The 72,089-nt window shown below is 34.2% G+C and overlaps 1 protein-coding gene across 1 annotated transcript; it reads right to left on the bottom strand.

The window, feature by feature from the left end:
• Positions 1-40,032: 40,032 nt before the first annotated feature.
• LOC114270967 (cation/H(+) antiporter 2) lies at positions 40,033-47,308 on the bottom strand. Its single transcript, XM_028212596.2, has 4 exons — positions 46,156-47,308; positions 44,983-45,408; positions 43,616-44,103; positions 40,033-40,809 (listed from the first exon to the last, which is right to left on the bottom strand). Exons 1-4 carry the CDS (start codon positions 47,188-47,190, stop codon positions 40,536-40,538), a joined length of 2,223 nt encoding a protein of 740 aa, XP_028068397.2. The 5' UTR covers positions 47,191-47,308; the 3' UTR covers positions 40,033-40,535.
• Positions 47,309-72,089: the final 24,781 nt, after the last annotated feature.

The following is a 72,089-nucleotide window of genomic DNA, read 5'->3' as shown; positions in this document are numbered from 1 at the left end:
GGAAGATGTCTATAAGAAAGCCGAGGAAAAGGGGCATAAAACTCGCGAAATGTAAATGGCCGATCCGTTTCCAGAACATCGAACTCTACCAATCTAAAGTTTTGTTCTTAGTTCTGTTTTTATAACCCTTTTTGCTAATGGCTCAATGAAACAAGTAGACCATTTTCTTGAAAGTTGTTGTATTTTTGCCTCGTTAAGCGAATTTAGTGCGGTCCAAGGGGCAACTAACAATCATTTGGATGGAAAGATTTAAATTCCTTGCCGGGCGAATTTTGCTCGCCAAGAGGTTTGTTGATGGTGTTGATCAACTTTGAAATTCTTTGCCGGACGAGTTTTCCTCGGCAAGAGGTCTATTGATGGTTTTGATCAACTTTGGAATTCTTTGCCGGACAGGTTTTACTCGGCAAGAGGTCTGTTGATGATTTTATCAACTTTGGAATTCCTTGCCGAATGGATTTTACTCGGCAAGAGGTTTGTTGATGGTTTTAATCAACTTTAGAATTCCTTGCCGAGCTGATCTTGCTCGCCAAGAAGAAAGTCACCGAGCTGACCTTGCTCACCTACCTTTGAGTTCCTTGCCGAGCTGATCTTGCTTGCCAAGAGGTAAGTCACCGAGCAGACCTTGCCCGCCGACCTTGGAGTTCCTTGCCGAGCTGATCTTGCTCGCCAAGAAGTAAGGAAGTCGCCGAGCGGACCTTGCTCGCCGACCTTAGAGTTCCTTGCCGAGCTGATCTTGCTCGCCAAGAAGGAAGTCTCCGAGAGGACCTTGCTCCCCGACCTTGGAGTTCTTTACCAAGCTGATCTTGCTCGCCAAGAAGAAAGTCGCCGAGCTGACCTTGCTCGCCGACCTTTGAGTTCCTTGCCGAGCTGATCTTGCTCGCTAAGAAGTAAGTCGCCGAGCGGACCTTACTCGCGACCTTGGAGTTCCTTGTCGAGCTGGTCTTGCTCACCAAGAAGAAAGTTGCTGAGCTAACCTTGCTCGCCGACCTTTGAGTTCCTTGCCGAGCTGATCTTGCTCGCCAAGAAGAAAGTCGCCGAGCTGACCTTGCTCGCCGACCGAGCAAAGTGAACCACCGAGCGAAAAGTCTAGCCCGGTCTTGTAATGTAATTTTGGTCACGCAAATGCGGACAGAATTAAGGGGCAATTGTGAGGGAGATTTTATAATCTGGCTTTGGGCCGTGGTAGAAGCCGGACACGATAGGGCCAAACATGTTTGGGCCGAGCTAGTTGGGCCAGACCAGAGTGGGTTTTGCTCGATCGAGGCTCAGACAACCTGTTTAGGTCGAGCTAACTAGGACTTCCCTGGAGCTGGTCTTGCTCGGTCGAGACCCAGGCCAGAGGACAAGGTCCCGTGTTTAGACCGAGCTTACTTAGCCGAGATGACCACCTACCAACCCAGGTTCCATGGTTCGCACGTGTAGCTCAGTCGGAAAGGCCTTTTGTTCGCCGGCTCGACCTGTCTTGAACTCGGTTCTACCGAAATGCTACCGAGCTCGGCTGTGAAAGAGCTCGGAGAGTAGAGCACTCGGACTCGTTACGCAGCACGGTCGTGGAAGGCCGAGGAGATGCCACCGGGCTGCCGAGTTCCTGCTGATGTTGTCTGGCAGTTTGGTTAGGTGGTGTTCGCTAGATTTGTGCTGACAGATGGGAGAGCAGCTCCACGTGTCAAGAGACTAATGGGTGCAGAGTTGAGCGCAGAAAGTATATAAGCGTGACTGCGTCCCCCATGCTGGGTATGGAACATAATTTGGTGAGATAAATCTATACATTCAAGTCTCTCCTCTCTCTCTCTCTCTATCTCTGAGTGTGTGCTAACTTGACCGTCGGAGGGGTTTTCTGGCCACACACCGCCGGGTAGCTCACCGCCGTTGTGTTCGCAGGTCGATCGGACGGACAGGGAGCTTGGTAGAAAAGAGTACGGGCTCTGCAGAATATTTGCTCCCCGTACAAATTACATCTTTGAAATTAATATATTAATAATTGTATTAGTGATGAGGTGGAGTGGAAGCAACGTGTGAGGTGAGTTTGCTTAGGAATTATATCGAGAGAGAAGAAATAGAGAGACATAAAATTGGTTGAGAAAAATCCGCATAAAAACATTTGATACCTCTAAATTGTTGTTTTTGACTTTTAAATAAAAAAAATTAGAAAGTATTTTAAGGTCTCGTTTGATAACTATATATTTTAGTTAAAAAGTCACTATAAATTATCACATCACTCTTCCTTTTTTTTTGTTGGAACAATCTTCTATATAAAATAAATAATGAAACAAATCAAACAAATAAAATAAATTACTTACCGAATTTATTTTACCGAACCGAATAAATAATTAAAAGATTAAGTCGAGTGTGTAACACTCTGTCCTTAAGATAGATTCGCCCCGCTATGGTTCTTACAGATAAAAGGCGTCTATCTCCCAGGATACAATGATCTTCACAAATTGTAGTAGCACTCTAAACAATTTGTACGGCGAACCAAACTTGTGTTCTATACTCTCTGAATTTTTCCTAAAATAATATGAAGAATAAATTATGCAAGAGAGCAAAATGAAGCAAGAAAATCAACTTTCCAGAATTGAATGACTGCTGGAAATGGCCTACTATATATAGACCCAAACAGTTAGGTTATTTGAATTGATGCAAATTCAAATTGGACAGATACAACTTCAAACTGGACAGATCTGTTAACTGCAACAGTTATAAAACTATACAGAACTGCTGGGCAGTTTTTCCGATCTATTAGAATATTTTGAATTTGTTGAACCTCAGTTTGAATCTGTTCAAATCTTCTTGGGCAGATTTAAATCTGTTTGAAATAACAGAATTTGTCTGGAACTGCTGGACAGTTTCTTGCAGTTAAAACCTGTTTATCTGTTGGGAATTTTGGACTAGAAGTGGCATAATTATGGATAGAAAATTTAAATTCAAATTTGGTGCAAAATTTTGAATTAATTTCCCGTAATAACTTTTGAAAAAATTTAAATGAATTTTCTCTAAAAAATTAACAGTAGACCGACCCGACCCACAACCAGACAGACGGACGGCGGCGGTGCTCGTGTGTAGTGGTTTGGGCTAAGGTTCACTTTGTCCATAACTCCTCCCTTCTACAAACTTGGGGTGCCTCTTGGGGCCTAACCCAAGTACTCCCACCTAGAAATTATATACACACATAAGTTCTCTTAATTTTCCAATGTGGGACGAGCCTTACAAGGAAACCCACATTTAATGTTTGCATTGTCCATTCCACAAACCTGAAAATGACGTCAAGTTCCCATTCACTCATAATGGTTTTGATGAACCGTCTTCACCGTGTGACTTGGCATGCGGCAAGGAACACGTCACCTCTTTGGACCCACTTCAAAAGACATGTGAGCCCCATTAAATTTTGGGCTCAAAGTTGGCCCAAAATAAGCCTATAAAAAACCAAAATTTCCAACAATCCCCCACATGAATAGAATTTGACAGAGAGAAAATGCAATAACATGATCTAATTACAAAGAGTATAGAAATTGAAAATATTCTGCAAAGGATAGGTAGCTTTTGGTTTTGAACCTTCCATTGTGAGACACTATCGGATTTACTAACTAACTAGTGAACATGATGTCGTGAATTGTTCAGCCGTTTGTGTAAACCAAGACAATAGAACTCATATAGTATATTACCAGACACACTTTAGTTCTCACTATTGTGTTCATTTTGGCCCTAAACAACCTGGTCTTTCATGAGTGCTCTAGAGAATTGCAGCCATTTCACAAATCTCATAGAACCGGCATAGTTCACACTCATATAGGTGATTCCTATGAATAGTATCTTGCCATACTTCACTAGGTATACCTAGATATAAGAATTATTAAAAGTATTACTTAACCTAAAAACACTGCAGACATCACTATTTCATCATAGAAATAGGTAGGAGTTTGACTCCCTAGTGATCCTTCTGAGTCATACACAACTCAGTTGTCCGTTTGAACCTAGATCTTAGGATCTCCATTCCACTAGGTTGGGTTGCCGTTGTAGTAACTCTTATTTAATAGGCTTAAGTCCCATTCCCCTCAATGAATTTTCAACTAACTCTCTTGCTAACCCTTTGGTTAGTGGATCCGCTATGTTGTCTTTAGACTTTACATATTCAATGCAAATAATTCCATTGGAGAGTAGTTGTCTCACGGTGTTATGTCGACAACAAATGTATCATGACTTACCGTTATACATATGACTCTGTGCTCTACCAATTGCTGATTGACTATCACAATGTATGCATATAGCAGGCACCGATTTTGGCCATATTGGAATATCTTCAAAGAAGTGGCGAAGCCATCCTGCCTCTTCCCCAGCTTTGTCTAAAGCTATGAATTCTGATTCCATAGTAGACCTAGCAATGCAAGTTTGTTTGGAAGATTTCCAAGATATAGTCGCACCACCAAGTGTAAAGACATATCCACTAGTGGATTTTGAGTCTCTAGTATCTGATATCCAGTTTGCATCGCAGTATCCTTCAAGTACTGCTGGATATCTAGTATAATTAAGCCCAATGTTATGGGTAAATTGAAGATATCTTAGAACCCTTATAATTGCTTTCCAGTGTTCTACTCTTGGATTACTCGTATATCTACTGTCACGACCCAAACCCACCCCTATGGGTTTAGCATCGCAACCGGGCAGTAATCCGTGATTACCAAAGGCCTACTTGACAGTAAATACAGTAATACAGAGTAAGGGGCTGGAGGAAGTCAAACAGTAAATAAAATATGTCCAATGAGCTGTGAAAACCTGAATGCAAAAAGACTTTTATGAACAAGCCACATTCATAACCAAAACATAGATACATACATTGTATACACAGACATTCAGGTTAGGGACCAAGTCCCTTCACCATAACTGTACAGTCGAAACTTATTCAGTCTGTACAAAACAAAGACAGAAGGGTGATTCTGAACACCCCAAAACAGCCTTAGCTTGAACGAACTCGAAACCTCGAAGTGAGGCGCGATGGTTGGATTGACAAAACGAGAGCTTAACTTGACGCTCCTAGCTTCAGTCCAGTGCTTGGACACCTACATATAAATATAAACAGTGAGCTAAAGCCCAGTGAATAACATATGCGTAAAGGGGTTAAGAATGAATGTCCTTTCATTAATTAAAACAGTCATTTGCATCAGTAAATTAGTTATTCAATCAGTGGCTCATATTTCATGCCATATCAGTCATTTAGAATTCATAACAGTCATACGTAGTACATCCAATAGCAAAACAGTACAATAGGTCTTAATAGACCGAACAGTCAGAACAGTAAACAGTAGTAGTTCCATACATTGGAACTAACAGAGATCTTTGTAACAGTAGCAGTAATAGTACAGTAACAGTAAGTTGCTATGGATGCCACAAGTACAGTTTACAAATAGGACAAACATTCATTCAGTAAGTAATGTCATTTTAAAAAGCGGTACAATCAATCGTTCAGAAATAATTATAATTGAACGTATCTTTACAACATTATTACTCAGAGAGTACTGGGCTATAGACAGGCCAGTCAGCGTCCTTGGATGCCAACCCTACACAGTTGCAAAACGAACACACACTAAGTTACACACTTGGGATTAATAACTTAGCCCCTTAACTTGACTCGGTGTGGTTCTATAACATTATCCTCATTAAGATGCCTTAAACATAGCCTAGGAATGCCTAGGATGAAATGAGGACGCAAAAATGTGCTTTAAAACACTTTTCAAATTTTTTGCTGAAACAGGGGTCTCGCTCGAGCGTGGCTTTCTACGCTCGAGCGAGCTAACCAAAACAGAGGGGTCGCTCGAGCGTGGACTCCCTCGCTCGAGCGGTCTGTAAAAATGCAAAAAGTACTAGTTGTTGAAATTCTCCGCTTGATGCTCGCTCGATGCTCGCTTGAGCATGAGGCACAGCTTTTCGCTCGAGCGTAGGTTTCATCGCTCGAGCGTGCGTTTGCGTGCACAAAAACCTGAGAGCTTGCAATCTACGCTCGAGCCAGCATTCCGTCGCTCGAGCGTCACTCGAGCGGGGCTCTAAACAAAAAGATGGTCGCTCAAGCATGGAATCCTTCGTTCGAGCGTGGAAGCCAAAATCTGAAATTTCTAGATTTGCTTCCAAAGCTCAAACCAAGAATTAAACTTATCAAAACTCAACCTTTTGGGCCAATTTTCTGGAAAACACTTGAAAACTCATACTACAACACGTTTTGAAGATCAATTTTGTAAAATCAAGCCCAAAGGTGAGACAATTGAACACAATTTTGAATGAAACTTGAAGAATAATGCAAGAACATCACATGCATGAGTTCCTATGGATTCCAATGCTTCAAAACATGGTCAAATGCAAGATTGAACTCTAAGACATGGTGAATTCATGGACTACAACCAAAATATGGACATGCATATGGAAATTCTCATGTAAATGATCTCAAAACTCAATGATATGGACATGCATGCACACATTGCTACTCAATTCAAGTCTTTAGGCTATAACTTGATTCTAATCTCCAATATTTCCATGAACCATGCAAGAAACAACTCAAATTCAAGTTCAAGAGGGTGAGTTTCCTACCTCAGGTCTTGAATTCCAAGTATACTATATCAATTTTGCAAATCTTCTTTAATTCCTCTAAATTCAAACAAAATTCTTGTTGAACTCAAATTTTCTTCCAACTCTCTCTCTCTCTCTCGTTTTGGTCTTGAATGTGGATGAAGAATGGTATGTCAAAATGTGAATTAAGCTCCAAACAAAGTTTTAACAAAGTGGCCCACTTCAATGGCAAAAATGTAATAAACTCTAACTAATGTAATTTAACTTTATTTATTCTAATTTAATCATTCCAAATTGAATTTTAATTAAACCTACCATAAAATCACATAAATCCTAATTAGCATAAACTATTAATCAATTTCTGAATCGGTCGCCGATAAAACTTTCAATTCGTAGTTCGAAATTAAAACGCGAACAGATTCATTCAGTGATCAAACAGATAGAAATGCATTTAAAGCAACACACTCATGCAAACAGATTAGGATTTCATTCTAATTAACTACTTATCATGCTTAATCACAATTTAACACTAATCAGAGGTGAGGGTTGTCACATCTACTTAATTTATTTACTGCATAAGGTATATTCGGGCGAGTGCAGTTTATCAAGTATATTAAGCTTTCAATAATTTAGAGATACTCTAATTGAGAAATACTTTCCTGTACATTCTTAGAAAGAAACAAATTAACATCTACAGGTGTTCTAGCAAGATAATCATCATCTTTGCTAAACTTGTCCAGTATTTTCTCAATGTAATGTGATTGTGACAAAGCATATCCTTATGATGTTTTGGAAATTTTTATATCAAGTATTACATCAGCAATCCTCATGCCTTTCATATCAAAATGTTTATTCAATATTTTTTTGGTAGTTTTAATCATATCATTATTGCTACCTATGATGAGTATATCATCCACATAAAGACATACAATGACATAACCTTTTTTTTTATTTTTAATATAAACACATTTGTCACACTCATTAATTTTAAATCAATTTGACATCATTGCCTTGTCAAATTTCTCATACTATTACTTTGGCACTTGTTTTAAACCATATAATGATTTAACTAATTTACACACTTTCTTTTCTTTTCCTGAAACAGAAAATCCTTCTAGTTGTTCCATATAAATTTCTTTATCTAACTCACCATTTAGGAAAGCAGTTTTCACATCCATTTGATGATTTTCTAGATTGTACAACGATGCAATAGCAATTAGCATTCTAATAGATGTTATTCTAGTAATCGATGAGTATGTGTCAAAGTAATCAAGACTTTCTTTTTGTCAAAACCTTTGACCACAAGTCTTGTCTTGTATTTGTCAATTGATCTATCTGCTTTCATTTTTCTTTTCAAAATTCACTTATATCCAAGAGGTTTACACCCTGGTGGTAAATCCACCAATTCCCAAGTGTGATTTTGCAAAATGAATTCAATTTCGCTGTTTACAACTTCTTTCTATAAAGGAGCCTCAGAACTGGACATAAACTTCTTTAAACGTTAAAGGCTCATTTTCTAACAAAAATGTTAGAAAATCTGGACCAAAAGATTTTGAGATTCTAGCACGTTTACTACGCCTAGGTTCCTCTTCCTCATTTTGATCTATCTTTTGCTCTTGTTCTTAATCATGTTCTTGATCATAACTAGTAATAGTATCATAAGATCTTTTATTATTACTAGTCTCTTGTCCAGTCTTATTTGGAAATATATGTTCAAAGAGTGATGCATTCCGAGATTCAATAATAGTATTTACATGTACTTCGGAATGTTCTTACTTATAAATCAAAAATCGATATGCACTACTATTCATGGCATAACCAATGAAAATGCAATCAACAGTTTTGGGACATATCTTAGTCTTTTTAGGACTAAGAATAACCATTTTAGTCAAACACCCCCACATTTTTAAGTATTTGTAAGATGGTACTCTGTCATGCCACAATTCATAAGGTATTTAATTCACTTTCTTTCGGGGTACTTTATTAAGTATATAATTAGCTGAAAGTATTGCTTCCTCCCACAAGTTCTGAGGTAATCCAGAACTAATTACCATGGCATTCATCATTTCTTTTAAAGTCCTATTTTTCCTTTTAGTAATTCCATTTTACTGAGGTGAGTAAGGAGCGGTGGTTTGATGAATTATTCCATGTTCTTTACAAAATTCACCAAAAGGTGATTCATATTCACCACCTCTATTACTTCTAAGTTTCTTAATTTTCTTACCAAGTTGATTTTCAACTTCATTCTTGAATTGAATGAAAGTTTCCAAAACTTCATCATTTGTTTGAATTAAATAAACATAACTATATCTAGTATAGTCATCTATAAAAGTGATAAAATATTTTTTTTCCACCTCTAGTTTGAATTGATTTAAAATCACAAATGTCACTATGAATTAATTCAAGTGATTTCATACTTCTTTTAATTGAATGAAAATGAGTTTTTGATAATTTTGCCTCAACACAAATTTCACATTTATGATTTAAATCAATGTCAAAATTAGGTAAACATTTCATATTAATTAATCTACGCAAAAATCCATAATTAACATGTCCAAGTCTACCATGTCATAAATTTGAAGACTTAAGCAAGTAAAAAGAAGATGTATTGTTATTAATAAGAGAGGGTATAACAGTCATTACATTCATTTTGAAAAAGCTATCAGACATGTAACATTTCCCTACATACATCCCCTTTTTGGTAAGTACAAACTTGTCACTTTCAAAAACTAGTCTAAACCCATTTTTACTCAACAAAGATTCGGAAAAAAGATTCTTGCGAATGTCCGGTACATGCAGCACATTGTTGAGAATGAGTTCCTTTCCAGATGTCATCTTGAAAATAATCTTTCCTTGTCCTTCAACTTTAGAAGTCGAGGAATTGCCCATAAAAAGTTGTTCACCATTGTCCACTATATAATAAGATGTGAACATCTTTTTGTCGGCATAGATATGGCGAGTAGCACTAGTGTTCACCCATCATTTTTTAGGATTTCTGACAAGGTTTGCCTCGGAAACAACCGCAAAAAGATTTATGTCATCAATACCATTGAAAATTTTGTCCACTTTAGTCATATTAGTTTGAGCAGACTTCTTGTTTGATCTTCCTTTGCCTTTGCGTTTGTTACGGCAATCTTTGACCCTATGCCCCTCTTTGTCACAGATGTAATATTTGCCATCAAACTTGTACTTTTAATTTCCCTTCCTTTAGAGCCTTGTGAGGAACTTTCTCAAGAAAACTTCCGTTTCTTGGCTTTTGGAGTATGTTCCACCACATTTGCCTTTGACTCCATTGAATGCTTACCAGTCTGCTTCTCTGAATTGCAGTTGTCCTCCTTAATCTTCAAATGCACAATCAATTCTTCTAAAGACATTTCTTGGCGCTTGTATTTGAGGTAGTTCTTGAATGCCTTCCAGCCTTATAGTAATTTCTTAATTAAGATAGTAACTTGGAATGATTCACTAAGAGACATACCTTTTGCATGAATGTCATGCAGAAGGAGTTGGAGATCTTGAAATTGGCTGATCACAATTTTAGAATCAACCATTACAAAATCCAAGAATTTGCTAACCACAAATTTCTTTGAGCCAGCATCTTCTGTTTTGCAGTTTTTCTCCAGAGACTCCCAAAGTTCCTTTGCTGTCTTGATAGGACTGTAGACGTTGTATAATGTGTTGTCAAATCCGTTCAAGATGTAATTCCGACAAAGGAAATCAGTATGTTTCCAGGCATCAATTGCAGCAACCACTTGCTGTTCAGTTTCATCATTTTTTCAAAGTAGGAGCATTTTTACGAAGAAAACGAGGCAGGTTAAGACTAGTAAGATATAACAACATTTTCTGCTGCCATCTTTTAAAATCAGTTCCTGAGAACTTCTCTGCCTTCTCACCGTGATTGACTGGCATAGTCACAACATGAGAGGTTGCAGCAATTGCAACCACTACAATAGTACTTGTTTGAGCATTAGTTTAACCAGTTTCAGTAGTCATGAATTCTAATTTATAAAGCAAAATTAGAATTAAAATTTTATACAATACATAAAATTTAAACCAAAACCACAGAATTAAATTCTGTAAAATAAAATAAACAAGAATTATAACTTTTATTTTCAATTAATTTGAAAATAAAACAAAATTTTATTTAAGCAAATTAATTCCACACAGAAAATTAAATTTCTGTAACACTTCAATAATTAAAATACTTAAACAAAATTTTAATTAATGAACACTCAAAAATTATTTCTGAAAGCCAAAATTAATTTCTGACAACCTTCACAAATAAATATTCTGAATTGTTAATGACACCAGTATATTACTACTAGTTGGCAAAGAAAATAAACAGTATATTACTGTTATTTGTCAAACAATATATTACTACTATTTGTTTTTTCAACTAGAATATTTTTTTTTAAATCCCAGAAAATAATTTATGTAAGAAAAATAAAGAAAACAGGAAACAAACGCAAAATTCTATATAAACAGAATAATTCGAATATGTCTTAAGATTGTTGGAACAATCTTTTGTGTAAAATAAATAATAAAACAAATCAAACAAATAAAATAAATTACTTACTGAATTTATTTTACCGAACCGAATAAATAATTAAAAGATCAAGTCGAGTGTGTGATACTCTGTCCTTAAGACAGATTCGCCCTACTACGGTGCTTACGAATAAAAGGCGTCCATCTCCCAAGCAACAATGATCTTCACAAATTGTAGTAGCACTCCAAACAATTTGTATGGCGAACCAAACCTGTATTCTATACTCTTTAAATTTTTCCTAAAATAATAAGAAGAATAAATTATTTAATAGAGCAAAATGAAGGCAAGAAAATCAACTTTTCGGAATGGAATGACTTTTAGAAATGGCCTACTGTATATAGACCCGAACAAGTAGGTTATTTGAATTGAACAGGTGCAAATTCAAATTGGACAGATACAACTTCAAACAGGACAGATCTGTTAACTGCAGCAGTTATAAAACTATCCAGAACTGCTGGGCAGTTTTTCTGATCTGTTAGAATATTTTGAACCTGTTGAACCTCAGTTTGAATCTGTTCAAATCTGTCTGAGAGATTTAAATCTGTTTGAAATAACAGAATCTGTCCAGAACTACTGGGCAGTTTCTAGCAGTTAAAACCTGTTTATCTGTTGGGAATTTTAGACTGGAAGTGGTACAATTATGGACAAAAAATTTAAATTCAAATTTGGTACAAAATTTTGAATTAATTTTTGAAAAAATTCAAATAAATTTTGTCCAAAAAATTAACAGTAGACCGATCCGACCCACCACTGAACGGTAGTGGCGGGGCGCATGCGCATGTGTGGTGGTTTGGGTTAAGGTTCACTTTGTCCATAACTCCTCCCTTCTACAAACTTGGGGTGCCCCTTGGGGCCCAACCCAAGTGTTGCTACCTAAAACTTATATACACACATACGTTCTCTTGAGTTTCCAATGTGGGACAAACCTTACAAGGAAACCCACATTTAATGTTTGAATTGTCCATTCCACAAACCTGAAAACGACGTTAAGTTCTCATTCACTCATAAATGGTTTTGATGAACCATCTTCACTGTGTAACTTGCCATGCGGCAAGGAACACATCACCTCTTCGGACCCACCTCAAAAAACGTGTAGACCCCACTTAATTTTGGGCTCAAAGTTGACCCAAAATAAGCCTATAAAAAATCAAATTTTCTAGCATTTTTTATACATCTTTTCATAAAAAGTAAAAAAAAATTTAAAATAACTTATTGCCAAACGAAGTTTAAGCTAGAAATTATTTTAAGTTGGTGTTTGGGGATAACTTTTTTAGTATTTTTTTATTAGATTTTTTTCATCTTTAAGGAATCTTTTTAAAAAACAAAAATTAAAAATTTCTTTTTAGATTATATTTGATTAGACAGGCCGAAAAAATTAAAAAAAAAATTAAAAAAATCCAGAAAAAACAAAAAAGTGCAAAAATTTGTAAGTTTTTTTTTTTTTTGGATTTATTTCTGGCTCTCTTCTTCTTCTTCTTTTTTTTTATAATCTTCAATGAACTTATAAAATTTTAATTCATTTTCTTACTTTTTAAATCCCTCTAGGACCTAACAACTAAAATTTTTTAATATAATTTTAAAAAATAAAACTTTTTTAACTATATGCTAAACACTGCCTAATTTGCAGATAAAAACAACTTTTTTACTGTCGTCTTTTAAAAAAAAAAAAAAAAATTCATTCACACAAATTTTTCTTCCAAATTTCTCGAATGGCATGACGAACAAAATTTAAAAAATTAATCCACTTTCAATTTTTTTTTTAAATTCTCTTTGTCTTGTCACCTCATATGGAAGATTGTGTGGCATTTTTTTTTTAAATTAATTACTGTCGTCCTTAAAAATAGAATTTAAGAATAAAAAATGCTAGAAATTTCAAAAAAATTATTAAAATTTCTACCAAATGTCTTATATGGATGTGTGACCTATATGGAACCCACATGGTGTGGGTCCTACCCCCATGTGGGACATTTGATAAAAATTTTAGTAAAATTTTTGAGATCTCTAACATTACTCTTTAAGAATTTACGTTAAAATTAATTAAGGCAGACGTTAATTTCACACACATTTAATGCATTTCATATAAAATGAGGAGTAATGTTAGAGATTTCAAAAGATTTACTAAATTTTTTTTATCAAATATCTCATATGGATGTGGGTCTCACATGAAACCCATATGGTGTGGGTCTCACACCCAAGTGAGACATTTAGTAAAAATTTTGATAAATTTTTTGATGTCTTTATATTTTCCTAAAATGAGACATAAGCCAAAGCATTCGGCTGTATTGATTTTCACTGCCCCTCTCTCTATCATAGTCTATAGGACAAATTACACTTACCTGTGAAGTTTTTGAAAAATACAGAAACGTCCTTTATAGTTTCAATAATTATAAAAAAAAATTCTTACTTTTATTAACAATATCAAGATTTTCGGGAGCCTCTATTTGCACACACCACTTCCCCTCTCCTCACACACTTAATGATACTTTTTTTATTACATTTTTATCCTAAAATAAAATTACCAAAATATCCCTTTCTTCTCCAACCAAAACCCTAACCCTAACCCTAATACCCAACACAGTGCCTCCCCTCCGGTCATCTCCTTCCTCCCTCCGTCGCCTCCCTCCAGCCTCCTTCTTCTCGAATTGAAGCTCCACCCCACCCCATCGTTCATCGCTCACTCACCCTCCCCGCCATCCCCGTAACCCATCACTTCGGGACACAACACCACCGCCGACGCAACTTCCACCCTTTCGCGACCCTCAATTCTGTACACAGAGAGAGAGAGGAGAACCTAGATTTGGGAAGGGGTGGGAATGGCAGCCCCCTTTTCGTGACCCTTAGCTTCCACCCCGCCGCAGCCCCTTTTCGCGACTGCGAGGGGAGAGAGAGGGAGAGAGAGGGGTTGGGGTGGGCGTCGCGATAGTGTCACCGGTGGGTGGAGGAATGGGTGGGAATGGCGATTGGAAGGGAGGTGGAAACGATGGTGTTGCGTCTCCACCGGCGAGGTGGTTGCCGGCGAGGTGGTCGCCGGTCTGAAAGGTACACAGTGGTCACCGGTTTGGAAGGTCCGGAAGGTGTGTGGATTGTGGGATAAAATTGGAACAAGAGTGTGTGGAATGAGTATATATTTTATTTTTTATTTTTTTAGTTGTGTGTATTAAGAAAGATGTGCAAATAGAGGATTGAGTGTGTGCAAATAGATGCTCCCTTTCTCCCACTCTATTAATTTAGCACAAATGACGTTAATTGACTATCTAAAATGACCATATTATCCCTTTAAATTGAGCGAAAATATGAAATCTATCAAATCAACCAATAAACTATTTAAATGAAATTTTTCACTCACCTCGGGAGGTTTTGCATATCTATTATCAAAGACACATGCATATTTTAACATAATACCTCAATAATTTAACATAAGACCCTAATAATATAATAAATTTAAGACTTATTTCACACTATATAAACAACCAAATTTTTTTCAATTTTTATTAATGCATTTATTATTTAAATTTCTTTTTTCTTTTCTTTTTTTAAGTTGAAACAAATGAATTTTTTTTTCCAGCAATTTGTCTTACTTATTTATTCATATGTACAAAAATTATTTATCTCTAAATTGTTAAGACAGTATTAAAACATTTAATTAAAAAAACTTAATTTTCATTAATAAAATACTTAAAAGTAATCAATTTCTTTAAAATTAATGTTAGATAACATTCTAATAATTTAACATATGACTTATTCCACACTACATAAATAACGTAAAATTTATCATTTTAAGTAATGCATTTATTATTTAATTTTTTTAAAGTTGAAATAAATGGATTTATCTTTTTCTCGACAATTTGTATTACTTATTTTTTCATATGTAAAAAAATTATTATTTTATCTTTTCTCAATATTATTCTCAAATTTAATTTATTAAGCAGAAGTTGATGCATATTTAAAAAAACATAAGTTAATATTTTTTAAATGATTAAAAATTTTTTAAAATAAATATTGAAGTAAAAAATACAAAATAAAAATCTTGCCTCTAACATTATCAACATTAATCTTAACCTTAAATGCACTAAATTTAATTTACTCTATTAAATATATATGAAATTATTATTTATTTTTCATAATTTTTTCAGAATACAAATGTAATTTCTTGACTCTATTTTTTTCCACAAGTTTTGATAACTTCTATAGAAAAAATAAAATAAAATTTAACCATTAATGAAGGTGAGAAATTAATTCTTAAGATTCCGTGATCCTTCGTTCCCTATCAACTAATTTGAATTTATTGTGAGGTGATTATATTTTTTTACTTCTATATTTATTTTTTAATTTTTGTAATCATGTAAAAATATTAACCTGCGTTTTTTTAAATATGCATCGACTAGAAGTTTAATGACCCAAAGATAAAAATTAAAAGTTGAAAATAATATATAAAGGAGAAAAGATAAAATAATAATGTTTGTACATATGAATAAATAAGTAATACAAATTGTCTGAAAAAAATAAATCCATTTATTTCAACTATTAAAAAAATTTAAATAATAAATTATTAGGATGCTATCTAACATTAATTTTAGAGAGATTATTTATTTTTAAGTATTTTATCAATAAAAATTAAGTTTTTCTTTTTTCCATTAAATGATTTAATAATATTTTAACAATTTTATAGTTTTATTTAATATTGGATGAATTTTAAGAATTTTATTAAAGACTATTAATATATATATATATATATATATGAATCTTTGATAATATATATGTAAACCCTAGGGAAGGTGAGTGAAATTACTCATTTAGCCTGTGTTTGGCAAGTGGGTTTGCAGGTTTTTTTGACTATTTTAGCCACAAAAAACAAAATAGGCTATTGTAGCCATAACAAACAAAACATCACATCCAACCCATAATCATTACATTCTTCTCTCACAAAAAACTCAAAAAAGCCAAAAAGTCAAAAAAACCCTTCCCAAACCAAGCTTTTAAGCCCGGGCTAAAATAGCCAAAAAAGCCAAAAAGCCAAAAAGCCGACCCACTTCCCAAACGGAGGCTTAAATAGATAAGACATCTAAGGGATAATTTTGTCATTATTAGTATGACATAAGCATGACATCAGCAAATTCTATTAAATAGCTTAACAAAGGGTAACTGTCACGCCTCAAAATTTGGACAATTAAATATTAAATATTAAATTAGGACTAGCCCCAATCAATATTCCATCATTCAAATCCTAGGAGTGAAACAAAAAAAAAACTAAAACGCCAACCAAACCATCCACCATAAATTCATAACTAACAAATGCCTCAACATTAAGGTAGCAACAACTAGTCAAAACAACTTAAATAAAGTACGGTTACAAACCATGCCAAATTATTCCAATACTAAAGTCATAAAAAAAATAATAATAATAAATACATGAACTACTAACAACCCTAAGTTCAAGAAAACAAAAGAAATCCAAGAGATATGCCCAAAAACTATAGTTACTTCTCGTCACCACCGTAGCCTCAACTAATCCTGCAAAGGAAGCTCAACTGGTATGAGTACAAGATTTAACACCCATGTGTCCACCAGACACAGACAAAAATACATTTAATTCTTATCACGGGACAAGACAAGTAGTTCCAACCGCACCGAGACGAATGGGTAGTTTCTCGAGATACGGTGGCATTTAGTTTCTTGTCCGTACACAACGAAATATAAATTGATTATAAAATAGACAAAATAGAAATAAAAATATGGTGGGTCAGCCTTGCATAAAAAGTTAGTAAGACCCACCATCCTGCAAACAAATAAAGTTAGTATAATTCGAATTGATCAAAACTCAAAGAACGAAAGTTGTACATAATCAAATTTCCTATAAGACAACGCGAACGAATTTAACAGAAACTGAACAGGTTAAGAGAAAAACTTGATATAAAAATCTAGACAGAATTCAATCGAAAAATCTGAAACTGAAAACGAACCAAAATTGCCCTAAGATGATTTTTTTCAAAAAATTTCAAAACACGAAAAGTGTGCAGAATAATGTTTTACTTCAGTTTACGCGAAACCAATAAAAATGAGCTCGCTTCGTGGGTTAAAACAGCCTCTAAAATCTGCCTTGCTAAAATGAATCAAACTGACAATAATCAAGATCATCGGATTATTAGTTCTAATCGATCTTTTTAATAAAAAGCTAAAACACAAAAGTTGTCCAAAATCACGTATACATGCCTCTGCTCAAATTTCATAATTTATCGAGATTATTTACTATTTTTTTATCATGTACAAATCAATACCAATCACACTATACTAATAAATTCATAATTAAATTCTTTGTACCTTAACTCCACCACTTCGGCCCTCCCCTTCCGGCCTACACATATATCCCATGTGCCTCCCGTATACCTAACACCGCTCGGAAGCCAAAGTTGCACGGGGATATCGTCCCGAGTTTGACTCACACTCCCCGGATGGTTAGCATATACGTACGCGCGCAAATCAAAGTACTCGTCTACTCATGAGAACGAGGCAACAACATATATATACACAACATCTCACACATGAGAATAAACATAACAATGCTGAGTCTAAGGCATTCAAATAAATCTCATAATCCTCACCTTTTTTTATATACTCTTTCTCACCATCACTCAAATAAAACAACAATCCATGGAGTCATAGTGGAGTATAAGGAATTTATCTATATGTTCTTAATTAATTTTAATTTCATATAACCATGAGTGTAATTACAATCATAAAATAAATTCATATAAATATCCTAAACATGGCATACACAACTAATCAAACTAATTAAAATCAATTCATCAACTACATGCAAATACAAAATCAATCCAACGTCAAATAAAAATAAATAAGTAAATAAAAACAATGAATCAATCCATCCTCTAACCAATATCTATGGATTCTAAATTTATTTTAATTTTATATAATCATGAGTATAATTACAATTATAAAATCAATCCATATAAAAATCATAAATCTTGCATATACAACTAATCAAAATAATTAAAATCAATCAATCATCTAAAAACCTTGAACCTTACATACAAACTAAACAAAATAATTAAATTTAATCAATCATCTAAAAATCCTAAACTTTACATACAAAACTAATCAAAGTAATTAAAATCAATCACTTATCTAAGAACCCTAAACTTTACATACACTACTAGCCAAAATAATTAAAATCAATCTATCATCTATAAACCCTAAATCTTATATCCACAACTAATCAAAATAATTAAAATTAATCTATCATCTTTATGTAAAACAAAATCAAACTAATATCAAATAAATAAAAATTAATAAATAAATAAAACAGCAAATTAAACATAAATAAAAAAAAATGGACTTTATACTCACAATAATTTTTTAAAATTTCAAAAAATATTTAGAAAACTTATGGAGCCATCAAAACAAAACCTTAACTTTTTTTCTTTTTTTTCTCCTCTCTTCTTCCATGCGGTCTCTCTCTTCTCTCTCTCTCTTTTTTTTTTTTTTCTCCCTCCCTCTCTCTCTCTGTCTCAGTTTCCGCTGCATTCACTTTTCTTTGATTGACTAATCAACTTTCTAACCTAATACACCATTATATACTATTATATTATATAATACATTATAATATATATAATTATAAATATAAGATTACAACAATGATTTATCCCCCTTTTCCCCCACCCCTTTTGACCCCCCTCTCTCTCATTGGTTACTTTTTCTTTTTTTTCCTGCTCCTCCAATCACTACCCGCCACGTGGCAAAGGGGTGAAGGGGTGACCCCCAAAAGGGGGTCCCAAGCATTATTCATAAGATTAAATATATATAAATATCCATATATAACACCTCTCTTTTTTTTATATAACAAATATAAATATATAAATATTTAGATAAATTATATATAATTAAATAACATATTAAATTAATTAATTATCACATTAAATTCATTAAATAACACATTAAATTCTCATGTGACCACACAATTAATAAAGTCAAAAATAAAACAACAATGTTAGGTAGCTCAAAATTTTGTGGCTCAAATGGCTCAAATCACTCAAAACGACGTCGTTTTGACAGATTTTGAGTGTAAAACGACGTCGTTTTGACAGATTTGAGCCATTTGAGTCACAAAATTTTGAGCTACCAAACATTTTTCAAAATAAAATAAGATAATAATAACCTTAATAATAAAAAAATAATGACTTAAGAAAATTAGGGTCGCTACAGTAACTATGGGGGAATTTTGATAATTAACAAATTATGTTAAATAGCCTAATGGAGGGTAACTGTAGGGGAATCTTTATAATAGTTTCAAAAGTAAATGAGGTTAGTGTAATTATCAAAAGTTAGGAAGGTTAGTATAATTATCAAAACTACAAGAAAGGTTCTAGTAATTGTTATAGACCTCGAGGGAGGTAAGTATAATTTACTCTAATCTATATGATAAGGCAAAATGATTTTTGAATCTGTCAAATATTTTTATCTTATGTGGACGTTTTAACAATTAGAATTCATTTTTTCTTGGAATAGACGGTAGAGATGAGACTCTTCTCTCTTATTTTACTTTAACTTCCCGCCCAGGAGCCACACATGCATAAAATAAAATAAAAAAGAGTTAATTATCTAAAAGTCTTATTTATGGATATTATAGTAGCTCAGATCCTATCTAAATTTTTTTGAGCCAATAAGTCTTATTTAATAAAATTGAGAATATTATAAATTTTTCTCAATTTTTAAAATTAAGAACATTATCAATTATGCATAGTAATGTTTCAGATAATATTTTCACTAACTGATAAAAAAACAAAGCATGAGATTAAATGTTTTTGCCCTTATACATATTAGTTTGATTCAACTATCTAATAAAACCGAGAACATTATTATTTTTTTTCTAGTTTTAAAACTTAGAACATTATTAGTTTTTTCATTTAATTTTTTTTTTCCATTTTTCCACATCAATGTTCTATCATTATGCTCCTTTATAGACACAAAATTTTTAATTTGGCACAAAAAAATAATTCAATTTTTTCAATTTTTTTCAAAAAAAAAAAAAAAAATTCACTCTATTTGTTTCTAGTTTTCCGAATTCACTTTTCAAAAAATTTTACTTTTTCGTTTTCTGTATATTTTTTTTTTCACTGATTTTTTTAATATTTTAAGAATTTTTTAAAAATTTTTAGAAACACTTAACATAAATACACATAGAAATTATAATATTTGTGAAAAGAATCTTTAAAAAATTCACTAAATACTAAAAATATGAAAATTTAGTATTTTTTTCGTATTTTTGTGTATTTATTAATTTTTTAAAATATTTTTTCACAAATAATTTACTATTTATATACATCTAAGTAATGTACATCTAAAAAAGTAAAAAATTGCTTAAAATTTTAAAAAATATTCACTAAAAACAAAAAAAAAACGAAAAATAAAAAACTCAATTTTCAAAAAACTAAATTCTAAAAACTGAAACCAAATACACTAATTAGTTTTTTTTTTTGACATAATTTTTTTTCAATTTTTTTTAATTTTAAAATTGATATTTTAAAGTTTTGAAAGTCAAAATAAATATTAAATCATCATGTTCCTTTATAGATAATAATAAATTATGAACAATCATTGTTTAAATTGCAATCCCGACTATTAAAAATTTAATGTTAGAACTTAATAAAATATAAGTTTATAAATTAGGACTTAAAAAAATAAACCTAAAACTCTTCGCCCACCATCTCTCCCTCTTTTCTCTCTCATGTCTCACCTCACATTTCCAGATTTCAAAATTCAAAACACGCACACTCACGCACTCACTCATTCTTTTTCTCTCTCTCTACCCCAAAAAGAAAGACTCACGCTCCTGTCACTCACTCTCTCTCTTGTCTCTCAGCCTTACTTCCCATTGCACCACCGGCACATCTCTCTCTGACGGCAACACATCTCTTTTTGACGACTCTCTCGTGACCCAGTCATGGTGCTGTTCACCTCTCACCGTCGTAACTCAAATTTTGAACGAAACGAACAAAGAGCCTCGAGTCCATGGAAGTTCTCTATCGGTGACTGTCCTCAACGACGACACAAGAGTGAGCTTGATTTTTCCTCCAAACTTACAAATTGAGATGAGATGTTGGCTTTTAAATTGAAAACTTAGAGCTTTTCAATTGTCCTCAACGAAGACACAAGAGTGAACTTGATTTTTCCTCCAAACTTACAAATTGAGATGAGATGTTGGCTTTTAAATTGAAAACTTAGAGCTTTTCAATTGTGCAGGTTAATGTTAAAAAAAATTGTATTTTTGACCTTTTACCTTTGCATTCCACTTCATTTGTGAAATTGTCTGTTCCTTCAAAATAGTTTTTTTTTTTTTGGTGGGAAGGTTAAAAGTTCCATAAATTGTTCCACTTTGGTATATAAAAATCATTTTCATAGAAAGTTGATTTCATCTACCTTGCTGGGAAAATATTTTTAAAAAACAAAAAAATAAGTGGAGGGAAGAATTTTTTAAAAAAAAATATTACCAAATAGTTTGGTAGGACAATGGCCAATGTTTTATGTTTGGGGGAGAAAAAAAAGTGTAGAGAAGCAAAGCATTTTTAAAATGGAATTATGAATGTGGTTATGTTAAAAAATTAATGTTTATGTGGAATTTTTTTTTTGGTTGACAAAATTGAACTCAAAATTTAAATAAATACATAAATGAAAAAAAAATCAAGTAGCTTGCTTATTAAGAGGTGTAACATCATTAGAAATGTTAATTTTATGTTTATGTTTATTAAGAGACGTAATATCATTATATATATATATAAAAAAAAAAAAAAGTGGTTCTGTTAAAAAATGTTTGTGAAAATTTTTTTTTTTTTTTGGAAGGGGGGAACAAATTCAAACTCAAAATTTAAATTGGGTTTAAATTGGTTCTGTCAAAAAAATGGTGGTGATAAAAGTGTTCTATGTTTTACTACCACGGAATCTTTTCATAAGGCAAATGAGAAAGAGAGAGAAAAGAGATAATGGGGTGGTACGATTTGTTTAAAGACTGAAAAGAAATTTTTTTTTTTTTTTTTGAACAAAAAAACATAGTACACCATCTCAAACACTAATATAAATAGAATGTTTAAATTCGTACAATAAATTATCTTTTTTAGATTTTATTTTAATTTTATTAAGGTGCTATGCCCGGATAATTTTACAAAATTTATTTAAAAGTCAAAACCAACTGGACCTGTATTTATATTTTGACCTCAATTTTTAGCAATGATTTTGATAAATTATATTTTAACTCCATAATTTTAAATTCAATTACATTTTGATCTTATCATTAATTATACCATACCTTTAGGCTTGGGTATACACTATTAATTAAATAATGCAAAAAAATATCTATTTCACATCTAAGTAGAAACTCAATATATATATATATATATATATGTATATATATATTCAAAATAAAATTTTTAAATAGAAAAAAATTAAAGTTAGGAAGTTAACAATACGACCAAGAAAAAAAAATTATATATCCCGATAGTCCAAAAATAAAATGTAAGATATAGGGTGAGTCACACTTAAAATAAATTTAATTATATATTTTGTATTTGAGGTAAATTTTGTAATATTTTTTCTAGATATATAATATTGTAATATTATGTTCTGCTAGCTAGCTAAACTATAGTACAATAAAATATGTAAATTAAATTTATTTTGATATCACCTAACACTACATTAAATTTGAATCTATATCATATACATGTCTTGTTAATGACAGCTTTAAGGTTGTAAATAAAAAACACAAAATGTTTCAATACACGTTTTACATATCTCAAAACACTTTTACACGTTTTAATGTACTTTCATATATTTTTTTATGTGTGGCTTGTGCAATCAGATTGGACCATACTTTTGGGCCCATGGGCCAACCACAGAGCCCGTATCAATGATCTGAACCATCAATGTATAAAATTTGTCAAGTACTTCATCTCTGTAAAAAATCACATTGATTGGATATCGATAGCCACTTGATTAGGTCACATTTCTGTCAACATTCAATGTGATTTAAAAAAAAATTATTAGTAGAAATGTGACTTGATTAAGTGGCAATCGATATTCGATCAACATGATTTTTTATAAGGTTGAAATATTCGATGAGCTGTACTCATTAAACGGTTTGAATTATCGATGTGGATTCTATGGTGGCCGCACGGAGGCCCAACAATACAGTATAGTCCGAAACCGGACTCGGACTGGAGACAAGCTTTACCCATTTTTTACTTACTTTTTGAATACTAACAACCACCCTAAGAATTGTTTTTAGCATTTCTCATCATATATTTTATTTTCAAAATATTTTTAAGTTTCATTGCTTTTTATTTGATTGTATATTTATTTTTTAAACATTAATTGAGTCATTTTTCTATTTAATTTTTTTTCCCTTTTCAATGTATATATATATATATATATTATACGATTTTGAATAACGTTTATACAGAAGGTTAGATGAGTTTTCATACATGTCAAAATATGGATTTTGTTTGTATTATTTTATAATGACTTGTATAATGGCTGGTGAGTTGGGCAGTTTGGAAAGAGTGCTGCTATTAACACCTGTCAAAATTCTTTAGACCCCCGCCCTGAGCTTTAAATTTTAATAATATTTTTTTGGGCACCCCCATTTATTACCAAATCTACCCATATTCATAATATTTTCACAATTAAATGCACACCCATCCTATTTTTCATACCCTCTTCTTCCCTGTTACTTGACCGTCCGTCTTATCTGTTTCGTCTCCTCTACACCGACCTAATCTACCCATTTCAGTGCTGCTATTTCATTGCTTTTTTTTTTTTTCCCCTTTGCAAAGTGCTGCTGTTTCATCTCCTTTGTTTTTTTTTTCGTCTCCTATGTTTCGTCTCCTCTGTTCAGTTCAACAATGCCGAAAATAAAGATTATATTCAGTTCAACAGTGCTGACTACTGCATTATTGTTCGAAACCTAAGTATTGAACGAAAGGATTATGTTCAGTACTGTATTAATAAACATAATCCTAATAGTCAGCAAACCAATACCGAACAGCTCGAACAAAAGAAGAACGACTGAAAATGACCGAGAATGTTAATGTAAGATAGATAAACTTACTAATGAAACGCCTGTCTCATTAGAATTGTTGTCCTCGTCCTCCATTGTTTTACACGATGAAATAAGTGATGAAGTATACGTTATACTTGAAGCAAAACTTTATGGTTCAATAGGGTTAATAATGGTGATGAAGATGACATATTCAGGGTTTAAGATGATTATGAAAAATAATAGATTTAGGGTTTATGTTGGTTGGTTATGAAGAGTAATAGGTTTAGGGTTTACAAACATGGAATACATATAGTTGGAGTTGGAGGTGGATAGGGGTGTAAATCTGGCCCGGCCTAGCCCGGTCCATGTCGGGCCTCGCAAGCTCCTGCCAAAATTCAGGCTGGGCCGGGCCACGAGCCAAAAATTAAGCGCAGGCCCATGCCCAAGCCCAGGGGTATTCGGGCCTTAGGCGGGCCAGTGGGCCAGGCCTTGGGCCTGCCTCGAGCTTGGGCGGGCCTAACCATTTTTTTTTACCAAAATTTTATTATTTTTCATTAAAAAATACACTGGGGCTTGGGCGCGGGTTGGGTGGGTTGGGCTTTGGGCCGGTCCCTAAGTGGGCCTTAAGCAGGCTGATGGGCTCAGCTACGAGTCGAGTCGGGCCGGGCTTCAAGACAATGGCCCAGGCCCTAGCCTAGGGGCTGGGCTCGAGCTTGGGCCCAAGCGAGCCTAAATGAACCGGACCCATCTCGAGCCGTGGGCGAGCTTCGGGTAGCCCTACAGGCCATGGGTCATTTTTACACCCCTAGAGATGGGGGTGGGGGTGAGTGTCCAATATTATAGAGTATTAGTTCTATTTGATAGGTGAGTGTTCCATTTGATAATATCTTTTAATTTAATTTTACTTTAGGGTATAATTGTAATAAATAAAAAATTATAAATTAGGGGGTTCAAAGAATTTTAATAGGTGCTAATAGCAGCACTCATTTGAAAATTATAATTAAAAAGATTGAATACTTCGGCCAAGAAGGTAAAAGTGTCATTCTAATATGAAATGCATTTAAGGCTGCCTAAACTTAATAATCAATAATGCTATAAACACAAAATTTATCTACAAAAATATCCTAAGAAAATCATTATTTTATATGTTAGGCCCACAATACATGAATTAAATCTGGATCATATAATAATTTTTTTGGACATTTTTCTATGCGCAAATTTCATCCACATATCTTTACCAATTAGTAAAAAAGAAAATTATTGAAAAGTCCATCATAAATAGTGTATAAGATATTAGATTCAAGGAAAAATCTTATTTGGTGGTAAGAACACACCAAAAAATTTCGTTGGAACCAGAAAAATCACTGGAAATTTGGCTAGAAAAGTCGATGGCCGACGACAACAGGTGATGGTGGTGAGGTAGAGAAATGTGTAATATTCAACAGATAAAGTGGTGAATGAGTAACATGTGTCACATTTCAACAAATAGTTAGTTTGGTGAATTTCAACATATAGACAAATAAGGTGATTTCAAGAGATAAGTTGATCTGATTTTAACAGATAGTGTCATTTTAGACAAATTATGCCCTTTTGGCCGAAAGAATAGACTTATGGTCTTAGTACCATTAGTACAAAAGACATACGAGTTCTTTTATTTATTTTTTTACACAAGATAGCGATTAGAATATTAATAGTTAGATTATAACTCAGACCAACGTCTTTTCATAAACTTGAATATGAAATTTCACTCATCTTGACGCTTGAGTGCACTCTCTATAACCACTTGGGCAATTTGCCCGAGATCCAAACTGATCAATTTGATTATTATTTTTCAACTTAAGCATAAACTTGTCACATAATTAGACATAACGTTCTCACATAAAAATGTAATACATAGAAAGATAAAATCCACCCTATGTGACAATGTTGTGTTCGATTTTATGATTTATTCTTATATTTCTAAACTTTTTCATTAATGGTAGTTTATTAGTTTAACTAAATTTACGATGCATTGTCACTCCCATAGTTATCAGAATTCTAATCCGGATTGTAGGATCTTATCATCTTAGTTGGGCCAACTGATCTGAATTACACTAGGATCTTAAATTTAATAGGATCTTAAAGTGATTATGAAACTATTCATAAAATCGTGTAGAATCGCATTCAATCCAAATTCTATTACGATTTTGATCCTATAAATTTTTATTATTATTATTTATTTCTTATATATATGTATATATAGATATCTATATAAAAAGAATTGACTATAAACTCCTTTTTCAATCGTTTCTTCCAATTTATATTAACATAGAAAGTGCATTATATTAAATTTATCATTTTTCTTTAATCTTTTTAAAATTATGCAACATACATTATCATTATCCATAATTTTTCATTTTATTTTGTGTTGAAAGTAGAATCTTACAATTCTTAATCTGATTCTACGATCCGATCTATGAGTCCCTCCCAATGATCCACTTAAGATCCTAATTATAACAACCTTGGTCATTCGTAGTATAAATTTGCAAGAAAACTTCGAAATTGCAACCTTTGACACCAACAGTTGGTGTTAAGTGTTGTTGTAAATCATCACGAAGTTTCTCCATTTTTTAGTTATTTTTGTGATTTTCTTGTTCTTAGTAGGTGGATGTTGCATCACGTTGATTATGTAATCAACAAATAGTAAAAGGCTAAATGAATGAATATATATTCATAATAATAAGGAGATAATGTACAAAGAGTAATATTTCATTAGTTCGACACATCAACGCGTAATGTTTTTGACCTACTAGTCAATTTCTGCAAAGCCAGACAATAAGGGACAATTTTCATATTTCAAATTAGGTTCACAATATAACAAAGTTTAGTTGAGCATTCTATAAAAATGAAAAATGAGTGAGATTCCCTTTTTGGAGAACCTTCACAACTCTTAAAGTGATTCATACTACTTATGATGTATAGAACCCACTCATATATGTATGCCGCCCACATTATAAGTGGTGTGGATCATTTTGGAATTGTTAGGTTCTTTAAAAAGGGAGTGTCTATCGTCGTTGCTATAAAAATAATATAAAACAATTGTTGTATTTTTTTTGTCATTGTACTTTTGATTCACCGATTTCTTTTGGCACCTGTGCCACATTAGTTTGAACTGCTCCAATTTCAGAATTATGAAAAATATTTTTTGTACATGCCTTCCCAAGCTTTACCTGCCTCTGAGTTTTTTTTTTTTTTTTTTAATTTAAAATTTCATCGAATTTCACTACAAATCCATGAAATTATATGGCTATTACTTTATGTTTTTTTTTTTTTTTTTTTTTGGATGGCTGCAAAACACAATTTGTGGTATTTAATTCAAATTTAATTACAAGGGTGTTTGGGAAGCTGGGTTGGTTGGTTATTTATTTATTTATTTATTAAAATAACTAATAAATACGTTGTTTGGGAAGTTGGTTATTTAACTTTTTAACTATTTTAGTCTGGTTAAAATAGTTATGCTTGGAAAGTTGGTTGGTTTTTTTTAGTTGATTTGATAGTTGTGAGAAAAAAGTGAAATAATTATGTATTGGATGTGACATTTTGTTTTATTAGCTATTTTAATCTAATTTGTCTTTTAGTGGACTATTTTAGCCAACCATCTTTCCAAACACTCCCAAAGATAAAATAGACTAAAATAGCTAACAAGACAAAATATCATATCCTAGTCATAATCATTTTAGGGGATTTTTTTAGTGTCCCTAGTATTAAGATTTTATAGCATAAAAGACATCTAATATTTTCATAATATCTAAGGTCTCTCACACATCGATCTAGAGAAATTTTAATTCAGAGAATTTCTCTGAATATTTTGTCTTTTAGTGTCCAGAGAAATTATCTCCAAATTTCTATGATTTGCACAAATTTCTTTGATTTTCTCTGGATTTCCCAGAGAAATTTTCTCTGTGTTTTGAACAAACCAGAGAAAATTGGGCTACTTAGAAACCAAAAACAATCACAATTTTCTTTGCATTTTGAACAAACCAGAGAAAATTAGGCTACTTAGAAACTAAAAGAAAAAAAAAATTCACAATTTTCTCTGTGTTTTGAACAAACCAGAGAAAATTGGGCTACAATCACAATTTTCTCTATGTTTTGAACAAACTAGAGAAAATTATGATTGTTTTTCTCCGTGATTATTTTTCTAAGAAGCATTTTATCAAATAGGTTATCTTCAAAACTTACAACTATATGTTTTACAGTTCTAAAAAGAGTTTTGTCAAATCAAATCTCACAGTTATGTGTTTTGGAGTTCTAAGAAGCATTTTGTCAAACTGTTTAACTTCATACTATATATATAGATGTTTGTATGTGTATGAGTTGTGAGAGAGAGAGAGAGAGACCTCGTTTTAGGACCAATAGAGGACGGAGTCGGAGGAGGAAGAACTAAGAGAAGCTTACTAGGGCTTTCAAACATGAAAGTGATAGTATCACTTCCATCATCGGCCATGATGGTGATGATATCGTTGTTCACTCCTACCATTGGGTTATCTTCTAGTTACAATATGCTTCAATTCCGATATCAATGAAATCATCCATGGGTAAGGATGCTTTGAGCTTCGCTTGACAAGGAGACAGAGTTGAACAAGACGACAATAATGACGAAGACGAACTCCGGTGATGGAGGTGGAGTTTGTCGGAGAGAGAAGAGCAGAGAGAAAAAAAGAAAGGGAGAGTCAGTTTGATTTGAGGGGATTAAATTTCTCTGTGATATATGAGTGTCGGGGGTTGAGGGACTTTAACCATCACAAAATAATATTGTGGATCTCTTCCATTACTAAAAATAGGATAGGGACCTTAGATAAATTTTTCCATCATTTTACCTTTTCTCTCATAATCATCAAATCAATTAAAAAAATAAATAAATAACCAACTATCATGCTAAACACAATTATTTTAACCAAGTTAAAATAGTCAAAAAATCAAAAAAACTAATTAAAATAACTAAATTCCCAAACGAGCCCATGATAAGATTTCACGGGATACAAGTCTACATTTGGGCTCCTCAACAATTAAGAAAAAAGTGGTACATTTACTTGGTCAAATTACCTCTATATTTACCACTGGGGTTGGTGGGCCAGTGGAGAATGCATTTGCCTCCACCAGCCCGAGTCAAGTTCGACTCTTAGGGGGGCGCGAAAAATCTTGGCTTTGCCAGGGGCTCTCTTTAAGACCTCGCGCTGTACTCCGGTCAAAACCTGTCCGTGTCTGGGGCGGTTGATGAGCTCCGCTGGTGCCTCTGTGGTGGGTCCCCCACTTGGTGGGGGTTAATTCATAGCTGGCAACCGGCTACCCCGGGGTCAGGGCCCGCAGGGGTTGTTATGACACCATAGAGCCCTTTTTTTCTCGATCAAAAAAAATAAATAAAAAAAATAAAATTAACTCTATATTTTTTTACATATTTTTCAAAAGAAAAGTCAATAATCTAAAGAAGAGTCACTTTCTAAAATAGGTTAAATCTCAAGAGAAGGGATTGACAGTTGAAGAGAAAGGCTTGTTTTGAAAAAAAGATTAAAAATTGATTTCTTAGTTTTTGTTTTTGTTTTTTGTCTTTTTTTTTTTTTGATTTTTTAAAAAAAAAAGTATAAAAAAATAGAGAGGTGGTGTGACCCAAAATATGTTAAAAGTCAAAAAGTAACTTTTAACTAAGTTTCCAAAACAAGCCAAAAGAGGTAGATATATTAGAGCATCTCCAATGACAAATGTTGTAGCAGAGGCTAAGATGGGATCGAACAGTAGCAAGCCCAATGCTGCTGACTCATCATCCTCATCCTCATCCTCATCGTCCACTGTTCGGAGGAGTCGATCCAAAGGAACCAGAGTGTAGCTAATCTTTATGTCTTGGTCCCACCTCAAGATCTCCCGACAGTGACAATGATGATGAACATGTTACTTTATATGTGCCTTCTCAATTCTCTATGATTATTTGGTATTTTGATATGTTGTTATTGTTGGAACAATCTTCTGTGTAAATAAATAACTTAAAATAATTCAAACAAAATAAAATAAAACTTACAGAATTTATTTTGTTGAACCGAAAATAATTAAATACCAAGTCGAATGTGTGACACTCTGTCCTTAAGACAAATTCGCCCCGCTACGGTGCTTACAGTTGAGTGGCGTCTATCTCCCAAAATACAATGATCTTCACAAACTTGTAGTAGCACTCCAAACAATTTGTTCAGCGAACAAAACCTGTGTTCTAACTTTCTGAAATTTATACTAAATCTAATATGAAGAATATATGCACTAAATGAGAATTGGACAGCAACAAAGTAATTTTGCAGACTGATATTCGGCCCCCCTAGGACTGCAGGAAAATTGATCTATATATAGACAAACATAAGACCCGAACAGGTGTGACACAGATTTGAACAGGTTTGATTCAAAAATCAAACAGATCTGTAACTGATTGAACAGATTCAGCAGTTATATACCTGTTCTGTCCGTTAGCACCTAGGAACATTAAGGGGTTGTTTGGAATGACCTAAATAAGTGCATTTTTTGTCTTTTTACGAAAAGATGTGCAGAAAAATAGAGAGGTGATGTGATGGAAAAAAGATAAAAAGATAAAAAGTGTGTACTTATTTTGGGTAGCCAAACTTGGTCTAATTTTCAAATTGTTTTGAAAATAGTACCTCCGGTGGAAAAAGTCAAACCTGTTGGAAACTTTATTTATTTAAACTATTGAAATATCTATATATATATATATATATATATTAAATTATTTGAATATATACATATATATATATATATATATAACTATTTGAATAGTTTAATAAATAAATAAAGATGTACAAATTTTAGGAAATCACTAAGGAACTTAAAATTTAAATTTAAAATTGAATTAAATTCTCATAATTACAAATTTTTAGGTAATCACACAGGAACCCAAAATTTGAATTTAGAATTAAATTAAATTCTCACAATAATTTTTATTGAAAAAATTCAAATGAATTTTATCTAAAAAATTAATGTTAGACCTGAAAACGACATCAACTTCCCATTCACTCATAAATGGTTTTGACGTTTCGTCTTCACCGTGTGACTTGCCACGCGGCAAGGAACACTTCACCTCTTCAGACCCACCCCAAAAGACGTTTGGGGCCCACTCAAATTTGGGCTCAAAATTATGCCTATATTAAATCATTTTTCCAACAATCCCCCACATGAATGGAATTTGACGGAGAGAAAATGCAACAACATGATCTAATTACAGAGAGTACAGAAATTGAAAATATTCTGCAAAGGATAGGTAGCTTTTGGCTTTGAACCTTCCCTTGTGAGACACTATCAGATTTACTAGCTAACTCGTGAACATGATGTCTTGAACTGTTCAGTCGTTTGTGTAAACCAAGACAATAGAACTCATACAGTATTTTCCCAGACACAGTTTAGTTCTCACTATTGTGTTCATTTTGGCCCTGAACAACCTAGTTTTTCATGAGTGCTTTAGAGAATTGTGGCCCTTCACAAATCTCATAGAACCAGCCCAGTTCACATTCACATAGGTGATTCTTATGAAGAGTATCCTGCTATACTCTACTAGGTTAACCTAGATATAAGAATCATTAAAAGTTTTACTTAACCTAAAACGCTGCAGACATCATTATTTTTTCATAGAAATAGGTAGGAGTTAGACTCTCCAGTGATCTTTCTAAGTCATTCACAACTCGGTTGTCCCTTTGAACCTAGATCTTGGGATCTCCAGTCAACTAGGTTGGGTTACCGTTGTGGTAACTCTTATTTAATAGGCTTAAGTCCTATTCCGTCGATGAATTTTCAACTAACTCTCTTGCTAACCCTTTGGTTAGTGGATCCGCTATGTTGTCTTTAGACTTAACATATTCTATGAAAATAATTCCATTAGAGAGTAGTTGTCTCACAGTGTTATGTCAACGACGAATGTGTCGTGACTTACCGTTATACATATGACTTTGTGCTCTACCTATAGCTGATTGACTATCGCAATGTATGCATATAGCAGGCACCGGTTTTGGCCATATTGGAATATCTTCAAGGAAGTGGCGAAGGTATTCTGCCTCTTCCCCTGCTTTGTCTAAAGCTATGAATTCTGATTCTATAGTAGACCTAGCAATACAAGTCTGTTTGGAAGATTTCCAAGATACAGCCGCCCTACCAAGAATAAAGACATACCCACTGGTGGACTTCGAGTCTCTAATATCCGATATCCAATTTGCATCACAGTATCCTTCAAGTACTGTTGGATATCTAGTATAATTCAGCCCAATGTTACGAGTAAATCGAAGATATCTTAGAACCCTTATAATTACTTTCCAGTGTTCTACTCCCGGATTACTCGTATATCTACTTAATTTACGTACTGCATAAGCTATATCTGGGCGAGTGTAGTTCATCAAGTACATTAAGCTTCCAATAATTTGGGCATACTCTAATTGAGAAATACTTTCCTGTACATTCTTAGAAAGATACAAATTAATATCTACAGGTGTTCTAACAAGATGACCATCATCTTTGCTAAATTTGTCAAGTATTTTCTCAATGTAATGAGATTGTGACAAAGCATAACCTTCTAATGTTTTGGTAATTTTCATACCAAGGATTACATCAGCAATGTCCATGTCCTTCATGTCAAAATGTTTATTCAACATTTTCTTGGTAGTTTTAATCATGTCATTATTACTACCAATGATGAGCATATCATCTACATAAAGACATACAATGACATAACCTTTATCTGTGTTTTTAATATAAACACATTTGTCACACTCATTAATTTTAAATCCATTTGACATCATTGCCTTGCCAAATTTCTCATGTCATTGCTTTGTCGCTTGTTTTAAACCATATAATGATTTAACCAATTTACACACTTTCTTTTCTTTTCCTGGAGCAGAAAAACCTTCTAGTTGTTCCATGTAAATTTCTTCATTTAACTCACCATTTAAGAAAGCGGTTTTCATATCCATTTGATGAATTTCTAGATTGTATAGAGATGCAATGGCAATTAGCATCCTAATGGATATTATTCTAGTAACCGGTGAGTATGTGTCAAAATAGTCTAGACCTTATTTTTGTCTAAATCCTTTGACCACAAGTCTTGCCTTGTATTTGTCAATTGATCCATTCGTTTTCATTTTCCTTTTGAAAATCCACTTGTACCCAAGTGGTTTACAACCTGGTGGCAAGTCCACTAATTCCCAAGTGTGATTTTGCAAGATGGATTCAACTTCACTGTTGACAGCTTCTTTCCATAAAGGAGCTTCAGGACTGGACATAGCCTCTTTAAAAGTTAAAGGCTTATTTTCTAACAAATATGTTAGAAAATCTGGACCAAACGATTTTGAGGTTCTAGCACGTTTACTACGCCTAGGTTCCTCTTCCTCATTTTGATCTAACTCTTGTTCTTGATCATGTTCTTGATCCTGACTAGTGATAGCATTATGAGATCTTTTATTGTTACTAGTCTCTTGTCCAGTCTTATTTGGAAATACATGTTCAAAGAAAGATGCATTCCTTGATTCAATAATAGTATTTACATGCATTTCAGAATGTTCTGATTTATGAATCAAAAACCGATATGCACTACTATTCTTGGCATAACCAATGAAAATGCAATCAATGGTCTTAGGGCCTATCTTAGTCTTTTTAGGACTAGGAATAGCCACTTTAGCCAAACACCTCCACACTTTTAAGTATTTGTAGGATGGCACTCTTCCATGCCACAATTCATAAGATGTTTGATTCACTTTCTTTCGGGGTACTTTATTAAGTATATAATTTACAGAAAGTATTGCTTCCCCCCACAAGTTCTGAGGTAATTCAGAACTTATTAACATGGCATTCATCATTTCTTTTAAAGTCCTATTTTTCCTTTCGGCAATTCCATTTTGTTGAGGTGAGTAAGGAGTAGTGGTTTGATGAATTATTCCATGTTCTTTACAAAATTCACCAAAAGGTGATTCATATTCACCACCCCTATCACTTCTAAGTTTCTTGATTTTCTTACCAAGTTGATTTTCAACTTCATTCTTATATTGAATGAAAGTTTCCAAAGCTTCATCCTTGGTTCGAATTAAATAAACATAACTATATCTAGTATAGTCATCTATAAAAGTGATAACATACTTTTTCCCACCTCTGGTTTGAATTGATTTAAAATCACAAATGTCACTATGAATTAATTTAAGTGATTCCGTACTTCTTTCAATTGAATGAAAAGGAGTTTTAGATAATTTTGCCTCAACACAAATTTCACATTTATGATTTGAATCAATGTCAAATTTAGGTAAACATTCCATATTAATTAATCTACGCAAAGATCCATAATTAACATGTTCTAGTCTACCATGCGATAAATTTGAAGACTCAAGCAAGTAAGAAGAAGATGTATTATTATTAATAACTGAGGGTACAACGGTCATTACATTTAATTTGAAAAGGCCATCAGATATGTAACATTTTCCTACATACATCCCATTTTTGGTAAGTACAAACTTGTTACTTTCAAAAACTAGCCTAAACCCATTCTTATTCAACAAAGATCCGGAAACTAAATTCTTGTGAATGTCCGGTACATGCAGCACATTGTTGAGAGTGAGTTCTTTTCCAGATGTCATCTTAAGTACAATCTTTCCTTGTCCTTCAACTTTGAAAGTTGAAGAGTTGCCCATAAAAAGTTGTTCACCATTGTCTACTGTAGAATAAGATGTGAACATCTTTTTGTCGGCACAGATATGGCGAGTAGAACCAGTGTCCACCCACCATTCTTTAGGATTTCCGACAAGATTTGCCTCGGAAACAACTGCAGAAAGATTGATGTCTTCGACACCATTGGAAATATTGTCCACTTCGGTCATATGGACTTGAGCAGGCTTCTTGCTTGTTCTTCTTTTACTTTTGCCTTTGCTACGGCAATCTTTGGTCCGATGTCCCTCTTTGTCACAGATGTAACATTTGCTATTAAACTTGTACTTTTTATTATCCCCCCCTTTAGAGCCTTGTGATGAACTTTCTCCAGAAGACTTTCGTTTCTTGGTTTTTGAAGCATGTTCCACCACATTTGCCTTAGACTCCATAGGATGCTTACCAGCCCGCTTTTCAGAATTGCGGTTGTCCTCCTCAATCCTCAAACGCACAATTAATTCATCCATAAAAATTTCTGTGCGCTTGTGTTTGAGGTAGTTCTTGAATTCCTTCTAGCCATTTTGTAATTTTTCAATTAAGGCAGCAACTTGAAAGGATTCACTGAGAGACATGCCTTCTGCGTGAATGTCATGCAGAATGAGTTGGAAATCTTGACCTTGGCTGATCACAGTTTTTGAATCAACCATTACAAAATCTAGGAATCTGCCAACCACAAATTTCTTTGAGCCGGCGTCTTCCGTTTTGTACTTTTTCTCCAACGATTCCCAAAGTTCCTTTGCTGTCTTGATTGGACTATAGACGTTGTATAATGTGTTGTCAAGTCCGTTCAAGATGTAATTCCGACAAAGGAAATCGACATGTTTCCAAGCATCAACCGCAACAACCACTTGCCGGTCGGTTTCATCCTCTTTCAGGATAGGAGCATTTTCACGGAGGAAACGAGCCAGGTTCAGAGTTGTAAGATAGAACAACATTTTCTGTTGCCATCTTTTAAAGTCAGTTCCTGAGAACTTCTCTGGCTTCTCTCCATGATTTATTGGTACTGTCACCACAGGAGAGGGGGTTGGCGTCATTGCAGCCACCACAGTAGTACTTGTTTGGGCATTAGTTTCAGTAGCCATCAATTCTAATTTATAAAACAAAATTATAATTAGAATTTACACTACACAGAAAATTAAACCAAATTCACAAAATTAAATTCTGTAAAAATAAAAGAAACAAGAATATAACTTTTATTTTCCAATTAATTTGGAAATAAAATAAAATTTTATTCAACCAAATTAATTCCACACAGGAAATTAAATTATGTAAAATAAAAGAAATAAGAAAATAACTTTTATTTTTCAATTAATTTGGAAATAAAATAAAATTATATTTAACCAAATTAATTCCACACAGAAAACTAATTTCTGTAACACTTCAATAATTAAAATACTAAAACATAATTTTAAGTAATGAAAACTCAGAAAATAATTTCTAAAACCCAAAATTAATTTTTGAAAAAATTCCACAAAAATATATTCTGAATTGTTAATGACACCAGTATCGTACTACTAGTTGTCAAAGAAAATAGATAGTATATTACTACTATTTGCCAAATAGCATATAATCACTATTTGTTTTTCCAACCAGAATATTATTTTGTTAATCCACAGAAAATAATTTTCTTAAAAGAAGAAAGAGAAAAGGAAACAAACGAAAAAATTCTGTAAACAGAATAAATTCGAATCTGTCTTAAGATTGCTGGAACAATCTTCTGTGTAAATAAATAACTTAAAATAATTTAAACAAAATAAAATAAAACTTACAGAATTTATTTTGTTGAACCGAAAATAATTAAAGACCAAGTCGAGTGTGTGACACTCTGTCCGTAAGACAGATTCGCCCCGTTACGGTACTTACGGTTGAATGGCGTCTATCTTCCAAGATACAATGATCTTTACAAACTTGTAGTAGCACTCTAAACAATTTGTTCGGCGAACAAAGCATGTATTCTAACTCTCTGAAATTTATACTAAATCTAATATGAAGAATATTTGCACTAGATGTGAATTGGACAACAATAAAGTAATTTTGCAGACTGATATTCGGCCCCCTTAGGACTGCAGGAAAATTGATCTATATATAGACAAACATAAGACTCGAACAGGTGTGACACAGATTTGAACAAGTTTGATTCAAAAATCAAACAGATCTGTAACTGATTGAACAGATTCAGGTGGTGTTTGGGAAGAACTTCTTGGGCTAAATTAGCCATGTAAAGACAAAAAAGTTGATTTTAGCCACATAGAGACAAAAACTTCATAATCACTTGCCACCAACCATTGTCAAGGTAAATTTACAAATCTACCCCCACATGAGAGAGGTCACTTCCCAAAAAACACCTATTTTCAAAAAAATACACAGGACGTTGAAAAAAAAAAATTAAAAACGTTTTTTTGGTTTTTGTTAAAATATTTTATAAAAATAAATTTAAACTCTATTTATAAAAATATTTGTAAATATTTTAAAATTTTTTTATTATGTGTTTGGTTATGATTTGAGTGTAGAGATGTGAAAGTAGTATGGAGTTTCGAGTTATGTATTTGGTTATGAATTGTAAAAATAATTTACTAATAAAATTTTATTTTATGTGTTTGGTTACGATTTGAGTGTAGAGTTGTTTTTAAATTAAAAATATTAACATTTTAAATTATTTAAAATTTTTGAATATTTAAATTATTTAAATCTTTTTGTTAAAATAATTTTTTAAATATTTAAATTTTTTGCAAAATAAATTTGTTAGATTATTTACATTATTTAAATATTTAAAATAACATTAAAGTTAAAATAAAAATTAAAATAAAATTCAAATTAAATTAAATTAAATATTTAAAAGTAAATTAAAATTAAATTATTTAAAATACACATCCTAATAAAATAAAACCTCACTTTTTATCATTTCACCGAAAATTAAAATAAAAATAAAAATAAAAAACACATGAAAAAATATTTGCAAAAAAAAAAAAAAGAAACTTAAAATACATAAATTATTACAATAATTTATTAATTGAGTTTTATTTTACGTGTTTGTTTACGATTTGAGTGTAAACTTGTTTTTAAATTTAAAATATTAACATTTTAAATTATTTTTATTTTTTGAATATTTAAATTATTTAAATTTGTTTGTTAAAATAATTTTTTGAATATTTAAATTATTTAAATTTTTACGATGTAAATTTTTTGAATATTTATTTTAAATTTTTTCCAAGGTAAATTTTTTAGAATATTTACATTATTTAAATATTTAAAATAAAAAAAAAATATAAATAAAATTAAAATAAAATTTTAATTAAGTTTTGTTTTATATATTTAGTTACGATTTGAGTATCGAGTTGTTTTTAAATTAAAAATATTAACATTTTAAATTATTTAAAGAACGTAAATTAAAGAACAAGAACTAATTAATGTATAAAAAAATATAAATGACAAAAACATAAATTTAAAAAAAATAAAAAAAAATTTAAGCAAAAAATAAATAAAAAAATATTTTACCAAACTACGCCAAAATAAAATCCAAAATAAACAAATAAAAAATAAAAAAAATTTAAGCAGAATACCCAAATCAAAACCCAAAAAAAAAAAAAAATAGCAAAAAATGGCAAATCAAAATCGAAAATAAGAGAAAAATAAAAAACAAATAATAAAAAAAAAACAACATTGGTGGACCGTTTGGGAAGCTGACGTGGATGCCGAAATCTTTGAATTACAGGTACATGTGGATCAAGGGCACTTTGGTAAATTAACAGGAGGCCACCTCACCAAAAAGTCAAAAAGCTAAAAAAGCTAAAAAGCCTTCCCAAACCAGGCTTTTTAGTCCCAAGCTAAAATAGCCAAAAAAGTCAAAAAGCCAACCCACTTCCCAAACGGAGGCGTTATATACCTATTCTGTCCGTTAGCACCTTGGAACATTATTTTTCAAATTGTTTTGAAAATAGTACCACCGGTGGAAAAAGTCAAACCTGTTGAAAACTTTATTTATTTAAACTATTGAAATATCTATATCTATATATATATATATATTAAACTATTTGAATAGTTTAATAAATAAATGAAGAGGTACAAATTTTAGGAAATCACTAAGGAACTTAAAATTTGAATTTAAAATTAAATTAAATTCTCATAATTACAAATTTTTAGGTAATCACACAGGAACCCAAAATTTGAATTTAGAATTAAATTAAATTCTCACAATAATTTTTATTGAAAAAATTCAAATGAATTTTATCTAAAAAATTAATGTTAGACCTGAAAACGACATCAACTTCACATTCACTCATAAATGGTTTTGACGTTCTGTCTTCACCGTGTGACTTGCCACGCGGCAATGAACACTTCACCTCTTCGGACCCACCCCAAAAGACGTTTGGGGCCCACTCAAATTTGGACTCAAAATTATACCTATATTAAACCATTTTCCCAACAGTTATATTGTTAAGTAATTGTTCGTTTTTGCTTATTTGTAATTGTCTAAGTGGCTTTGTTTGGAATTGGATTTTTAATGCAGAATACAAATTTTAAAAAATTGTGAGTTTTGATTGAAGAACAAATTAAAAATTATAAACAGTAATAACCTTCATATAAAAATAAACCTTCTCAAGTTATAAATGGTGAACATTCTGTGATAAAAATGGTGAATTTTGCAGGAAAAAAAAATCAAAGATTTTGGGAGGGTTTCCTAATGAATGTATTCTATTTTTTCAACTGATTTGGAGCAAAAAAATTTATTATTTTTGATGATGTGGCATGTTTGGCACCTATTATTTTTCTTGTCAAATTTGACAACAAAAACGACATCTATTATATTTGACAAGAAGAATAGTAGGCCATTAGAGACCATTTTCTTTGTCACTTTTGCCAAGTTATAGTTTTGGCAGCTCCATTGGAGACGCTCTCAGGAAATTTTTTTTAATATAACGGTGATACCATTTACATGATATCACCGTCTAATAATAACTTGTTATTTTTTCTCTTACGTATATGTGACAAGATGATTAATGGATTTATTCTTCCCGTATAAGTTTATTATTAAATGGTGATGTCATACTGTATCAATATTACATTGAAATTTTACTCACAAATTAGAGTCCAAAACTCCAGCAGCTTTCCAATAGAAATTATGAACCATAATAATTGGGGTTCCAGATTCAAATGAAAAGATTACAAATAAGCACATAATTCTGAATAAAAATTTTGTACAAAAATTTTATTATATAGCTTTACTCGTACGGTTACAATTGAGTCAGTTTTCACAACTTTACACATAACGACTATGCTGCAAACAGAGAAAGAGGGTACAAATTAAACAAATTTTGATCTCTTGAATAAAAAATGAGATGAAAGCTTTTCTTTCATTTCTACTCAGATTCTTCTTCATTCTACAAGTTTGAAAAAATTGAATGGGAAAGCCCAAGAAAAAAAAAAAATTGAAATTATCTTTCTACAAGTTGGTGATCCTATGCAAAACCCCTACACGAAATGAACTTCCCCATCAAAACATTATATTGTTTTAACCATCCGATGACCAGAGCTCAACCAATACAATCTTCACTTATACTGCAAATGCCATGAAAATTGTGTGACATTACATCGTTCGCCTCAAATCAGAGAATTTGCAGCCACATCAAAAGAAAGTGCAGTTAAAGATGATGAACTGAATGGGATTGGCGATAAGAGTATATATACCATGAATTGCTATTGTTCATCGTTTGAGATCCTATGTTGTTGAATCACCAAAACAGAACCGCTCAGGTCGAAATCTGTAGATGCCAAGAGATCTCCAACTGTGCCCAGCTCAGGACACTCTTCCCAGTCACTCATCGCCGAGGTTAAGGGGGAATGCCCTCTCCCACCTTTTCCGACTATGAATAGTGAGTACATGTCCGCCATGTCCCTTAGCGCCGCTGCTGTTTCTGCCCCGGTTTCCACATACTTCTCTACGTATCCCACCTGACCCGATGTCACGTACCTAATAATTAACAACCATAGTGTCACAATTGATGACAATAAGAACATCTTTTGTTAACCACATACCACATTGGTTTATGAAGATCTTCAAATTAGACTGCTAGGCTAATATGAAAAGTTAAACTGTGTTTGAATTTCAGATTTGTGAAAGAAAAAAAGGGATTCTCTAGCATTTAGTCAATACATATGTTGTTAGTTTTTTTATAATAAAACATAAAAAATAGGATAAAATTTAGTCTCTACTTCATTTCTTTTTTGCATCTTTTTTTTTTTTCTCATCACAAATTTAAGATTAAGATACAATATTGTGTGTATGTAATAATTTTAATGTCATGACGAATCTTAAAATATGAATGCAAGTGGAAAGGCCGATAATGCTATGAAAAAACACACTAAAAACCATGGAGGAACATTTAGCTCATAATGCTACATATTTTTATCAAAAAATTGAATATGAATGACATTCACTCATGATATCCATGGTAGCAATGGTTGTTAGTATGCAGCACCGTAAGTTCAACCTGGTTTGAAAATGTAATCACACAACATGGTTTGAAAATGTAATCACACAACATTATTAGATCTTAAAAATAAAGCAAAATAAATAAATATAAAAACAATATGCATCTGGACTAAAGGGTCTAGTCAAATACAAAGGTCTATTGAGATTAAGTTCGATAATTAGATCTATTCATCTTTTAATCTTGTGTTTTACAAAAGTCATACTAATCTAATAATTATAGTTATATAATTTCATCATATTTGTAAAAATAAATAAATTGACAATTTATTATGATTATTTTTTTAAAAAAATTGATGATATCATCTGTCAACCTATTTTTTGAAATCAAAAACAAAAAATATGAAGGGTAAATTACACTAACATCCCCTGAGGTTTATATTTATTATAGTTCTTCCCATCACATTTTGAAAATTACATCTCCCTCCCTGATGTTTAAAGTTTCATTACAGATTCTCCCCTCAGCAATTTAATTTTTTTAAATACCAATTTGCCCTCACTGGGTAAATTACATTGACACCCCTCACATTTTAAAAATTACAATCCCCTCCCTAAGGTTTAAAGTAACATTACCAATTGCCTCCTTGGTTAGTATTAGTTGGAAAAAAAATTAATTAAAAAAAAATTTTGTTACTAAAATTTTTAAATTTCTGTTTAAAAACCAACGTAAACTCATTTTTTGAATTTATATTTTTTCCTCAAATTTACAAACTGAGACAACTATTTATAAATCAAAAAAATTATCAAACAAGTTTTTATGATAGTTTTTTAAATTTTTGTAAATATAAATTGAAAAATGAAAACGAAATGATTACCAAACAGACTTTAGATGGTAAAAATGTCGTAAAATTACAAATAATTAAAAAAGTTATCAACGTAAGAAATGATTTATCAAAAGATTTTTAGGCTATGCATGGTTTGATTTTTAGAAATTTTTTTTTAAATTAAAAATTAATTTGGTTAAAAAATAAAAAATAAAAAATAATTATCATTTTAACTTTTGGGCAAGTTATATACATATGTATGGCTGTTTCAATTTAATTTGTAAAAAATTATTTCTAACTACTCGAAAAATAAAAATTATATAAAAATGATAATTATTTTTTATTTTTTATTTCTTAACGAAATTAATCTTTATTTTTAAAAAAAAAAAATCTAAAAATCAAACCATACATAATCTAAGAATCTTTTGATAAGTCATTTCTTACGTTGGTAACTTATTTAATTATTTGTTAATTTTACGACATTTTTATCATCTGAAACCTGTTTGGTAACCATTTCATTTTCAGTTTTCAATTTATATTTACAAAAATTTTAAAAACTGTTAAAAAAACTTTTTTGATAATTTTTTTTGTTTATAAATGGTTGTCTCAGTTTGTATATTTAAGAAAAAAACGCAAATTCAAAAAATAAGTTTATGTTGGTTTTTAATCAGAAATTTAAAAATTTTACTAACAAATTTTTTTTTCAATTAATTTTTTTTCCAACTAATACTAACCGAGGAGGCAATTGATAATGCTACTTTAAACCTTAGGGAGGGGATTGTAATTTTTAAAATGTGCGGGGCGTCAATGTAATTTATCCAATGAAGGCAAAATTGGTATTTAAAAAAATTAAATTGCTAAGACCATCTCCAACGGTGAACCAAACTTTGCATTAGATTTGAAATTTGGTGAAAAAGTCACTTTTTGAAGCTCCAATGGTTTCACCAAATTGGTATCAAAATGAGAATGGAACAAAAAATTCATCAAAGTGAGAACAGGCTCCAGATTTCACCATTTCACTATGCGTTACCGTTGAGGTGGGCCAACCAGTCAACCAACCGGTTGTCCAGCCGGTTGACCAACCGATCGACCGGTTCCCTTTCAAATAGGTAGGTTCAAACCGGTCAAAAAAGTTCAAACAGGTATAAAAAAAAAAAAAAAATTTGCCTTACCGGTCGACTGGCCAGTCAACCAACCGGTCGACCACTTCCCTTTTGATGCACGGTTAGAGCAAATGGTATCAGATTGAGAAAATTGACTTTTTTTTATTCAAATTTGGTGAAAATTTTGGTTTACCGTTGGAAATACTCTAAGGGGAAATCTGTAATGAAACTTTAAATCTCAAGAGAGAGATTTAATTTTCAAAACGTGAGGAAAAACTGTAATAAACATAAATTTCAGGGGTGCCAGTGTAATTTACCCAAATATGAATAAGTGTTTGTTTTTTATTCATAATTTGTGTTTGTTACTCCAGCGGTGAAATTGCTTGTGAAATGCATAAAACTCAATCCCCGAAAACATACCTGTTATAGAACTCAGTCAAGACAGCAGTGTCGGCTTCATTCTCCGTCTCATGATCCGATATCGCCATCAAAACCTCCTCCTCCCTATGCGCGACATTGACCCCAACATTCCTATCCTTGGCCGACCCTGGCAAAAACCTTATTATCGTCAGGTTTATATGATGATCCATCACCAGCCTCCTACTAAATCCCAGTGCTTCCCGATCATCCGGTCCCCCGAAAAACAACGTCGACACGTGCTGCAAACTCTCCGATCCCGAAGCCACAGTCTTCCCCGTCAGCCCTCTGTCCACCAGAATCGCCACAGAGCACTTTGCGTGCCGAAGCACCTTCTGGTTCGTCGTCCTAATTCCTTCCTTTCCTGTCTCCATTTTTCCGTCTATTCGTCGGTGTTTGTGGAAGTGGAGGAGGATGATCGAGGCTCGCATGTCCTCCGCTCGATCGCACACGTCCGAGCACATGCTTAGAAACGGGGACACCGCTTTCACCTGTTGCAAATTTGAGTGTGAGAAAAAACACACAATTGTATTTCATTAGAGTAAAAATTCAGTTGAGGGTGATGCCACGGATAGAAAATTATTAGGTATTTTTTGAGTATCACATATTTATATTCTTTCATTAATTATTATTTATCATATATTTTTATATTTTTTAATCACTTAATATAAAATCATAATTTTTTTTTTTATCAATCATAATATTATAAAATATTATGTCATCGTACTCTAAAATTATCCAATAATCACTCAAATAATATGAGGGTCAACTCTTTTGTCAAAGTACAATTTGCCACATATACATAGAAAACAAAAATGACATATGGTCTCTTTGAGAATAGATTATTTTAATTAGTTGTTTAGTATTTTGATCATTTTAACTTCATTAAAAAAATTATATTTGGAATGATTGTTGACTTTTTTGTAGTTAATTTAATAATTGTGAGAGAAAAAATAAAATGATTACAAATTGAATATTTTAACTTATTTTGTTTTTTATGGGCGATTTTAGTCAAATAGCCTCTAGTCAAATAAGACCATACTGTAGGAAATCATTTTTTATCTCTGTTATTTTAATTGATTCAATTTTAATAATGAATTTCTAATTCTATCTCAATTTAATTCAATTAATCATAATTTTTACTATTTTTATGGAAAATATACACAAAGCAACATATGTCATGGTTTTATAGATAAATTTATAAAGTTGTTCTAACTTAATGGGTTAGCTTAACCAAACTATTTTCCCTAAAAAAATCTTAATCAATGTTACCAATTAAATTAAATTAAATTAACATAAAATTAGAAATCAAAATCGAACTAGCTAAAATGATCAATGTAATTTGCTTAAGAAAAAATTTCTAACATCACCTGGTGAACCATCACTCCGGTCTCGGAAGTGAAGGCGTCAACGGCCTCATTGATCTCGGTGACATCGTTTCCACCGTAGCTCTCTTCGTCGCTGAGCTCGTCGTCTTCACGCTGGTGGTACATGAGATCACTCTTGGTCTTTTCGGGGAGCTCGACTAGGTGCATTAAGTAGGGGGTGATTGGGCCATGTTCGTTGCCTTTGAGGGCGGCAATGAGGCCAACCATGGTGGAGACGTGGCGGGGGTTGTGTACGCAGGCGAGTAATCGGAGCTCAATGTCTGGATCTTGCCATTCTAGGGCTACATGCCTGTAACCGAGAGAGTCACCTTCTCTTCTCACCATGAATGCTATCATTGGCCCCACTATCAGTGTGTTGAGTATTATTGTTACCAGCATTAAGCTGTAGAAAAGTTGACCTGTAACTACCTGCATTATAAATGATGAGTGGAAATTACACTTTAGTAAGTTACCTATCATTTACTCAATATCTTTTTATTCTCCTCCAAAAATAAAAGAAAAAAATTATACTTTTTGACCTTGTATATGTCAAACTTTTGGAGATACAAGAAATTTGTTATTTATTGAGTTATTAGTTTATTTCTATTATATTACATCTCTAATTTTTTGTAATTTTTTTTCATAATAAATAATAAAATCAATTTATAAGTTATATCCAAAATAACTCTTGTATACATATAATTGATTGATATATGTATCTATCAAACAATCTTAGAAGACCAAAAATGGTTTAAATTTGAAGTGTGTCAACCCGTTTAATTTTAAATTAAATTTAAATCTATATTATATGATTAATTTTCTACTTATTTTTTGATATCCTTTTTCTGGCATATATCAAAAGAACACATTAATGCATTTACTTCCAATGACCACAAAAAAAAAAAGGGACGAAAATTTATTGTTAAAATAACAATATATAAACAAAATTTTCATGAAGACTTTTCATAGAAAATAATGTAACTAGCACTATATTAACACCAATTAAATTTAGAAACACGTAAATCAAATAAAGAACTACAGACAGTTTTAAAATCCATACGAGATTGTTTTGGTATTTGACGCTACAAACCATTTTTTATAATCTATTTATTTATTTTTGTTCAATTCTGTTTTTAGTTTTTGTAATTTACTGTAATATGATAAAGAAAAACTTACTTTGCTTTGAAGTCCAATAGACAAGGTGACAAGATCAACATGCCCTTTCACATTCATAACAAAAGCGAACAGAACACCCTCATTCAGCGGAATCTTCAAATAAGAACAAGCAACAAGCGTGCCAGTGATCTTCCCTCCGAGGCTCAATAAAATGACGATGACGACAATGCTGAGGTTGGTCAGACTATTTATCACACTAATATTCGCCTGGAACCCCATGTACCCCAAATAAATTGGGAACACGAAATTATGCACAGAATAATTCAGTTTCGCCAACAACGTCCTCGCGGTTTTCCCACCCTTGGGAAACATTGTACCGATCAAGAAACAAGCAATTATACTGTTAAACCCAAGCATTTCAATCGCCATAGCGGTCACAACAATGACTGACAAAATCCCGAAGGCTTCTGCGTTTTTTAAGTGTTTTTGGTTTCGGTTCCTTCGGTTTAGCCAGTTGGCGAGGTACATGTTGAGGACGATGACCGCAACAAGCATTGTGAAGGCGAGGCAACCGTAGAGAACCCATGTCATGAATCCCCACCCGTGTTTGTTTCTGTTGCTGAAAACTAATAAAACTACGGCGTACATGTCGCTGATTAAAGAAGAGGAGATGGCTAAGCGCCCGAAATCTGTGGTGGCGAATTTCCATTCGGTTGCTAGGCAGTTTACGATAGGAGAGGCGGAATTGGACAAAATTACTGCGATCATTAATGCCATGATGGGCATGGAGCCGTGGGCTCCGGTTTCGTGGTAAATGAAGGGGGTGATGACGGCTGCAAAGATGGTGCACATTATGCAGCCCCCACCGGCTATGACGGTTGCTGGACGGAGGTTGCGGACTAGGTAAGGAACGTCGGTTTCGAGGCCCATGAGGAACATGATGATTATCCGGGAAAACAATGCCATGGTTTCGTAGTAGTCTCCGGCGACATCCTGGAAGAATACTTTTTTTATGTAGGGTATGCGTGACAACCCTGTGGGACCTAGCACGAAGCCAGACTGTGACAATGAACACATCAAAAATAAATGTAACATATGAGTAAAAAGTGTTGATAAAAAAAAAAACTCAATTCATATATTTTGATTTTCAATGTTTAATTGTCAATTTAGTTCTCAAAATAGAGAATGTGTCTACAAATTGTATCTTTATCTGGTGCTGATTTTTCAAACTTCCCATATGTCACTTCTAGTTTTCAAAATACAAAACATAGCTGGTTTACAGACTCTACAAAAATAAAGAAAAAAATAAAAAATTTACCCAGAATTTTGAATCAATGCCTTGGATTCATTTATGAAATAACCTCACAACAAAAATATGTACATCTGCAATATGGTACAAATTATGATTGCTTATTATGGTTTCATAGACTTTTCCAATACAAAATGTGGCTTTATGTGGTCCCTAAGCGTAACAAGGTCCAAAATTAATGATAATTTAAAGATATTTTTGGCATTTGATTTTTATTTTTTTTCAGATGGGAAAACCACAGAAATTAAACAGAAGAAAGAAGCCTCAAAAGACACCAAGCCGAACCAGAGGAAGAACCTCATCTAGACCCTATGAACGTCCATCTCCACTGCCATGGGAGCGAGTGAGCAACAAACTTTCCTTGCCGACAAACATGTCAAGTTTGGGGACAAAGTAAAGATACATTTTCCTTTGTATTTTGGGATCAAATAGACACAATTGGAAGGTTGGGAATCAATATAGCTTTTGTATATTCTGACCAGCAAAAGTGTATTTATCCCAAGATTTTAATTGCTTGTAAAATGTATAATAAAAAAAATAACAATCAAGCAACACAAAAGTAAAACTTCTAAAAAAAATGAAGAACAAGGACAAAAAAATAGAAGGCATAACATTTTCTAACCAACTATTAACAAGCAATGGAAGAGCCAATTACCACACTTCGTTATATGCAAAAGCAAAAACAAAAAGAAAGAAAGAAAGAAAATTCACAGAATAAACACAATTTGTATAGGCATTTTAATTTAATAAATGTGTAAAGTGTTTAGAAGACGTACTTACGAGAATATGAGCAATGGGCCCAGGTTGCCCAAATGGCTTCAACAAAAGTTGAAAAAAATGCGAGAGAACCAAAATCAGGGAAACTTGCATCCCCATTGTTAGGACCGGGTTGAACAACTCCCGATTGCATGCCACCCGCCGTGTAGCGTCCATTTTTGCAAGGCTTGAGCTTTGTTTTCCAAATAAAATAACTACTACTAATCAATAAGAAATAAACTAAAATCTTATTGTATTTTTGATTATGTGTCCTATATCTATATAGATGTAGTCAAGAAAATATTATGTTGGAGAGGATGGTGGGAGAGAAGTGGGAATGGTAGCGTAGCCCTTCCTCTCCTCTCTTCCTAGACCTTCCTGCGAAACTTTCTTTTTTCTCTCTCTATTTTTCTCTATTGCTGTCATGGGGGAAAGGGGGACGCAAAAGCAAAGGGGAGAGAGAAATGATGGTGGTGGTAGAAAGTTTTGCTTTGCTATCACATCCCTTTTTTAAGGATGGAGGGCCGTGCTTAACGGATTATACCTTAGTAAATATACAAGTTTTTTTTTATTAAATATATAACCTAAGAAAGGTTTCTCTTTAGTCCATTAAAGAGTAATTATTTTATACCTTTAAAGATATTGTCACGTGATGCCTTACTATCTTATGATTGATCATCATTTTTATAAAAAAATTGAACGATTTAGATAATTAAAGTGAGGCCACAGTTTCTCAAAATTGGAGCAAAGCTTTATCCAATCAAGCAATATATTTTATCCCTTTTTACTCCTATGTGAATTTACTTTACAAACATCAAAAACAGGACATATTTAAAAATTAACAAAAAAAAAAAAATAAGAAAAAGAAAAATATCATATTGGTGGCACAATTTTACAAATTAATTGAGGAAATAGTTGAAAATTTAATTTCTCTCCAAGATTAAAACTATTAGATTCAATCAAATTGTTTGGAAAAAATATTTAAAAAATAGTTTTCTCCAAGATCGAAGTTAGTGATTTTATTTATTTATTTATTTATTTTATCAAGTATGACTTTGTTAAATATTATTTGTAAATACTGTATAACAAATTTATTTGTAATTTTAGAAATATTTTTTTAATTTATATATAATTTTTTCTTATAATTTTAATATCTATATTTTATTTTATATAATTTTTAACATATACTGATTATGATTTCACAGTTTAAATTGAATTGACCTAATGGTTGAATGAGTAACTTTGACTTGATTTCTTTTTGAGTTTGTTTAATGGTTTGAATTTTAGATTATTGCTTGAAAAAGAGACTCCACCAATCCAGGTAGACACATCCATGACTTTGTACCACAATAGTACACTCTCTAGTCACGTAAAAGTTATAAGGGCTTTGATAGAAAGCCCTTCAATCACCACTTCTACCACTGCATACATATATGGTGGATGGTAATTGGAGAAAAAGAAAAAAAAAAAAAAAAAAAAAAAAAAAAAATTGACCAATCATGTTGAGAGGGGTTCAAAGGGGATAGAAGAGAGAGAGGGTCTGTGTTGGCTTATTTTTCCTACGAAGGAAAATATCATAAATGCGAGCGTGCCAGCAAGGATTGAAAAATCTTTACAGATTAAATTCAAGCCAATTATCAAGCGATTGTGTTGACGGTTCTTTTGCCTCAACGAAGAGGACTTCAAATTTGCCAAGTGTAGCGAAAAGAAAAAGTAAAAGAAGAAAAAGGGACGGAGAAAGATGATTGAGTGAACAATCAAAGTAATAATTATTTACCTCTACTCCTATGCTTCGAAAAGAAAGTGCATAAAATGCTTCGAAATGAAAATGCTGAAAATAAATGCTTCGAAATATAAATCTATGTTAAACTACTCCTAAGATAAGGAAGATAACAAGAAATATTGAAATCAATTGTCTTTGATTTAAGTTCTAGATCCTTTTCAATGTAGCCATTAATGGCTATTTATAGAAGAAAAAATACAGCAATAACTACTTAGTAACTACCCATTTCTTCCATCTTCATTCTTGTCTTGCCATGTGTCCTTCCACTCATCCACTTTGTCCTCCCACTCATCCACTTTGTCCTTCATATTCTCCATTATCTTTATAACTTCTTTTAACTTCCAAATGAATAAGAGGATGCCACGTGTCCTGCAATTATATAAATAATAAATAATAATAAAAATTGCAGATTTATGGTGTTAACATTACCCCCCGCGGCCCTTAAAAATGATGTTTATTTGAATTTTTGAAGGGCCGAACCAAGCACATGACTAACCTAAGCAGCAAAGTGCTTCGAATGATGTAACAACACCAATAAAGTGCTTCGAATGAGTATGAAATTATGACTAGATGACTCGAATTATTACTAATAACAAGCTTCGAAAGTGATATAAAGGACCAAAATCATTCTTCGAAGGTCGATGGAACCGACAAAAGACGAATTACATCCTCAAAAATACTCGACAAAGCTTCGAAGGTTCACAACCACCATTATTATTTCTTCGAAGCTGTTGTTGATGCAAGATAGAGTGCTTCGAAGCTTACAAAATTATGGCAAAACGGCTTTCGAAACTGTTTTTGGCCAACATTGTGGTTATTCAAAACTTATATGTTCTGGTTCACACATAATTAATGAAAATATTAATTTTGTGCTTCGAACTAATTATTAATTCTTCGAAGACACCAAAACTGTTGTTCTTCGAGCCAACTTATGATGCCAAAAACAGGCATTATTCGACAACTAATTAATTGTCATTTTACATATATTTGAAGAGATGTACACATTTCGAAAGTTTTCAAAGTTTTATACAGTTTCGAAGGTGAAGTAATCAACCTTCGAAACAACTCTTGATGTTTCGAATGTATCTTCAAAGCTTTATACAACTTCGAATGTGAAGTAATCAACCTTCGAAACAACTCTTGATGCTTCGAATGTATCTTCGATGCTTTGATTGTGTACATACAAACAATTGGCCATCAATTTGAAAAGATAAGCCATTCTCAGCCATTTATTTAAATGCACAGGCTTTTTCTAGCCAAGTTCATGCATTTTAAATGGTCATCCCTTGTTCTTAGTGCTTCGAACTCATAAGAACAATTTGTTAATTTTATTAGCCACATTATCATAATTATATTTTGATGTGAACCACAAATCCAAAAAGGATTTTGAACACCAAAAGTCATGGTATAGTGTGACCATGAAAATTTATATTTTTTGACATTTTGAAAAATGTCAAAAATTTTGAATTCATGAACAGTGGCTTGTTCATTATTCTTGACCATGTTTGTTTTAAAAACATGACTTTTGCCGAATAGGTTTTCATAATTATTTGGCAAAGTGGGTTGTTTTTCCATGTTAGCCATTAATGGCTTATGAAAATCACCCATAGATATATTATTTTCATGACTTGACTCTCTAAAATTTGGTTTTTGGACCCCTCGAGTCATACATGGAACATCATTCTTAGCCAAATTTGGCTCAAGAACATGCTCTTTCGTTGTGTTAATTTCATAATTTGGCTCTTTTAAAACGAACTCTTGAACCCCCCGAGCCATTGATGAAATCAATTCTTTGCTTTTGCTATTTTTAACCATGGAAAAATTCTGAAAAAATTCAACAATTCCGACCATTAAAGCCTCAGTTAAAGACTTGGTAGTGAGAGTTGATAACTCATCATTCCATTGGCGAATTTTCATATCAAGTTGATGAATTTCTCCAATTAAATGGTGTCTTTTTCCTTCCACCAAATAATATTGTAAGGGATGAAAGTTTATTTCATCAAGAAAATGGATCTTTTCTTGAAGATCCAAAATTTCTCTTTCACGCCAATATATTTCATATTGACAAGTTCGAATGGCGAAATCCAAATCGTTTGTCATTTCTTACACTTCGAGTCCCACCGGGCGTGCCAAAAAATGCTGGCTTATTTTTCCTACGAAGGAAAATATCATAAATGCGAGCGTGCCAGCAAGGATTGAAAAATCCTTACAGATTAAATTCAAGCCAATTATCAAGCGATTGTGTTGACGGTTCTTTTGCCTCAACGAAGAGGACTTCAAATTTGCCAAGTGTAACGAAAAGAAAAAGTAAAAGAAGAAAAAGGGACGGAGAAAGATGATTGAGTGAACAATCAAAGTAATAATTACTTACCTCTACTCCTATGCTTCGAAAAGAAAGTGCATAAAATGCTTCGAAATGGAAATGCTGAAAATAAATGCTTCGAAATATAAATCTATGTTAAACTACTTCTAAGATAAGGAAGATAACAAGAAATATTGAAATCAATTGTCTTTGATTTAAGTTCTGGATCCTTTTCAATGTAGCCATTAATGGCTATTTATAGAAGAAAAAATACAATAACTACTTAGTAACTACCCATTTCTTCCATCTTCATTCTTGTCTTGCCATGTGTCCTTCCACTCATCCACTTTGTCCTCCCACTCATCCACTTTGTCCTTCATATTCTCCATTATCTTTATAACTTCTTTTAACTTCCAAATGAATAAGAGGATGCCACGTGTCCTGCAATTATATAAATAATAAATAATAATAAAAATTACAGATTTATGGTGTTAACATTACCCCCCGCGGCCCTTAAAAATGATGTTTATTTGAATTTTTGAAGGGCCGAACCAAGCACATGACTAACCTAAGCAGCAAAGTGCTTCGAATGATGTAACAACACCAATAAAGTGCTTCGAATGAGTATGAAATTATGACTAGATGACTCGAATTATTACTAGTAACAAGCTTCGAAAGTGATATAAAGGACCAAAATCATTCTTCGAAGGTCGATGGAACCGACAAAAGACGAATTACATCCTCAAAAATACTCGACAAAGCTTCGAAGGTTCACAACCACCATTATTATTTCTTCGAAGCTGTTGTTGATGCAAGATAGAGTGCTTCGAAGCTTACAAAATTATGGCAAAACGGCTTTCGAAACAACTTATGGCAAAACGGCTTTCGAAACTGTTTTTGGCCAACATTGTGGTTATTCAAAACTTATATGTTCTGGTTCACACATAATTAATGAAAATATTAATTTTGTGCTTCGAACCAATTATTAATTCTTCGAAGACACCAAAACTGTTGTTCTTCGAGCCAACTTATGATGCCAAAAACAGGCATTATTCGACAACTAATTAATTGTCATTTTACATATATTTGAAGAGATGTACACATTTCGAAAGTTTTCAAAGTTTTATACAGTTTCGAAGGTGAAGTAATCAACCTTCGAAACAACTCTTGATGTTTCGAATGTATCTTCAAAGCTTTATACAGCTTCGAATGTGAAGTAATCAACCTTCGAAACAACTCTTGATGCTTCGAATGTATCTTCGATGCTTTGATTGTGTACATACAAACAATTGGCCATCAATTTGAAAAGATAAGCCATTCTCAGCCATTTATTTAAATGCACAGGCTTTTTCTAGCCAAGTTCATGCATTTTAAATGGTCATCCCTTGTTCTTAGTGCTTCGAACTCATAAGAACAATTTGTTAATTTTATTAGCCACATTATCATAATTATATTTTGATGTGAACCATAAATCCAAAAAGGATTTTGAACACCAAAAGTCATGGTATAGTGTGACCATGAAAATTTATATTTTTTGACATTTTGAAAAATGTCAAAAATTTTGAATTCATGAACAGTGGCTTGTTCATTATTCTTGACCATGTTTGTTTTAAAAACATGACTTTTGCCGAATAGGTTTTCATAATTATTTGGCAAAGTGGGTTGTTTTTCCATGTTAGCCATTAATGGCTTATGAAAATCACCCATAGATATATTATTTTCATGACTTGACTCTCTAAAATTTGGTTTTTGGACCCCTCGAGTCATACATGGAACATCATTCTTAGCCAAATTTGGCTCAAGAACATGCTCTTTCGTTGTGTTAATTTCATAATTTGGCTCTTTTAAAACGAACTCTTGAACCCCCCGAGCCATTGATGAAATCAATTCTTTGCTTTTGCTATTTTTAACCATGGAAAAATTCTGAAAAAATTCAACAATTCCGACCATTAAAGCCTCAGTTAAAGACTTGGTAGTGAGAGTTGATAACTCATCATTCCATTGGCGAATTTTCATATCAAGTTGATGAATTTCTCCAATTAAATGGTGTCTTTTTCCTTCCACCAAATAATATTGTAAGGGATGAAAGTTTATTTCATCAAGAAAATGGATCTTTTCTTGAAGATCCAAAATTTCTCTTTCACGCCAATATATTTCATATTGACAAGTTCGAATGGCGAAATCCAAATCGTTTGTCATTTCTTACACTTCGAGTCCCACTGGGCGTGCCAAAAAATGTTGGCTTATTTTTCCTACGAAGGAAAATATCATAAATGCGAGCGTGCCAGCAAGGATTGAAAAATCTTTACAGATTAAATTCAAGCCAATTATCAAGCGATTGTGTTGACGGTTCTTTTGCCTCAACGAAGAGGACTTCAAATTTGCCAAGTGTAGCGAAAAGAAAAAGTGAAAGAAGAAAAAGGGACGGAGAAAGATGATTGAGTGAACAATCAAAGTAATAATTACTTACCTCTACTCCTATGCTTCGAAAAGAAAGTGCATAAAATGCTTCGAAATGGAAATGCTGAAAATAAATGCTTCGAAATATAAATCTATGTTAAACTACTCCTAAGATAAGGAAGATAACAAGAAATATTGAAATCAATTGTCTTTGATTTAAGTTCTGGATCTTTTTCAATGTAGCCATTAATGGCTATTTATAGAAGAAAAAATACAGCAATAACTACTTAGTAACTACCCATTTCTTCCATCTTCATTCTTGTCTTGCCATGTGTCCTTCCACTCATCCACTTTGTCCTCCCACTCATCCACTTTGTCCTTCATATTCTCCATTATCTTTATAACTTCTTTTAACTTCCAAATGAATAAGAGGATGTCACGTGTCCTGCAATTATATAAATAATAAATAATAATAAAAATTGCAGATTTATGGTGTTAACAGTCTGGAACATTTTTCAAGTTATAAATTCGACTTCACGTAGGGCATTGAGGTGACCTTTTTTTTTTTTTTTCCCCCTTCTTCAAACTAAGTTATAGTAGGCCCAAATGGCCCTTAATAGGAAGGGAATAACCTCATAATCCTCCCACAATGGTTGAACTCACAACCTCCACTATAAGGTTAGAAAATATATCATGGCACATAATTTTCACTTAGAAATGCCAAATTTTTTAAAATCTGTGTATAAGTACCCATGAATGTGGTATGTGGACTTTGGTAGGAATGGCAATGGGGTGGGGCGGGACCGAGGATTGCTCTCTCCGTCCCCGATCCCCGACAGTATGAAATTCTCCGTCCCTGGCCCCGATCCCCGGCGAGGAACCCATCGCCTCCCACCCCCGCCCTCGACGGGGATCGGGTTTCCCCGACCCCGAAAAACCCCCGACGGTGAGACATACACACACAAACACACACGCACATAGGCATCTGCAAACACACACACACACACACACACATCTGCAGATTTGAGTAGTCATCATCATCACACACACGCGCACACATCTGCGGATCTGAGTCGTCGTCGTCATCATCACACACACACACACAAACAGATTTAAACAAAACAGATCTAGAAAATGAGATCGTCGATGGAGAGACTTGAGATCGACGATGGAAAAAATAAGATCCGAGGTTTTTGTCCTAAGTCGATGCCGTCATCTGTAGATTCGAGGCTGGACCAGCGGTGGTGGTGGTGTCGATGACTAGTATGCGATCAGCAGCAGAAGGGGAGAGATGAGAGAGCAAACGAGGTGTGAAAGAGAGAGAGAGAGAGAGAGAGAGAGAGAAGAGTCGGTGACTGTGTCGTCGTATCGATAAGAGTGAGAGAGAGAAGAACGAGAGAGTAAGACAGTTGAGAGAGAGAATGAGAGTTGAGACAGTGAGTCAGTGAGAGAGTTGCAAGAGTCAAAGAATTAGCGAGATATATATATATATATATAATACAACTAAACACACAGGTGGGGATTTTTCAGGGAATTTCGGGGCGGGACCGGGACCGGAGGACCTATCACCGTCCCTGGCCCGAAAATTATTGGGGATGTATTTTTTAATACCTGCCCCGGCCCTATGGGGAATAATTTTCGAGAAAAATCCTATTTATCGGGACGAGGCAGTCTGGGTCCCCGTCGGGCCGGGTTTTTATTGTCATCCCTAGACTATCGGCTCAGTTATGCTTGGCTAGTTTGGGATGCCAACGATTAAGTTAAAATAGTTAATAAAAATTAAAATAATTAATAAAATGAAATGTCATATTTAAATTATAAATATTTCATTTTTTTTTTCTCATGACTATGAAATCAACTATAAAAAAAATATCAACTATCATCTCAAATATAATTTTTTTAATTAGGTTAAAATAATCAAAAAAATAAACTAAAATAACCAAGTTTTCAAACAGAGTGTAGTTTTCATGGGCACTACACTAAAATAAAACCCTAACCCCTTTTAGTGCATATTTAGTGGCATTACACTAGTGTCATGTTTTGGGGTGTGACACAAACCAAATTTAATGAGGCAAAATCCGCAGAGTAGATTGAGACAGAGATAGATGCAGAAGTCCAACAATTCTGAAATTGGTGAAGCAAATTTGATTTTTGCAGGACAAAGAGGCGTGACCCAAATAATAAAGTAAGGGTTTATCATTTTTTATCTTTCATGTCATCCTTATCTACCATCTACACCACAAATTTGTTGTGCTTTCATCTTCTACTATCAGAGTTCATTAGTTGTTCTTTCTCTCTTTCTCACTCTCATCAAACACACACAATACCTCTATATTTGTCACTTATTTATGATCTTCTTGTTTTAGGTATAAAACTTGATACAATCTGGAAAATCTAATCTTTTAGCTCATGAATTTATTAATTTTTATCTTTTAACATAAAAGGTTAGTTGTGATTTACTATTATTGTATTTATGTTGTGATTTTATATAATGTCTTGCAAGTGTCTGTTTAAATGCTTCAGTGAAATTTTACATTATTTTGCTCTGTTTTTATTTATTTATTTATTTTTACCCTTTTTCTGTTTGTAAGGATAAATAAGATGACAAAATAATATTAATCTCTTTTCACACCATCTTTTTTTTTTTTTTTTTTTTTTGCATTCGTAAACATGGTATTTTTAAAAGTCCCAATTAAGTGATTAAATCATGTGGCTTGCTTATCTACTAGAGAAATGCATATCACTTTCAGTTGTGATCATCTTCACTCTGACACTTTGTACTAGTTTATTTTTTAAATATTATTTATTAATTGTAAATATATAATTACTTAAGTAGTTAAATCTTGATTTACAGGTGAGAGATATAGTTATTCTAAGAAGTATCATTAGACTAACAGAAACAGTTGCAATCAGAGTACTTAAAAGTACAAACTCATCTAAAGAAGTAGAAATGGAAGAACTAGAACATGACTATTAGGAGGTATGTGCTTAAGTGCCAGTCAAACCTATTGAGAGTTTGATCCGATCATATGGACTTGTCAAAACAATTAGACAAATTATTGGAGCTCATATTGCTTTGTCTACTCTATTTGTGGTATATTTCTTTCGTAAATACTAATTTCATTAACAAATTTATGTTAACTTAATATAATTTTAATTACCTTTATATGTTTATCTTTTGGATGCAGATTTCTCAAGTTATGGGTGCTAACCGAGAATATTTATACAAGTGAGGTTGAGAATTTGGGAACTAAATTTGTTTTGATAATTTGTCTCTCCAGAAGATGGATATCACTATGGCTTTTCTGAACTTATGGTTAGAATAATTTTCTTTCTTCTTCTTTTTTTTTTTTTTTTTTTGCTTTAACTTTGTTAGTGTGATGGAATATTTTATAATTTTGATCACGATTTGTATTGTAATATTAATAAATTTATATTTTTAAATAAAAAAATGGTTGTTGTTTGATTTTTTTTTTTTTTTTTTTGATGTGATGATCCTATGGTGGTAATATTTGTTTATTATTATGAAAATATTACAGAATGAATAGATGTCAAATTAATATAGGATGTGTCAATTAATATTCAATTTTTTATAAAAACGATTCAATTTTTACAGGCATTTACGCATGTTTAGTTGTGACTTTTAAAAGTGCCAATGAAAAGAACATATAAGTGGCATTTCGAAGTAGTGGTAGTAGTTTTGCAAAGTGTCACTAGAATAAACTCCAATGGCACTTATATTCATTTAATGGCACAAATGAATTGGATTTAGTGGCATTTTTGAAGTTGTTAAGAATATCAATTGTGGCATAACACGCGTCATTAAAAATTCATATAGTGGCATTTTTTAAATTGTAAGTCTTCTTTAATAGTACTTGATAGCGTCACGAATAGTGTCTACTAGGGGTGTGTGCAGTGCGATTCGGACAGTTCGAGAGTAAAATTATAAACCGAATAGCGGATTAGCGGATTGACAAATTGCGATTTAGGCGGTTTTTAGTGAATTAATGGATTGAAAAATATTCTAACTAATTATACATTTGCATAATATATAACACTAATTTGTATAATATTTTTAGATATGTAACCCAAAATAATTTTACATAATATGTTTCATATATATAACCACTAATTTGTAATAAATTTCATATCTTAAATTTCTCTCACACTCATTTTTACATTAATGCTTCATTGAAAGTTAAAAAAAAAATATATATATATATATATATTAACTATAGCGGAGCAGAGCTATTCGGTTGGCAGATTATAAATTTTAAAGTTTAAACCACAGTTAAAGCAGTGCGGATTGATGTGAATCGGTGCGGTTTAACGGATTGGGCGATATTTTACACAACCCTAGTGTCTACCATGACATTAAAGTGTCACTGAAAGTCTTTAACCTTATGGTGTAATGGCACTTACAAGTGTCACTGAAGTGCCACTAAATCTTTTTTTAATGGCGCTTGATAATGTCACAAATAGTGTCTATCATGACATCAAAGTGTCATTGAAAGTCTTTAGTCATAATGGTGTAGTGGCACTTTCAAGTATCACTGAGATGCCACTAGTATCTATCGTAGCACAGATATAAATGACACTTGTTTAAAATGCCACAAGACTAAAAAATGTCATTAGAAGAATAGTTTTGTGTCACTTTTAAATGTTACTAAACTAAGAAAGTGTTGTAGTGGCTCTCTCACACTAGATTGGGGAAAGGTGCTGTGACAACACTCGTGTGTCACATCTCGTGAAGTTTGTTCAGATTATATTTTGATAATTCGAGCCATTCATATTATAAGATTCGTTAAGTATATTATCTATAAAAAAATGAAATTAATTTGACAAATATAACCTTATAATTAAGCCGAATAATAGCTTAAAAAAATTATTAAATTCATACTAATCGTTTGTTTTTTTAAACATAAACATGATCTTATTGTAAGTTAGATATCTAATTAACTTCAATTTTTTTATAAATAATTTATTCAATAAATCCTACCCTATGAATAATTCAAATTATTAAAATAAATTTAACACATACTTTCATACGCTTACAGCATGGCATTATGTCTATAAGGCCTATCTTGGAAAGTGAGTTAAAAGTCACTTTTCAGTTTTTAACCAACTTTCTCTTTCATAAAAAGAAGTCAAAAAATCAAAAAATTAGCTTTTAACCATCTTTTCAAAATAGGCCTAAGTCACATCACTAACCTCATTCACCTCTCACACCAACTATGGTACTGTTTGGTACAGCTTATTGTAAGTTAAAAGCTGATAATCATAAAGTAAAAATCAAAAGCACCTCTTTCACAAGTCCTAAATAATTAGTTTTTTTTTCAGTTTATTTAAACTATTTTACTTAAAAAGCTATAAGTAAAAACTACATCAAATAATTTGACATAAATTCTCAAATTAAAATAAGCTATAATCACCTTGTATAATCCACATCAAACACTCCTATTAGCCATTGGTCAACGGCCCAATTCTTTGAAACGAGTTTCACGTGGCTAACGCTAACGCTTAGTCCATGTTCATGCACCGTTAAGTGTATCTATCCTCAAACGCTAGGGCTGGGCATAGGCTTATCTGACCCGCCCAAACCGCCCTACCTGATCCGAACTGCACGCGTGTGGGCGGTTTCGCAAACACATTAGGGTAGGGTGTGGTTTGGATTTTATATAAATTTCGGGTTGCAGGCGGGTTGGGGGTTTGAACCACACCCGTCTAACCCGCCCGCATTAATACTTTTTTTTTTTTTTTTTTTCAATCTGACTGTTCATCTCACCATCTCACCTCATCTATAACAAACAAAACAAAAAATCCCTAATCTATCTAACTCTCAAACTCAAAAATACGAATCTGTCTCCCTCACTCTCTCATCTCATCACTGTCTCTCTCACTCTCTCGTTGTTCATCTTCTGCACTGATCGTCTCACTCTCTCATCACACCGATCGACTCATTCTCTCATCGCACGGATTGACTCACAAGTAAGCATCTATTTCTCTCTCAGTCTCTGTCTCTCTCTCTCTCGCCCCGATCTTTGATTTTTTTTTACAACATATATATATATATATATATATCAGATATCTCTCTGATCTGTCTCTCTCACTCTCTCATCTCATCAGTCTCACTCTCTGGTTTTGCATCTGCGCCGATCGACTCACAGATAAGCCTCTCTGTCTCTCTTTGATCTCTCATCTCATTAGTCTCAGTCTCTGGTCTCAGTCTCTGTTTATTTTATGCAATCCGATCTGTCTTCCTAGAATCTAATTTGTGTTTATGCAAATAGATCTCTTGCCCTGCTCTTCTTTTTTTTTGAATTGAATCTGTATTTTTGAAATTGAATCCGTGGTATTGGAATTAAATCTATTGCTGAATATGTAAGAAGTGGAAGAAAATTGAATCTGTGTGTTTCTTTGGAAATAAATTTGATTTTTTTTTGGACCAACAGGTCTAAGAAGTGGAAATTGAATCTGTCTTTAATATATACAAACAGATCTCTCGCTCTTTTTTTTTTTTTTTGGAATTGAATCTGTGTTTTTGGAATTGCATCTGTGGTATTGGAATTAAATTTGTTATTGAATCTGTGAGAAATGGAAGGAAATTGAATCTGTGTGTTTGTTTTGGAATTAAATCCAATTTTTTTTTGTGCCAACAGATCTGAGAAGTGGAAATTGAATATGTATTTAATATATGCAAACAGATCTCTCTCTCTCTCTCTGAATCTGTTATTAAAATTAAATCTGAAATTGAATTTGTTATTAATCGTATTGAATCTGTAATTAAAATTGAATCTGTAATTATGTTATTGAAGTTGAATCAGTAATTTGTTATGTTATTGAAATTGAATTTGTAATTTTTGAAAAAAAAAATTCAATCCGCAAACCGCCCGCACATCTGCGAACACTATCCGCACAAACCACCAACCGCATTGCGAGCGGTTGCATGTTGACTTTTTTCCAAACCGCATAGATGCGGGCAGGTCCAAACCGTCCCAAACCGAACCGCGGACACCCCTAACAAATGCTATTTTATTTATTCTCAAGAATAACAATTAAGGTTTTGTTTGGAAGAGCTTTGAAATTGTAATTCCACCTCTTGATTTACACATATTGTTTAGTTATAGTTTTTAAAAATTAATTTAACGCCCACTTTTGAAAACTCTTTTCTAGACAGAAAAATTTGGCTAACCCAGTTGTCTCCCCGGACATCCGGCCGGTTGACCGAAATAGTGTACGTTTTTTTTTTTTGCATCTGTTATTTTTAAATTTTAAATAAAAAATATTTTCAGAATTTTTTTAAAATTTTTTATGAGTTTTGAATAGGATTTTGAGATGTGTGTTTGGCTATGAGTTATTAGTTTTTAAATTAAATATCATATGTCATATCATTCATTTCAAAACTCATTTAAAAAATTATAACCATACAAATTTTTCACACTTAAATCATAATTTTAAAACTCATAAACCCAAAATATAATTTCTATTCTCAAATCATAATTAGAAAACTTTATGAAATATTACCTAAATATCTTCACTGACTAATTATTGAGTTTTACGTGAGGAATGTCAATGAAATATTTAATGATACATAAATTATGTAAAGCACCAACACATTTTAAATAGTGATTTCATAAATTATTTAGTTTTTTTTTTTTTTAAGAGAAAAAAATCTCATTTTAGTATAAATTATATAAAGAAGGATTAATTACCAAAAAGTCCTATTTGCATATTTTGTGGTAGCTTAGGTCATGTCAAAAAGTTTTTGAACCAATAAGTCTCATTTACAGGTAAAAAGATGTTTTTTCCTTTAATCCGAAAACTGAGAATGTTCTCAATTTCAAAACTGAGAATGTTCTCAATTTATAATTATCAAAACTAAGAAATTTCTCATTTTTTTTTTTCTAGTATGAACTGAAAATATTATCAAAACTATCAAAACTAAGAAATTTATAATTATCAATTTTGAGAAATTTCACAATTTTTTCATGATTAAAATTGAGAATATTATAAACTGAGAAGGTTCTCAACTTTAAAAAACTCTCTCTCTCTCTCTGTCTCTAATGGCAGTGGCATTTGTGTTGGTTCCATCTATGATCTACATGAGCAATGTTGCAGCCCAAAAAACCCAACTGATACAAAATGGAAATGACTATTTTCTCAGTTTTGTCCCTCTTTCTCCTCATCTCTGTCTCTCTACCCTCTCTGTAGACGTCCCCCGAACGCCCCGGGAGAGGAACAAGTCCCCCCCGTTCCATTCGATATTGGGCTCACTACAGTTCAGGACTCTCAAATTGCCACGGTTCTAAGTCTGAACCAAAGAGTCCAAATCCGGCAAATCGTTTTGAGAAAACAGATTTTGAAAGAAGTGCCAAACATGGACTGTTTTGCCAAATACAGAGTCGCCACCTAAATGTTTTATTTTGGGGAAATTTAGGAAACCCTGACTCGTTTGCCTAAGGCCGCGTGTCCGTCATCACCAAAGTTGCCTCGGCTCGGGAACTTGGGTACGATTGGGGAAGGTCATTTCGTGAGCACCCCCGCTCGCCCGATCAAAGATCGGCCTCTACTAACCATGATATCTATTTTTGAAAACATTATGCGTTCTTATTCCGGTTATTAGCCTAGATTTACTATGTGATGCGTACAGCATACAAGTATAGACTGGATCACCTAAATTGGAACAAAACATTTCATGTTTGTTTGTTTTGAAAATGGTTTGATGGTGCTACCCGCAAGTAGGCTAAGACGTGGATTTGCCACCCTCAGGTGGGCTTAGAAAACATGATTTTGCCACTATCTAGTAGGCTTAAAACACACATTTGATGAATTGTTCCAATTCGAATAACCCAACCTTCACCCACAGGCATTCAGGCAGTTATATCAGATAAGCAAATAGCCTCATGGTAAGCATGCTATCATGGCAGTCACTCACACACATGCAAGGATGCTAAAGCATAAAACTCACCGAGTACTCCAAGCCAAAACAGAAGCTAATTAGAAATCCATGTATGATCCTAATTATACAGAAGTGCCTTATGCAACACATGCAAAAATGCAACTATAGCAGGCTCGGCTATTCTAAACATGGCATATGAAATGCTACAGCTAACATGTATTCAACTTGGAATTGAAAATACAATGCAGTTAGTATGATGCGCCGAGCCCGGTGCATGCAAAACAGATGAATGAATGCAAACATGCTATCATACTATATGCTAATTGAAACATGCCCTAATCTAACCATCATAAGCTGGTAAATAAAAGGGAGAAAAACGTGGGGTTGGAAGACATACATCACACACACGCACACTTATTACAGTTGTGCCCTCGCGCAAAGGGTCCGAATAAATAGTACAGTCCAAATAATACAGATTCCTAATTAATTTACAAATTAACTAAGAAAGATAATAAACTGGCATGCAAGCCAGGGACTGCCTTGACTCTTCTTCAGATGATGGATGATGCATGTCTGGGCTGCCTTGCGCGGAAATCCACAGCGATGCCCCAATTAGCCTCTGTTTTGCAATAATTTTTGGAAAGCGCGCCAAGCTCCGGAAGGTTGCTAATTCTTGATTTGCTGCAACAGAGAGCAGGAAAGGGGCATAGCAATGTATTTTCACAAATGTATGCATACCTCGATCCTCGTGCCACCAATCACGCATATCGATGCATGATGGCCGGGAGTCAAATTGCACGACTCAATATGAAATGAATGCACATATAAACACAACAAAACCTAAACTCCATCATAGATAATCCGGAGTGTCGGTGACTAGGAATTGAGACACGTTCCGTCACTCGAAGTACGAAACGTCCCTCATTTCCTGTGCTCGGGCTAACTCCTATCCCAAGCACTATGCAATATGCATGACATGCATGAATGCAATCCTAACATGCACCCTAGCATACGCAATGCTATGAAATGGCATACAGAATGCACGATGTAACGAGGCATACACAATGCTTTAACATACAACCTAGCATACACAATGCTATGAAATGAAATGGCATACACAATGCACGATGGGCTTACACCAACATGAGTGGACCTCAGCCACACTCACATCAGTAGCCATAAGATGAAAATGAGACAACTCGGAATGCGTGCACACACGCACGCAAACCGAGGACCAAACCTAAGGCACGATGTAGACACCCCATTTTTGACCGACCTTAAGACTCAGACGTCACCGATTGAGCGCTTGGTGATGTTGCATATCGTGCTCGTTCAGAAGTTTCAGAGTCTCGGCTGCAAGCCTTGCCTTCGGACTTTCGGACTCTTTCACGCCTTACCTCGGTTTGCGAACCAGGCTCGGTTTTCTCTGTTTCTCTTCCCGAAGGAAGGGAGAGGTCTCGTAGATCATCTCTCAGTGGCCGTAGGCTACGTTTCGTGGTCATAGGCCATTTTGCCTGTTTGGAGTCCGGTTTCCGATTTTTCGGAGCCGTTGGCCGTGTGCCTCGGTTCGAAACCGCTTAACTGCCTCCGTTTGCTCCGGTTTTTGGCATACATCTTATTTGCTCCCTTTTGAGGGACACTGTGGCTAGAGAAACCAACTTCGTGGTTGAACACCATTCCCGGTGCCTAACAGCCAGTTTTCGAGGCCTCGGGCTGCGCGTTTCGGCCCCGAAACTTCGTTTTGCATCGGTTTTGATTCATTTTTGGCAGGGACCTCTGTTTCATTGCTGAGAAGGTCGTAGAAGGGCGGGAGGCCAGTAATTGTCCTGTCAGCCAACTTTATCCCTTCATTGCCCTCCGTCGCCCGATTTTCCTCACTTCAAAGCCAATGTTGACCATCCTTGGGCCATTTTCTTGCACCCTAAACCCCATATTTGTGATGTACACATCTGGGAGGCCACCAATATTTGGTGGCCGGCCAGTAATTGTTGTTGAACCTTTTGAACCCCTTTGAAAAGTGAGTTTTTCTCTCTCCTGGTTCACTATTTCCAGTGTTTAACCACAGGGTTGTGTTGTGCACACATCAGAGGCTCTCTTTTTGGGGTGGCCGGCCACTAATGCTTCTTGACCCTTTTGACCCCTAGCCGACCGGCCATAGGAGGTAGCCGGCCGGCCATCTAAACCCTAGATAGCTGGCCGGTCATGATCCTTGCACCCTGTTCCTTACAGCTGTATATTCTGTTTCCCCCCAGATTGTGTATCCGGGGGGGTGCATTTTTGGAGGGAAACTTGGATTGTTTTCCCTCCATTTTCCCCCCCTTTTTCCCCCTCTTTTGTCTATATAACAGCAGCTCCAGCTGCTGGTTTGAGGGTTACAACATTTGCCTTAGGCCCCTTCCATTGTATCTCTCTCCCTTTACACTTCCAAGCTTCAAACCTCTCAAACCCTACACCATTTCTTCACCAACCCATAGCCCCACCCTTCTATCCTTCATTCCAGCAGCTTGAGGTTGTTCTCCAAAGCTAAAGAGCCACCAAACTCAAGCCAAGAGTTTCCAAAAGATTGGTCTACAAGGGTAAGCTCCATTTCCCCCTTTTTGGTCCATATTTTGCATGCTTTCTTAGCCATACTTTCTTGCTGTTTTGGGCTCCGACCCTAACTAGAACTAGGCTTATTTTGAGCTATTTTTCATGTTTGTTTAAGGGTATTTACCTGTTTGAGGTCTCCTTGTTGCACTTGCTTCATTATCTCCCTTGTATGCCATCTTCTTATGTAGTATTTTTGGCCTATGTATAAACTGTTTTGAGCTCTGTCATGAACTGAAAAGTGGCTTATTTTGAGCCCTTCTTCAATATTGTTGAAGGGATCATTGCTGTTTGAAGCTTTCATTTATCACTTGCCTTTATATCTCTCTTTTAGCCATATTTTTGCATGATTTGTTAGCCTCTTTTGCTTCTGTTTTTGGGCTCTGGTCTGAACTATAAGTGGCCTTATTTTGACCCTCTCTTCATGTTTCATTAAGGTTCTTTCACTGTTTGAGGCATCCTTTATATACTTTGTGTTATATCTTTCTTTTTGGCCTTATTTTGCGTAGTATTTTAGGCTTGCATGCATACTGTTTTGGGTCTGGCCATCAACTTTAAAGTGCAATATTTTGGGTCCCTCTTCAACATTGTTGAAGGGCCCCTTTGTGTTTGAGGCCAGCAACCACCACTTGCTTCTTTGTCCCTCTTTTGGCCCATTTCTTGAATGAGAGCTTAGCCACACCTGTGTTGGTTTTTGTGGTTTGTTGTAAACTTTAAAATATCATATTTTGGGCCCCTCTTCAACATTGTTGAAGGGCCCTCATCTTTTTGAGGCCTGCAGCTGTGACTTGCTTCTTTATCTCACATTTAGGGCCATTTTTGCATGCTAGTTTTGCCCTATTTGTGTTCATTGTTTGACCTTTCTTGGAACTGTGAATGTACTTATTTTGGGGCTGTCTTGACTCTGTCTTTACATTCAATGTTCAAATAGTGCATGTTTTGTATAGCTATAGGCCAATGCATAGGCCTAGTTTTGTATTTTGGTTTCATTTCATGCACCGGGTGCCATGTTTCCATGATTCGGGACTGTTTTGGGTCATATTTTAGCGCTGAAATTTGCATGCTTGTATGCCATATTCCATGCCTTGCCATGTCTTGTTAGAATGGCATTTGGTGCCTTAAGGTCGGTCCTCGGTTTGCGTGCATGCGTGCACGCATCTCGAGTGTCTCATTTTCATCTCATGGCCTCCTATGTGAGCGTGGCTGAGGTCCACTCATGTTGGTGTAAGTCCCTTGTGCATTGTGTATGTCATTTCATTTCATAGCATTGTGTATGCTAGGTTGTATGTTAGCTCATTATGTATGTCATGTTACTTCGTGCATCGTGTATGCCATTTCATAGCATTGTGCATGCTAGGTTATATATTAGTTGCATTCATGCACGTCATGCATATTGCATTGTGCTTGGGATAGGAGTTAGCCCGAGCACGGAAAACGAGGTACGTTTCGTACTCCAAGTGACAGAACGTATCTCAATTCCTGGTCGCCGACACTCCGGATTATCCATGATGGAGTTAGGTCTTGTTGTGTTTATGTGTGCATTCATTTCATATTGAGTTGTGCAATTCGACCCCTCGGCCATCATGCATCGAGATGCGTGATTGGTGGCACGAAGATCAAGACATACACACATATGTGAAAATACATTGCTATGCCCCTTTCCTGCTCTCTGTTGCAGCAAATCGAGAATTAGCAACCTTCCGGAGCTTGGCGCGCTTTCCAAAGAATAATTGCAAAACAGAGGCTAATTGGGGTATCTCAGTGGATTTTCGCGCAAGGCAGCCCAGACATGCATCATCCATCATCTGAAGAAGAGTCAAGGCAGTCCCTGGCTTGCATGCCAGTTTATTATTTTTCTTAGTTAATTTGTAAATTAATTAGGAATTTCTTTATATTCGGACTGTATTATTTGGACTGTACTATTTATTCGGACCCTCTGCACGAGGGCACAACTGTAATAAGTGTGCGTGTGTGTGATGTATGTCTTCCAACCCCACGTCTTTCTCTCTTTTATTTACCAGCTTATGATGTTTAGATTAGGGCATGTTTCAATTAACATACAGTATGATAGCATGTTTGCATTCATTCATCTGTTTTGCATGCACCGGGCTCGGCGCATCATACTAACTGCATTGTATTTTCAATTCCAAATTGAATACATGTTAGCTGTAGCATTTCATATGCCATGTTTAGAATAACCGAGCCTGCTATAGTTGCATTTTTGCATGTGTTGCATTAGGCATTTCTGTATAGTTAGGATCATGCATGGATTTCTAATCAGCTTATGTTTTGGCTTGGAGTACTCGGTGAGTTTTATGCTTTAGCATCCTTGCATGTGTGTGGGTGACTGCCATAATAGCATGCTTACCATGAGGCTATTTGCTTATGTGATATAACTGCTTGAATGCCTGTGGGTGAAGGTTGGGTTATTTGGATTGGAACAATTTATTCACTGTGAGTTTTAAGCCCACTAGATAGTGGCAAAATCATCTTTTCTAAGCCCACCCGAGGGTGGCAAATTCACGTCTTAGCCTACATGCGGGTAGCACCATCAAACCATCTTTCAAACAAATAAACACGAAATGTTTTGTACCAATTCAGACGATCCAGTCTATACTTGTATGCTGTGCGCATCACATAGTAAATCTAGGCTAATAACCGGAATAAGAACACACAATGTTTTCAAAACTTGATATCATGGTTAGTAGAGGCCGATCTTTGATCGGGCGAGCGGGGGTGCTCACGAAGTGACCTTCCCTAGTCGTACCCAAGTTCCCAAGCCGAGGCAACTTTGGTGATGACGGACACGTGGCCTTAGGCAAACGAGTCAAGGTTTCCTAAATTTCCCAAAATAAAATATTTAGGTGGCGACTCTGTATCTGGCAAAGCAGTCCATGTTTGGCACTTCTTTCAAAATCTGTTTTCTCAAAACGATTTGCCGGATTTGGACTCTTTGGTTCAGATTTAGAACCGTGACAATTTGAGAGCCCTGAGCTGTAGTGAGCCTAATATCGAACGGAACGGGAGCTCGTCCCTCCCGGGACGTTCGGGGACGTCTACAGTTTCTGGCGACTCTGCTGGGGAGTTAGAGAACTTGACTCGAACTCATGATATCTGTTTTTTACTACACTTGTGTGTTTCTTTGCATTGCATTTGCATTGGTGCGCCTAGGACACCGTGTTTGCCATCTGCTATTCCTGAACGGTTTGCCGGAGGCTTGTCTTGTCAAGGCATGACCATAAGGTTGACCGGTTGTGGGCTCTGCCAGTATGGGAACACAAACCCTGGTTTTACTGGGGCACCCTATTTGACCATTCGACCTAGTGCATATTCGGATCCATAGTGACCATTCCAAACTAGGACAGGTTGCTTACCCATTTATAGGTTGTTTGAGACCGCTGCGTGCGTAGTGAAATCCTAGCTCCTGACAAAATAGGACAGGGAAACCCTACCCTAACATAGGGGTGTTTTGGCTCTCACTTATCTGTTATGTGCTTTTAGAGTGCGTCTCTACAGGAATGCATGTATCAGTTTATGAGTTTGGGCATCAGGCCTGCGGGCATCAGTCAGTATTTGAGAATCAGTTATCTGCGGGTATCAGAGATTCAATTTTGGGGACAGTGATTCAGGGATAATAATCAGTGTTGGAGGACAGTGTGTATTCAGCTTGTCGACCGTGTGTTGTTATGCCCGGCTGTGTGTCATGCATTTACTTTAAGCTATTATGTTGTCCGTTTATCTGTTTATTTATTTCCTTATTGCTTTATTTATCTTTTTACTAGGGAAGTTCTAGCACAATTGCTTCCGACCCAGTAGATATTCCCCAAGCACTTTGGACACGAGGTCGTCGACTCAATCGATCCGAGGATCTAATTGACGGACAGTCAGTGTTCCATTCTCTACCTTCCATTGTCAGAAGAAAGCCAAGAAAACGCAGTGTGTCAGAACAGAGGTTGCCAGAACAGTGGGTTACTCCATCAGAGGACAATAGGACTGAGGTTTCGATTGTTGCTATAGAAATAGACATACCAGTTAGTCGGATGGATCGGCAAAATACATCAGGGATGGAAGCCTTGATGTGCCAAATGCAGGAGAGCATGAGACAAATGCAGGAGGATGCCGCCCATCAAGCGGAATTCTCCAAACAGCAGGCCGCGATCATGGCCCAGCAGGCCGAGCTAATCACTAGACTGCAACAGCAGAATGCGGCATCTACTTCACATCAAGTTCCTCCTCCGCCAGGGGCTCCGTTACCCAAGCAAACACCTACTGTCCAGAACGCTCTGCCAAACACCCAGAACACCGTGCCAAATATCCAAAACATACAAGAGGACACGAACCTTCCAACGGGGCCAGCTCCGCCCACGCTTCCGCCTCAACTGTCCAAGACCCATACACCCAACCACCCGGACTCTCCCTTCGAGTTTGAAATAGACCATACAGCTCTGAAACTAAGCAAGCTTGAGAAGCTTTTCAAGAAATCACAAGGAGTAAAGGCTATTTCGGATATCGAGGACGGATATACCGACGTGGCCGTGACATTGCCCGATAGGTTCAAGATGCCGCAAATTGACCGCTTCGACGGGTCCGGGAACCCCATGGTCCATCTTCGGCTATTCTCAGACATCCTGCGGCCAATGGGCCTAACCCGACCACAAAAGCTTTCGTTGTTTGGCCGAACCCTGTCGGGTGTGGCTGCTATCTGGTACGCGAAGTTAGAAGATGAGGTAAAGAGAAGTTGGGATGAAATGGCCGAGGCCTTTGTCGCACAGTACTCGTACAACACCCAGATCGAGATTACAACTCATGATCTCGAAACGACAAGGCTCCCAAGGAAACTTTCTCAGATTTTGTAACTTGGTGGAGGGCAAAGGCGTTGATGATGACTTTGAGGCCCACTGATAAGGACCAAATCTGGATGATTGTGCGCAATCTCCAACCAAAATTGATACAGAAAATGATTGTACTCCCCTTCCCCACTTTTTCGGATCTACATGAGATTGGGGTACAAATCGAAGATGCAATGAAGCAAGGTCTGATTGACCAGGACAGGGAACAACCGATGAGGACTTTCAACCGTAACAACAATGCGGGCCTGAGTGGCGCTGCAACTGCAAGAGCTTCAGAGGTGAGCATGGTCACCACTATTCCCCCTCCTCTTCCGAGACCCATGGCAGCCACACCCTTCTCCGGTGCATCCGGAAGTAATACCCAAACCACTAAACACCAGCCCAGAGGCCAAAGAACCTTCACCCCACTGTACATGCCTTTGTCTAAGGCTCTGGGGGTCTTAACCAGAAAGGGGCATCTAAAACCCCTAGAGCCGAGGCCATTACCAAATCCACTTCCACCCTCTCACAACCCAGCCAAGTACTGTGCATATCACCAGCAGCACGGTCATGATACTGACCAATGTTTCAGGCTGCGTGACGAGATTCAAGACCTCGTTGACAAAAATGTGATTCTACCTCCAGAGAAACCTAACGTCACAACCAACCCCCTCCCTACACACAACCAAACTCCACCTCCCAAAAGAGTCAATCTTATCCAGACTAGGGTCGTGTCTTACGATCCTAGCGTCTATATTACTCCTACCCATCTACCTAAGCCGGAGGTGCTCCTTCCCGACTACACTGACTCTTTGTGCATGTTGGACATCTCCACAACCCAACCAGAGCCGATGGTGGTGACCATCGAAGATGGGGCAGGGCAGACTTCGGGAAAGAATGGGATTGTTGAGTCTGGGATTGAATAGAGTTTTGCTGGGAGAGCCTACGATCCAAGTGAGTACATCTTGTCAACAAGCCAGATTGGGCTAGGTATAGAATTGCCAGAGAATGAAGGGCTGTGTGTGATCCAGGGGGATGGATTTGAGCAAGGGGGAAATGATCTGATAGCTGTAGAGGAGGACTTTGTCAACCTACAATTTTTTGATGATCAAGAATCAGGGGACGCGGCA

Source organism: Camellia sinensis, chromosome 1, assembly GCF_055761805.1.
Source record: "Camellia sinensis isolate YWXY chromosome 1, ASM5576180v1, whole genome shotgun sequence".
Classification (NCBI taxonomy): domain Eukaryota; kingdom Viridiplantae; phylum Streptophyta; class Magnoliopsida; order Ericales; family Theaceae; genus Camellia; species Camellia sinensis.
The sequence above is the reverse complement of the archived record's forward strand: the minus strand, read 5'-3'. Positions and strand labels throughout refer to the sequence as shown.

Coding starts and splice junctions, on each gene's coding strand:
- LOC114270967 (XM_028212596.2), bottom strand. CDS start 47,190: ATGTTACATTTATTTTTGATGTGTTCATTGTCACAGTCTGGCTTCGTG. Junction 45,409..46,155: donor CTATTGGACTTCAAAGCAAA/GTAAGTTTTTCT, acceptor TTTATAATGCAG/GTAGTTACAGGTCAACTTTT. Junction 44,104..44,982: donor CCGGAGTGATGGTTCACCAG/GTGATGTTAGAA, acceptor AATTTGCAACAG/GTGAAAGCGGTGTCCCCGTT.